Raw genomic sequence first — 72,089 nt, 5'->3', positions numbered from 1 at the left:
CCAATCACTAACTGAGCAACTCATTCACTGCTCCACTCACTCACTACCTGAGCCACATCTTCACTGATCCAATCACTAACTGAACAACTCCTTCACTGTTCCACTCACTCACTAACTGAGCCACTCCTTCACAGCTCCACTTACTCACAGAGCCACTCCTTCACAGCTCCAGTCACTAACTGAGCAACTCCTTCACTGCTCGACACACTCACTCACTGAGCCACTCCTTCTCTGCTCCACTAACTCACTGAGCCACGCCTTTACTGCTCCACTGACTCACTACCTGAGCCACATCTTCAATGCTCCAATCACTAAATGAGCAAATCCTTCACTGCTCAACTCACTCACTACCTGAGCCACATCTTCACTGATCCAATCACTAACTGAGCAACTCCTTCACTGTTCCACTCACTCACTAACTGAGCCACTCCTTCACAGCTCCACTCACTCACTGAGCCACTCCTTCACTGCTCCAATCAATCACTCACTGAGCCACTCATTCACTGCTCCATTCCGTCACTAACTGAGCCACTCCTTCACTGCGCCATTCACTGACTCAGCCACTCCCTCACTCCTCCACTCACTCAATCATGAGCCACTCCTTCACTGCTCCACTCACTAACTAAGCCACTCCTTCACTGCTCCAATCAATTACTCACTGAGCCACTCCTTCACTGCTCTATTCACTCACTCACTGAGCTACTCCTTCACTGCTTCACTCACTCACAGAGGCACTCCTTCATTGCTCCACTGACTCACTGAGCCACTCCTTCACAGCTCCACTCACTCACTCACTGAGCCATTCCTTCACTGCTCCACTCACTCACTGAGCCACTCCTTCACTTCTCCACTCACTCACTGATGCACTCCTTCACTGCTCCACTCACTCACTCAGCCACTCCTTCATGCTCCTTTCCCACACTCACTGAGCCACTCCTTCACTGCTCCACTCACTCACTCAGCCACTCCTTCATGCTCCTTTCCCACACTCACTGAGCAACTCCTTCACTGCTCCACTCACTCACTGAGCAACTCCTTCACTGCTCCACTCACTCACTCACTGAACCATTCCTTCACTGCTCCACTCACTCATCGAGCCACTCCTTCACTGCTCCACTCACTCACTGAGCCACTCCTTCACTGCAGTGCTCCACTCACTCACTAACTGAGCTCTCCTTCACTGCTCTACTCACTCACAGAGCCACTCCTTCACTGCTCCACTCAGTCACTCAATGAACACTCCTTCACTGCTATACTCACTAACTGAGCAACTCCTTCACTCCTCACTCACTCACTCACTCACTGAGCCGCTCCTTCACAGCTCCACTCACTCACTGAGGCACTCCTTCACAGCTCCACTCATACACTCACTGAGCCATTCCTTCACTGCTCCAGTCACTAACTGAGCAACTCCTTCAATTCTCACTCACTCACTGAGCAACTCCTTCACTGCTCCACTTACTCACTAACTGAGCCACTCCTTCACAGCTCCACTCACTCACTCACTGAGCCATTCCTTCACTGCTCCAGTCACTATCTGAGCAACTCCTTCACAGCTCCACTCACTCACTCACTAAGCAGCTCCTTCACTGCTCCACTCACTCACTGAGCCATTCCTTAACTTCTCCACTCACTCACTGAGCAACTCCTTCACTGCTCCACTCACTCACTAACTGAGCCAGTCCTTCACTTCTCCACTCATTCACTGATCCTCTCCTTCACTGCTCCACTCACTCACTCAGGTATTCCTTCATGCTCCATTCACACACTCACTGAGCCACACCTTCACTGCTCCACTCACTCACTGTGCCACTGCTTCACTGCTCCACTCACTCACTGAGCCACTCCTTCACTGCTCCATTCACTCACTGATGAGACACTCCTTCACTACTCTACTCACTATCTCACTGAGCCACACATTCACTGCTCCACTCACCTACTCAGCCACTCCTTCACTGCTCTATTCACTCACTCACTGAGCTACTCCTTGACAGCTCCACTCACTCACTGAGGCACTTCTTCATTGCTCCATTCACTCACTGAGCCACTCCTTCACAGCTCCACTCACTCACTCACTGAGCCATTCCTTCACTCCTCCAGTCACTATCTGAGCAACTACTTCACAGCTCCACTCACTCACTCACAAAGCAGCTCCTTCACTGCTCCACTCACTCACTCACTGAGCCATTCCTTCACTGCTCCACTCACTCACTGAGCAACTCCTTCACTGCTCCACTCACTCACTAACTGAGCCAGTCCTTCACTTCTCCACTCATTCACTGATCCTCTCCTTCACTGCTCCACTCACTCACTCAGCTATTCCTTCATGCTCCATTCACACACTCACTGAGCCACTCCTTCACTGCTCCACTCACTCACTGTGCCACTCCTTCACTGCTCCACTCACTCACTGAGCCACTCCTTCACTGCAGTGCTCCACTCACTCACTAACTGAGCTATCCTTCACTGCTCTACTCACTTACAGAGCCACTCTTTCACTGCTCCATTCACACACTCATTGAGCCACACATTCACTATTCCTCTCACTCACTCAGCCACTCCTTCACTGCTCTATTCACTCACTCACTGATCTACTCCTTCACTGCTCCACTCACTCACTGAGGCACTCCTTCATTGCTCCACTCACTCACTGAGCCACTCTTTCACAGCTGCACACATTAACTCACTGAGCCATTCCTTCACTGATCCAGTCACTAACTGAGCAACTCCTTCACTGCTCCACTCACTCACTCACTGAGCCAGTCCTTCACTTCTCCACTCATTCACTGATCCTCTCCTTCACTGCTCCACTCACTCAGTCAGCCACTCCTTCATGCTCCATTCACACACTCACTGAGCCGCTCCTTCACTGCTCCACTCACTCACTGTGCAACTCCTTAACTGCTCCACTCACTCACTGAGCCACTCCTTCACTGCTGTGCTCCACTCACTCACTAACTGAGCCTCTCCTTTACTGCTCCATTCACTCACTGATGAGCCACTCCTTCACTACTCTACTCACTGTCTCACTGAGCCACACATTCACTGCTCCACTCACCTACTCAGCCACTCCTTCACTGCTCTATTCACTCACTCACTGAGCTACTCCTTGACTGCTCCACTCACTCACTGAGGCACTTCTTCATTGCTCCACTCACTCACTGAACCACTCCTTCAATTCCCCACTCACTTAATGATCCACTCCTTCACTGCTCCACTCACTCACTAACTGAGCCATTCCTTCACTGCTCCACTCACTCACTAACTGAGCCAGTCCTTCACTTCTCCACTCACTCACTGATCCACTCCTTCACTGCTCCACTCACTCACTCAGCCACTCCTTCATGCTCTATTCACACACTGAGCCACTCCTTCACTGATCCACTCACTCACAAACTGGGCCATTCCTTCACTGCTCCACTCATTCAATCTCTCATCGAGCCACTCCTTCACTGCTCCACTCAGACACTGAGCCACTCCTTCACTGCAGTGCTCCACACACTCACTAACTGAGCTATCCTTCACTGCTCTACTCACTTACAGAGCCACTCTTTCACTGCTCCATTCACACATTCATTGAGCCACACCTTCACTACTCCACTCACTCACTCAGCCACTCCTTCACTGCTCTATTCACTCACTCACTGAGCTAGTCCTTCACTGCTCCACTCACTCACTGAGGCACTCCTTCATTGCTCCACTCACTCACTGAGCCATTCCTTCACTGATCCAGTCACTAACTGAGCAATTCCTTCACTGCTCCACTAACTCACTAACTGAGCCATTCCTTCACTGCTCCACTCACTCACTAACTGAGCCAGTCCTTCACTTCTCCACTCACTCACTGATCCACTCCTTCACTGCTCCACTCACTCACACAGCCACTCCTTCATGCTCCATTCACACACTCACTGAGCCACTCCTTCACTGCTCCACTCAATCACTAACTGAACTCTCCTTCACTGCTCCACTCACTCACTGAGCCACTCCTTCACTGCTCTACTCACTCACTGATGAGCCACTCCTTCTCTACTCTACTCACTGTCTCAATGAGCCACACCTTCACTGCTCCACTCACCTACTCAGCCACTCCTTCACTGCTTCACTCACTCACTGAGGCACTCCTTCATTGCTCCACTCACTCACTGAGCAACTCCTTCACAGCTCCACACACTCACTCACTGAGCCATTCCTTCACTGCGTCAGTCACTAACTAAGAAACTCCTTCACTGCTCCACTCACTCACTCACTGAGCAATTCCTTCACTGCTCCACTCACTCACTCAGCCACTCCTTCATGCTCTATTCACAAACTCACTGAGCCACTCCTTCACTGCTCCACTCACTCACTCAGCCACTCCTTCACAGCTCCACTCACTCACTCACTGAGCCATTCCTTCACTGCTCCAGTCACTAACTAAGCAACTCCTTCACTGCTCCACTCACTCACTCACTGAGAAACTCCTTCACTGCTCCACTCACTCACTCACTGAGCCATTCCTTCACTGCTTCACTCACTCACTGAGCCACTCCTTCACTTCTCCACTCACTCACTCATCCACTCCTTCATGTTCTATTCACACACTCACTGAGCCACTCCTTCACTGCTCCACTCACTCACTGATCCACTCCTTCACTGCTCCACTCACTCACTCAGCCACTCCTTCATGTTCTTTTCACACACTCACTGAGCCATTCCTTCACTGCTCCAGTCACTAACTAAGCAACTCCTTCACTGCTCCACTCACTCACTCACTGAGCCATTCCTTCACTGATCCAGTCACTAACTGAGCAACTCCTTCACTGCTCCACTCACTCACTCAGCTATTCCTTCATGCTCCATTCACACACTCACTGAGCCACTCCTTCACTGCTCCACTCACTCACTGTGCCACTGCTTCACTGCTCCACTCACTCACTGAGCCACTCCTTCACTGCTCCATTCACTCACTGATGAGACACTCCTTCACTTCTCTACTCACTATCTCACTGAGCCACACATTCACTGCTCCACTCACCTACTCAGCCACTCCTTCACTGCTCTATTCACTCACTCACTGAGCTACTCCTTGACAGCTCCACTCACTCACTGAGGCACTTCTTCATTGCTCCATTCACTCACTGAGCCACTCCTTCACAGCTCCACTCACTCACTCACTGAGCCATTCCTTCACTGCTCCAGTCACTATCTGAGCAACTACTTCACAGCTCCACTCACTCACTCACTAAGCAGCTCCTTCACTGCTCCACTCACTCACTCACTGAGCCATTCCTTCACTGCTCCACTCACTCACTGAGCAACTCCTTCACTGCTCCACTCACTCACTAACTGAGCCAGTCCTTCACTTCTCCACTCATTCACTGATCCTCTCCTTCACTGCTCCACTCACTCACTCAGCTATTCCTTCATGCTCCATTCACACACTCACTGAGCCACTCCTTCACTGCTCCACTCACTCACTGTGCCACTCCTTCACTGCTCCACTCACTCACTGAGCCACTCCTTCACTGCTGTGCTCCACTCACTCACTAACTGAGCCTCTCCTTCACTGCTCCATTCACTCACTGATGAGCCACTCCTTCACTACTCTACTCACTATCTCACTGAGCCACACATTCACTGCTCCACACACCTACTCAGCCACTCCTTCACTGCTCTATTCACTCACTCACTGAGCTACTCCTTGACAGCTCCACTCACTCACTGACGCACTTCTTCATTGCTCCATTCACTCACTGAGCCACTCCTTCACAGCTCCACTCACTCACTCACTGAGCCATTCCTTCACTGCTCCAGTCACTAACTGAGCAACTCCTTCACTACTCCACTCACTCACTGAGCCACTCCTTCACTTCCCCACTCACTTAATGATCCACTCCTTCACTGCTCCACTCACTCACTAACTGAGCCATTCCTTCACTGCTCCACTCACTCACTCACTGAGCCACTCCTTCACAGCTCCACTCACTCACTCACTGAGCCATTCCTTCACTGCTCAAGTCAATAACTGAGCAACTCCTTCACTTCTCCACTCACTCACTGAGCCACTCCTTCACTTCCCCACTCACTTAATGATCCACTCCTTCACTTCTCCACTCACTCACTGATCCACTCCTTCACTGCTCCACTCACTCACTCAGCCACTCCTTCATGCTCTATTCACACACTCACTGAGCCACTCCTTCACTGCTCCACTCACTCACTGAGCCACTCCTTCACTGCTCCACTCACTCACTAACTGAGCCATTCCTTCAATGCTCCACTCATTCAATCACTCATCGAGCCACTCCTTCACTGCTCCACTCACTCACTGAGCCACTCCTTCACTGCAGTGCTCCACTCACTCACTAACTGAGCTATCCTTCACTGCTCTACTCACTTACAGAGCCACTCTTTCACTGCTCCATTCACACACTCATTGAGCCACACATTCACTATTCCTCTCACTCACTCAGCCACTTCTTAACTGCTCTATTCACTCACTCACTGAGCTACTCCTTCACTGCTCCACTCACTCACTGAGGCACTCCTTCATTGCTCCACTCACTCACTGAGCCACTCCTTCACTGCTCCACTCAATCACTCACTGAGCCACTCCTTCTCTGCTCCAATCACTAACTGAGCAACTCCTTCACTGCTCCACTCACTCACTACCTGAGCCACATCTTCACTGATCCAATCACTAACTGAACAACTCCTTCACTGTTCCACTCACTCACTAACTGAGCCACTCCTTCACAGCTCCACTCACTCACAGAGCCACTCCTTCACAGCTCCAGTCACTAACTGAGCAACTCCTTCACTGCTCGACACACTCACTCACTGAGCCACTCCTTCTCTGCTCCACTAACTCACTGAGCCACGCCTTTACTGCTCCACTGACTCACTACCTGAGCCACATCTTCAATGCTCCAATCACTAAATGAGCAAATCCTTCACTGCTCAACTCACTCACTACCTGAGCCACATCTTCACTGATCCAATCACTAACTGAGCAACTCCTTCACTGTTCCACTCACTCACTAACTGAGCCACTCCTTCACAGCTCCACTCACTCACTGAGCCACTCCTTCACTGCTCCAATCAATCACTCACTGAGCCACTCATTCACTGCTCCATTCCGTCACTAACTGAGCCACTCCTTCACTGCGCCACTCACTGACTGAGCCACTCCCTCACTCCTCCACTCACTCAATCATGAGCCACTCCTTCACTGCTCCACTCACTAACTAAGCCACTCCTTCACTGCTCCAATCAATTACTCACTGAGCCACTCCTTCACTGCTCTATTCACTCACTCACTGAGCTACTCCTTCACTGCTTCACTCACTCACAGAGGCACTCCTTCATTGCTCCACTGACTCACTGAGCCACTCCTTCACAGCTCCACTCACTCACTCACTGAGCCATTCCTTCACTGCTCCACTCACTCACTGAGCCACTCCTTCACTTCTCCACTCACTCACTGATCCACTCCTTCACTGCTCCACTCACTCACTAACTGAGCCAGTCCTTCACTTCTCCACTCACTCACTGATGCACTCCTTCACTGCTCCACTCACTCACTGAGCCACTCCTTCACTGCTGTGCTCCACTCACTCACTAACTGAGCCTCTCCTTCACTGCTCCATTCACTCACTGATGAGCCACTCCTTCACTACTCTACTCACTGTCTCACTGAGCCACACATTCACTGCTCCACTCACCTACTCAGCCACTCCTTCACTGCTCTATTCACTCACTCACTGAGCTACTCCTTGACTGCTCCACTCACTCACTGAGGCACTTCTTCATTGCTCCACTCACTCACTGAACCACTCCTTCAATTCCCCACTCACTTAATGATCCACTCCTTCACTGCTCCACTCACTCACTAACTGAGCCATTCCTTCACTGCTCCACTCACTCACTAACTGAGCCAGTCCTTCACTTCTCCACTCACTCACTGATCCACTCCTTCACTGCTCCACTCACTCACTCAGCCACTCCTTCATGCTCTATTCACACACTGAGCCACTCCTTCACTGATCCACTCACTCACAAACTGGGCCATTCCTTCACTGCTCCACTCATTCAATCTCTCATCGAGCCACTCCTTCACTGCTCCACTCAGACACTGAGCCACTCCTTCACTGCAGTGCTCCACACACTCACTAACTGAGCTATCCTTCACTGCTCTACTCACTTACAGAGCCACTCTTTCACTGCTCCATTCACACATTCATTGAGCCACGCCCTCACTACTCCACACACTCACTAACTGTGTCACTCCTTCACTGCTCCACTCAATCACTGAGCTACTCCTTCACTGCTCTACTCACTCTCTCACAGAGCCACTCCTTCATTGCTCCACTCACTCACTGAGCAACACCTTCACTGCTCCACTCAATCACTCACTGAGCCACTCCTTCTCAGCTCCACTCACTCACTAACTGTGTCACTCCTTCACTGCTCCACTCAATCACTGAGCTACTCCTTCAATGCTCTACTCACTCTCTCACTGAGCCACTCCTTCATTGCTCCACTCACTCACTGAGCCACTCCTTCACTGCTCCACTCAATCACTCACTGAGCCACTCCTTCTCTTCTCCAATCACTAACTGAGCAACTCCTTCACTGCTCCACTCACTCACTACCTGAGCCACATCTTCACTGATCCAATCACTAACTGAACAACTCCTTCACTGTTCCACTCACTCACTAACTGAGCCACTACTTCACAGCTCCACTCACTCACAGAGCCACTCCTTCACAGCTCCAGTCACTAACTGAGCAACTCCTTCACTGCTCGACACACTCACTCACTGAGCCACTCCTTCTCTGCTCCACTAACTCACTGAGCCACGCCTTCACTGCTCCTATCACTAACTGAGCAACTGCTTCACTGCTGCACTCACTCACTCACTGAGCCACTCCTTCACATCTCCACTCACTCACTGAGACACTCCTTCACTGCTCCATTCCGTCACTAACTGTGCCACTCCTTCACTGCGCCACTCACTGACTGAGCCACTCCCTCACTCCTCCACTCACTCAGTCATGAGCCACTCCTTCACTGCTAGACTCACTAACTGAGGCACTCCTTCACTGCTCCACTCACTCACTGAGCCACTCCTTCACAGCTCCACTCACTCACTCACTGAGCCATTCCTTCACTGCTCCAGTCACTAACTGAGCAACTCCTTCACTGCTCCACTCACTCACTCACTGAGAAACTCCTTCACTGCTGCACTCACTCACTCAATGAGCCACTCCTTCACTTCACCACTCACTAACTGATTCACTCCTTCACTGCTCCACTCACTCACTAACTGAACCATTCCTTCACTGATCCACTCACTCACTAACTGAGCCACTCCTTCACTGCTCCACTCACTCACTGAGCCACTCCTTCACTTCTCCACTCACTCACTGATCCACTCCTTCACTGCTCCACTCACTCACTGAGCCACTCCTTCACAGCTCCACTCACTCACTGAACCACTCCTTCACTGCTCCACTCACTCACTCACTGAGCCACTCCTTCACTGCTCCACTCTTTCAGTCATGAGCCACTCCTTCACTGCTAGACTCACTCACTAACTGAGCCACTCTTTCACTGCTCCACTCACTCACTGAGCCACGCCTTCACTACTCCACACACTCACTAACTGTGTCACTCCTTCACTGCTCCACTCAATCACTGAGCTACTCCTTCACTGCTCTACTCACTCTCTCACAGAGCCACTCCTTCATTGCTCCACTCACTCACTGAGCAACTCCTTCACTGCTCCACTCAATCACTCACTGAGCCACTCCTTCTCAGCTCCACTCACTCACTAACTGTGTCACTCCTTCACTGCTCCACTCAATCACTGAGCTACTCCTTCACTGCTCTACTCACTCTCTCACTGAGCCACTCCTTCATTGCTCCACTCACTCACTGAGCCACTCCTTCACTGCTCCACTCAATCACTCACTGAGCCACTCCTTCTCTGTTCCAATCACTAACTGAGCAACTCCTTCACTGCTCCACTCACTCACTACCTGAGCCACATCTTCACTGATCCAATCACTAACTGAACAACTCCTTCACTGTTCCACTCACTCACTAACTGAGCCACTCCTTCACAGCTCCACTCACTCACAGAGCCACTCCTTCACAGCTCCAGTCACTAACTGAGCAACTCCTTCACTGCTCGACACACTCACTCACTGAGCCACTCCTTCTCTGCTCCACTAACTCACTGAGCCACGCCTTTACTGCTCCACTGACTCATTACCTGAGCCACATCTTCAATGCTCCAATCTCTAAATGAGCAAATCCTTCACTGCTCAACTCACTCACTACCTGAGCCACATCTTCACTGATCCAATCACTAACTGAGCAACTCCTTCACTGTTCCACTCACTCACTAACTGAGCCACTCCTTCACAGCTCCACTCACTCACTGAGCCACTCCTTCACTGCTCCAATCAATCACTCACTGAGCCACTCATTCACTGCTCCATTCCGTCACTAACTGAGCCACTCCTTCACTGCGCCACTCACTGACTGAGCCACTCCCTCACTCCTCCACTCACTCAATCATGAGCCACTCCTTCACTGCTCCACTCACTAACTAAGCCACTCCTTCACTGCTCAACTCACTCACTAACTGAGCCACTCCTACACTGCTCTACTCACTCACTCACTGAGCCACTCCTTCACTGCTCCACTCACTCACTCACTGAGCGACTCCTTCACTGCTCCACTCACTCACTAAGCCACTCCTTCACTACTCCACTCACTCACTGAGCCACTCCTTCACTGCTCCACTCACTCACTAACTGAGCCATTCCTTCACTGCTCCACTCACTCAATCACTCATCGAGCCACTCCTTCACTGCTCCACTCACTCACTTAGCCACTCCTTCACTGCAGTGCTCCACTCACTCACCAAATGAGCTCTCCTTCACTGCTCTACTCACTTACAGAGCCACTCCTTCACTGCTCCACTCAGTCACTCAATAAACACTCCTTCTCTGCTCTACTCACTCACTGAGCCACTCCTTCACTGCTCCACTCACTCACTGAACCACTCCTTCACAGCTCCACTCACTCACTGAACCACTCCTTCACTGCTCCACTCACTCACTCACTGAGCCACTCCTTCAATGCTCCACTCTATCAGTCATGAGCCACTCCTTCACTGCTAGACTCACTCACTAACTGAGCCACACTTTCTTTGCTCCACTCACTCACTGAGCCACTCCTTCACAGCTCCACTCACTCACTCACTGAGCCATTCCTTCACTGCTCCACTCTTTCAGTCATGAGCCACTCCTTCACTGCTAGACTCACTCACTAACTGAGCCACACTTTCTTTGCTCCACTCACTCACTGAGCCATTCCTTAACTTCTCCACTCACTCACTGAGCAACTCCTTCACTGCTCCACTCACTCACTAACTGAGCCAGTCCTTCACTTCTCCACTCATTCACTGATCCTCTCCTTCACTGCTCCACTCAATCACTCAGCTATTCCTTCATGCTCCATTCACACACTCACTGAGCCACTCCTTCACTGCTCCACTCACTCACTGTGCCACTCCTTCACTGCTCCACTCACTCACTGAGCCACTCCTTCACTGCTGTGCTCCACTCACTCACTAACTGAGCCTCTCCTTCACTGCTCCATTCACTCACTGATGAGCCACTCCTTCACTACTCTACTCACTATCTCACTGAGCCACACATTCACTGCTCCACTCACCTACTCAGCCACTCCTTCACTGCTCTATTCACTCACTCACTGAGCTACTCCTTGACAGCTCCACTCACTCACTGAGGCACTTCTTCATTGCTCCATTCACTCACTGAGCCACTCCTTCACAGCTCCACTCACTCACTCACTGAGCCATTCCTTCACTGCTCCAGTCACTAACTGAGCAACTCCTTCACTACTCCACTCACTCACTGAGCCACTCCTTCACTTCCCCACTCACTTAATGATCCATTCCTTCACTGCTCCACTCACTCACTAACTGAGCCATTCCTTCACTGCTCCACTCACTCACTCACTGAGCCACTCCTTCACAGCTCCACTCACTCACTGACTGAGCCATTCCTTCACTGCTCAAGTCAATAACTGAGCAACTCCTTCACTTCTCCACTCACTCACTGAGCCACTCCTTCACTGCAGTGCTCCAATCACTCACTAACTGAGCTATCCTTCACTGCTCTACTCACTTACAGAGCCACTCTTTCACTGCTCCATTCACACACTCAATCAGCCACACATTCACTACTCCTCTCACTCACTCAGCCACTCCTTCACTGCTCTATTCACTCACTCACTGAGCTACTCCTTCACTGCTCCACTCACTCACTGAGGCACTCCTTCATTGCTCCACTTACTCACTGAGCCACTCCTTCACAGCTGCACACATTAACTCACTGAGCCATTCCTTCACTGATCCAGTCACTAACTGAGCAACTCCTTCACTGCTCCACTCACTCACTCACTGAGCCAGTCCTTTACTTCTCCACTCATTCACTGATCCTCTCCTTCACTGCTCCACTCACTCACTCAGCCACTCCTTCATGCTCCATTCACACACTCACTGAGCCGCTCCTTCACTGCTCCACTCACTCACTGTGCAACTCCTTAAATGCTCCACTCAATCACTGTGCCACTCCTTCACTGCTGTGCTCCACTCACTCACTAACTGAGCCTCTCCTTCACTGCTCCATTCACTCACTGATGAGCCACTCCTTCACTACTCTACTCACTGTCTCACTGAGCCACACATTCACTGCTCCACTCACCTACTCAGCCACTCCTTCACTGCTCCATTCACTCACTCACTGAGCTACTCCTTGACTGCTCCACTCACTCACTGAGGCACTTCTTCATTGCTCCACTCACTCACTGAGCCACTCCTTCACAGGTCCACTCACTCACTCACTGAGCCATTCCTTTACTGCTCCACTCACTCACTGAGCCACTCCTTCACTTCCCCACTCACTTAATGATCCACTCCTTCACTGCTCCACTCACTCACTAACTGAGCCATTCCTTCACTGCTCCACTCACTCACTAACTGAGCCAGTCCTTCACTTCTCCACTCACTCACTGATCCACTCCTTCACTGCTCCACTCACTCACTCAGCCACTCCTTCATGCTCTATTCACACACTGAGCCACTCCTTCACTGCTCCACTCACTCACAAACTGGGCCATTCCTTCACTGCTCCACTCATTCAATCTCTCATCGAGCCACTCCTTCACTGCTCCACTCAGTCACTGAGCCACTCCTTCACTGCAGTGCTCCACACACTCACTAACTGAGCTATCCTTCACTGCTCTACTCACTTACAGAGCCACTCTTTCACTGCTCCATTCACACATTCATTGAGCCACACCTTCACTACTCCACTCACTCACTCAGCCACTCCTTCACTGCTCTATTCACTCACTCACTGAGCTAGTCCTTCACTGCTCCACTCACTCACTGAGGCACTCCTTCATTGCTCCACTCACTCACTGAGCCATTCCTTCACTGATCCAGTCACTAACTGAGCAACTCCTTCACTGCTCCACTCACTCACTAACTGAGCCATTCCTTCACTGCTCCACTCACTCACTAACTGAGCCAGTCCTTCACTTCTCCACTCACTCACTGATCCACTCCTTCACTGCTCCACTCACTCACACAGCCACTCCTTCATGCTCCATTCACACACTCACTGAGCCACTCCTTCACTGCTCCACTCACTCACTAACTGAACTCTCCTTCACTGCTCCACTCACTCACTGAGACACTCCTTCACTGCTCTACTCACTCACTGAGACACTCCTTCACTGCTCCGCTCAGTCACTCACTGAGCCACTGCTTCACTGCTCCACTCACTCACTGATGAGCCACTCCTTCTCTACTCTACTCACTGTCTCACTGAGCCACACCTTCACTGCTCCACTCACCTACTCAGCCACTCCTTCACTGCTCCACTCACTCACTGAGGCACTCCTTCATTGCTCCACTCACTCACTGAGCAACTCCTTCACAGCTCCACACACTCACTCACTGAGCCATTCCTTCACTGCGTCAGTCACTAACTAAGAAATTCCTTCACTGCTCCACTCACTCACTCACTGAGCAATTCCTTCACTGCTCCACTCACTCACTCAGCCACTCCTTCATGCTCTATTCACAAACTCACTGAGCCACTCCTTCACTGCTCCACTCACTCACTCAGCCACTCCTTCACAGCTCCACTCACTCACTGAGCCAATCGAAGACTGCAACACTTATTCACTTACTGAGCCATTACTTCACTGCTCCACTCACTCACTAACTGAGCCACTCCTTCACAGCTCCACTCACTCACTCACTGAGCCATTCCTTCACTGCTCCAGTCACTAACTAAGCAACTCCTTCACTGCTCCACTCACTCACTCACTGAGAAACTCCTTCACTGCTCCACTCACTCACTCACTGAGCCATTCCTTCACTGCTTCACTCACTCACTGAGCCACTCCTTCACTTCTCCACTCACTCACGGATCCACTCCTTCACTGCTCCACTCACTCACTCAGCCACTCCTTCATGTTCTATTCACACACTCACTGAGCCACTCCTTCACTGCTCCACTCACTCACTGATCCACTCCTTCGCTGCTCCACTCACTCACTCAGCCACTCCTTCATGTTCTATTAACACTCACTGAGCCATTCCTTCACTGCTCCAGTCACTAACTAAGCAACTCCTTCACTGCTCCACTCACTCACTCACTGAGCAACTCCTTCACTGCTCCACTCACTCACTCACTGAGCCATTCCTTCACTGCTCCATTCACTCACTGAGCCACTCCTTCACTTCTCCACTCACTAACTGATCCACTCCTTCACTGCTCCACTCACTCACTAACTGAACCATTCCTTCACTGCTCCACTCACTCACTAACTGAGCCACTCCTTCACTGCTCCACTCACTCACTGAGCCACTCCTTCACTTCTCCACTCACTCACTGATCCACTCCTTCACTGCTCCACTCACTCACTGAGACACTCCTTCACAGCTCCACTCACTCACTGAACCACTCCTTCACTGCTCCACTCACTCACTCACTGAGCCACTCCTTCACTGCTCCACTCTTGCAGTCATGAGCCACTCCTTCACTGCTAGACTCACTCACTAACTGAGCCACCCTTTCACTGCTCCACTCACTCACTGAGCCACGCCCTCACTACTCCACACACTCACTAACTGTGTCACTCCTTCACTGCTCCACTCAATCACTGAGCTACTCCTTCACTGCTCTACTCACTCTCTCACAGAGCCACTCCTTCATTGCTCCACTCACTCACTGAGCAACTCCTTCACTGCTCCACTCAATCACTCACTGAGCCACTCCTTCTCAGCTCCACTCACTCACTAACTGTGTCACTCCTTCACTGCTCCACTCAATCACTGAGCTACTCCTTCACTGCTCTACTCACTCTCTCACTGAGCCACTCCTTCATTGCTCCACTCACTCACTGAGCCACTCCTTCACTGCTCCACTCAATCACTCACTGAGCCACTCCTTCTCTTCTCCAATCACTAACTGAGCAACTCCTTCACTGCTCCACTCACTCACTACCTGAGCCACATCTTCACTGATCCAATCACTAACTGAACAACTCCTTCACTGTTCCACTCACTCACTAACTGAGCCACTCCTTCACAGCTCCACTCACTCACAGAGCCACTCCTTCACAGCTCCAGTCACTAACTGAGCAACTCCTTCACTGCTCGACACACTCACTCACTGAGCCACTCCTTCTCTGCTCCACTAACTCACTGAGCCACGCCTTTACTGCTCCACTGACTCACTACCTGAGCCACATCTTCAATGCTCCAATCACTAACTGAGCAACTCCTTCACTGCTCGACTCACTCACTCACTGAGCCACTCCTTCACTGCTCCACTCACTCACTAAGCCACTCCTTCACTGCTCCTATCACTAACTGAGCAACTGCTTCACTGCTGCACTCACTCACTCACTGAGACACTCCTTCACTGCTCCATTCCGTCACTAACTGAGCCACTCCTTCACTGCGCCACTCACTGACTGAGCCACTCCCTCACTCCTCCACTCACTCAGTCATGAGCCACTCCTTCACTGCTAGACTCACTAACTGAGGCACTCCTTCACTGCTCCACTCACTCACTGAGCCACTCCTTCACAGCTCCACTCACTCACTCACTGAGCCATTCCTTCACTGCTCCAGTCACTAACTGAGCAACTCCTTCACTGCTCCACTCACTCACTCACTGAGAAACTCCTTCACTGCTGCACTCACGCACTCACAGAGCCATTCCTTCACTGCTCCACTCACTCAATGAGCCACTCCTTCACTTCACCACTCACTAACTGATCCACTCCTTCACTGCTCCACTCACTCACTAACTGAACCATTCCTTCTCTGATCCACTCACTCACTAACTGAGCCACTCCTTCACTGCTCCACTCACTCACTGAGCCACTCCTTCACTTCTCCACTCACTCATTGATCCACTCCTTCACTGCTCCACTCACTCACTGAGCCACTCCTTCACAGCTCCACTCACTCACTGAACCACTCCTTCACTGCTCCACTCACTCACTCACTGAGCCACTCCTTCACTGCTCCACTCTTTCAGTCATGAGCAACTCCTTCACTGCTAGACTCACTCACTAACTGAGCCACTCTTTCACTGCTCCACTCACTCACTGAGCCACGCCCTCACTACTCCACACACTCACTAACTGTGTCACTCCTTCACTGCTCCACTCAATCACTGAGCTACTCCTTCACTGCTCTACTCACTCTCTCACAGAGCCACTCCTTCATTGCTCCACTCACTCACTGAGCAACTCCTTCACTGCTCCACTCAATCACTCACTGAGCCACTCCTTCTCAGCTCCACTCACTCACTAACTGTGTCACTCCTTCACTGCTCCACTCAATCACTGAGCTACTCCTTCACTGCTCTACTCACTCTCTCACTGAGCCACTCCTTCATTGCTCCACTCACTCACTGAGCCACTCCTTCACTGCTCCACTCAATCACTCACTGAGCCACTCCTTCTCTGCTCCAATCACTAACTGATCAACTCCTTCACTGCTCCACTCACTCACTACCTGAGCCACATCTTCACTGATCCAATCACTAACTGAACAACTCCTTCACTGTTCCACTCACTCACTAACTGAGCCACTCCTTCACAGCTCCACTCACTCACAGAGCCACTCCTTCACAGCTCCAGTCACTAACTGAGCAACTCCTTCACTGCTCGACACACTCACTCACTGAGCCACTCCTTCTCTGCTCCACTAACTCACTGAGCCACGCCTTTACTGCTCCACTGACTCACTACCTGAGCCACATCTTCAATGCTCCAATCACTAAATGAGCAAATCCTTCACTGCTCAACTCACTCACTACCTGAGCCACATCTTCACTGATCCAATCACTAACTGAGCAACTCCTTCACTGTTCCACTCACTCACAAACTGAGCCACTCCTTCACAGCTCCACTCACTCACTGAGCCACTCCTTCACTGCTCCAATCAATCACTCACTGAGCCACTCATTCACTGCTCCATTCCGTCACTAACTGAACCACTCCTTCACTGCGCCACTCACTGACTGAGCCAGTCCCTCACTCCTCCACTCACTCAATCATGAGCCACTCCTTCACTGCTCCACTCACTAACTAAGCCACTCCTTCACTGCTCAACTCACTCACTAACTGAGCCACTCCTACACTGCTCTACTCACTCACTCACTGAGCCACTCCTTCACTGCTCCACTCACTCACTCACTGAGCGACTCCTTCACTGCTCCACTCACTCACTAAGCCACTCCTTCACTACTCCACTCACTCACTGAGCCACTCCTTCACTGCTCCACTCACTCACTAACTGAGCCATTCCTTCACTGCTCCACTCACTCAATCACTCATCGAGCCACTCCTTCACTGCTCCACTCACTCACTGAGCCACTCCTTCACTGCAGTGCTCCACTCACTCACCAAATGAGCTCTCCTTCACTGCTCTACTCACTTACAGAGCCACTCCTTCACTGCTCCACTCAGTCACTCAATAAACACTCCTTCTCTGCTCTACTCACTCACTGAGCCACTCCTTCACTGCTCCACTCACTCACTGAACCACTCCTTCACAGCTCCACTCACTCACTGAACCACTCCTTCACTGCTCCACTCACTCACTCACTGAGCCACTCCTTCAATGCTCCACTCTATCAGTCATGAGCCACTCCTTCACTGCTAGACTCACTCACTAACTGAGCCACACTTTCTTTGCTCCACTCACTCACTGAGCCACTCCTTCACAGCTCCACTCACTCACTCACTGAGCCATTCCTTCACTGCTCCACTCTTTCAGTCATGAGCCACTCCTTCACTGCTAGACTCACTCACTAACTGAGCCACACTTTCTTTGCTCCACTCACTCACTGAGCCATTCCTTAACTTCTCCACTCACTCACTGAGCAACTCCTTCACTGCTCCACTCACTCACTAACTGAGCCAGTCCTTCACTTCTCCACTCATTCACTGATCCTCTCCTTCACTGCTCCACTCACTCACTCAGCTATTCCTTCATGCTCCATTCACACACTCACTGAGCCACTCCTTCACTGCTCCACTCACTCACTGTGCCACTCCTTCACTGCTCCACTCACTCACTGAGCCACTCCTTCACTGCTGTGCTCCACTCACTCACTAACTGAGCCTCTCCTTCACTGCTCCATTCACTCACTGATGAGCCACTCCTTCACTACTCTACTCACTATCTCACTGAGCCACACATTCACTGCTCCACTCACCTACTCAGCCACTCCTTCACTGCTCCACTCACTCACTCACTGAGCCACTCCTTCACAGCTCCACTCACTCACTCACTGAGCCATTCCTTCACTGCTCAAGTCAATAACTGAGCAACTCCTTCACTTCTCCACTCACTCACTGAGCCACTCCTTCACTTCCCCACTCACTTAATGATCCACTCCTTCACTTCTCCACTCACTCACTGATCCACTCCTTCACTGCTCCACTCACTCACTCAGCCACTCCTTCATGCTCTATTCACACACTCACTGAGCCACTCCTTCACTGCTCCACTCACTCACTGAGCCACTCCTTCACTGCTCCACTCACTCACTAACTGAGCAATTCCTTCAATGCTCCACTCATTCAATCACTCATCGAGCCACTCCTTCACTGCTCCACTCACTCACTGAGCCACTCCTTCACTGCAGTGCTCCACTCACTCACTAACTGAGCTATCCTTCACTGCTCTACTCACTTACAGAGCCACTCTTTCACTGCTCCATTCACACACTCATTGAGCCACACATTCACTATTCCTCTCACTCACTCAGCCACTCCTTCACTGCTCTATTCACTCACTCACTGAGCTACTCCTTCACTGCTCCACTCACTCACTGAGGCACTCCTTCATTGCTCCACTCACTCACTGAGCCACTCCTTCACAGCTGCACACATTAACTCACTGAGCCATTCCTTCACTGATCCAGTCACTAACTGAGCAACTCCTTCACTGCTCCACTCACTCACTCACTGAGCCAGTCCTTCACTTCTCCACTCATTCACTGATCCTCTCCTTCACTGCTCCACTCACTCAGTCAGCCACTCCTTCATGCTCCATTCACACACTCACTGAGCCGCTCCTTCACTGCTCCACTCACTCACTGTGCAACTCCTTAACTGCTCCACTCACTCACTGAGCCACTCCTTCACTGCTGTGCTCCACTCACTCACTAACTGAGCCTCTCCTTCACTGCTCCATTCACTCACTGATGAGCCACTCCTTCACTACTCTACTCACTGTCTCACTGAGCCACACATTCACTGCTCCACTCACCTACTCAGCCACTCCTTCACTGCTCTATTCACTCACTCACTGAGCTACTCCTTGACTGCTCCACTCACTCACTGAGGCACTTCTTCATTGCTCCACTCACTCACTGAACCACTCCTTCAATTCCCCACTCACTTAATGATCCACTCCTTCACTGCTCCACTCACTCACTAACTGAGCCATTCCTTCACTGCTCCACTCACTCACTAACTGAGCCAGTCCTTCACTTCTCCACTCACTCACTGATCCACTCCTTCACTGCTCCACTCACTCACTCAGCCACTCCTTCATGCTCTATTCACACACTGAGCCACTCCTTCACTGATCCACTCACTCACAAACTGGGCCAGTCCTTCACTGCTCCACTCATTCAATCTCTCATCGAGCCACTCCTTCACTGCTCCACTCAGACACTGAGCCACTCCTTCACTGCAGTGCTCCACACACTCACTAACTGAGCTATCCTTCACTGCTCTACTCATTTACAGAGCCACTCTTTCACTGCTCCATTCACACATTCATTGAGCCACACCTTCACTACTCCACTCACTCACTCAGCCACTCCTTCACTGCTCTATTCACTCACTCACTGAGCTAGTCCTTCACTGCTCCACTCACTCACTGAGGCACTCCTTCATTGCTCCACTCACTCACTGAGCCATTCCTTCACTGATCCAGTCACTAACTGAGCAACTCCTTCACTGCTCCACTCACTCACTAACTGAGCCATTCCTTCACTGCTCCACTCACTCACTAACTGAGCCAGTCCTTCACTTCTCCACTCACTCACTGATCCACTCCTTCACTGCTCCACTCACTCACACAGCCACTCCTTCATGCTCCATTCACACACTCACTGAGCCACTCCTTCACTGCTCCACTCAATCACTAACTGAACTCTCCTTCACTGCTCCACTCACTCACTGAGCCACTCCTTCACTTCTCCACTCACTCATTGATCCACTCCTTCACTGCTCCACTCACTCACTGAGCCACTCCTTCACAGCTCCACTCACTCACTGAACCACTCCTTCACTGCTCCACTCACTCACTCACTGAGCCACTCCTTCACTGCTCCACTCTTTCAGTCATGAGCAACTCCTTCACTGCTAGACTCACTCACTAACTGAGCCACTCTTTCACTGCTCCACTCACTCACTGAGCCACGCCCTCACTACTCCACACACTCACTAACTGTGTCACTCCTTCACTGCTCCACTCAATCACTGAGCTACTCCTTCACTGCTCTACTCACTCTCTCACAGAGCCACTCCTTCATTGCTCCACTCACTCACTGAGCAACTCCTTCACTGCTCCACTCAATCACTCACTGAGCCACTCCTTCTCAGCTCCACTCACTCACTAACTGTGTCACTCCTTCACTGCTCCACTCAATCACTGAGCTACTCCTTCACTGCTCTACTCACTCTCTCACTGAGCCACTCCTTCATTGCTCCACTCACTCACTGAGCCACTCCTTCACTGCTCCACTCAATCACTCACTGAGCCACTCCTTCTCTGCTCCAATCACTAACTGATCAACTCCTTCACTGCTCCACTCACTCACTACCTGAGCCACATCTTCACTGATCCAATCACTAACTGAACAACTCCTTCACTGTTCCACTCACTCACTAACTGAGCCACTCCTTCACAGCTCCACTCACTCACAGAGCCACTCCTTCACAGCTCCAGTCACTAACTGAGCAACTCCTTCACTGCTCGACACACTCACTCACTGAGCCACTCCTTCTCTGCTCCACTAACTCACTGAGCCACGCCTTTACTGCTCCACTGACTCACTACCTGAGCCACATCTTCAATGCTCCAATCACTAAATGAGCAAATCCTTCACTGCTCAACTCACTCACTACCTGAGCCACATCTTCACTGATCCAATCACTAACTGAGCAACTCCTTCACTGTTCCACTCACTCACTAACTGAGCCACTCCTTCACAGCTCCACTCACTCACTGAGCCACTCCTTCACTGCTCCAATCAATCACTCACTGAGCCACTCATTCACTGCTCCATTCCGTCACTAACTGAACCACTCCTTCACTGCGCCACTCACTGACTGAGCCAGTCCCTCACTCCTCCACTCACTCAATCATGAGCCACTCCTTCACTGCTCCACTCACTAACTAAGCCACTCCTTCACTGCTCAACTCACTCACTAACTGAGCCACTCCTACACTGCTCTACTCACTCACTCACTGAGCCACTCCTTCACTGCTCCACTCACTCACTCACTGAGCGACTCCTTCACTGCTCCACTCACTCACTAAGCCACTCCTTCACTACTCCACTCACTCACTGAGCCACTCCTTCACTGCTCCACTCACTCACTAACTGAGCCATTCCTTCACTGCTCCACTCACTCAATCACTCATCGAGCCACTCCTTCACTGCTCCACTCACTCACTGAGCCACTCCTTCACTGCAGTGCTCCACTCACTCACCAAATGAGCTCTCCTTCACTGCTCTACTCACTTACAGAGCCACTCCTTCACTGCTCCACTCAGTCACTCAATAAACACTCCTTCTCTGCTCTACTCACTCACTGAGCCACTCCTTCACTGCTCCACTCACTCACTGAACCACTCCTTCACAGCTCCACTCACTCACTGAACCACTCCTTCACTGCTCCACTCACTCACTCACTGAGCCACTCCTTCAATGCTCCACTCTATCAGTCATGAGCCACTCCTTCACTGCTAGACTCACTCACTAACTGAGCCACACTTTCTTTGCTCCACTCACTCACTGAGCCACTCCTTCACAGCTCCACTCACTCACTCACTGAGCCATTCCTTCACTGCTCCACTCTTTCAGTCATGAGCCACTCCTTCACTGCTAGACTCACTCACTAACTGAGCCACACTTTCTTTGCTCCACTCACCTACTCAGCCACTCCTTCACTGCTCTATTCACTCACTCACTGAGCTACTCCTTGACTGCTCCACTCACTCACTGAGGCACTTCTTCATTGCTCCACTCACTCACTGAACCACTCCTTCAATTCCCCACTCACTTAATGATCCACTCCTTCACTGCTCCACTCACTCACTAACTGAGCCATTCCTTCACTGCTCCACTCACTCACTAACTGAGCCAGTCCTTCACTTCTCCACTCACTCACTGATCCACTCCTTCACTGCTCCACTCACTCACTCAGCCACTCCTTCATGCTCTATTCACACACTGAGCCACTCCTTCACTGATCCACTCACTCACAAACTGGGCCATTCCTTCACTGCTCCACTCATTCAATCTCTCATCGAGCCACTCCTTCACTGCTCCACTCAGACACTGAGCCACTCCTTCACTGCAGTGCTCCACACACTCACTAACTGAGCTATCCTTCACTGCTCTACTCACTTACAGAGCCACTCTTTCACTGCTCCATTCACACATTCATTGAGCCACACCTTCACTACTCCACTCACTCACTCAGCCACTCCTTCACTGCTCTATTCACTCACTCACTGAGCTAGTCCTTCACTGCTCCACTCACTCACTGAGGCACTCCTTCATTGCTCCACTCACTCACTGAGCCATTCCTTCACTGATCCAGTCACTAACTGAGCAACTCCTTCACTGCTCCACTCACTCACTAACTGAGCCATTCCTTCACTGCTCCACTCACTCACTAACTGAGCCAGTCCTTCACTTCTCCACTCACTCACTGATCCACTCCTTCACTGCTCCACTCACTCACACAGCCACTCCTTCATGCTCCATTCACACACTCACTGAGCCACTCCTTCACTGCTCCACTCAATCACTAACTGAACTCTCCTTCACTGCTCCACTCACTCACTGAGCCACTCCTTCACTGCTCTACTCACTCACTGATGAGCCACTCCTTCTCTACTCTACTCACTGTCTCAATGAGCCACACCTTCACTGCTCCACTCACTCACTGAGCCACTCCTTCACTGCTCTACTCACTCACTGATGAGCCACTCCTTCTCTACTCTACTCACTGTCTCAATGAGCCACTCCTTCACAGCTCCACACACTCACTCACTGAGCCATTCCTTCACTGCGTCAGTCACTAACTAAGAAACTCCTTCACTGCTCCACTCACTCACTCACTGAGCAATTCCTTCACTGCTCCACTCACTCACTCAGCCACTCCTTCATGCTCTATTCACAAACTCACTTAGCCACTCCTTCACTGCTCCACTCACTCACTCAGCCACTCCTTCACAGCTCCACTCACTCACTGAGCCACTCGAAGACTGCAACACTTATTCACTTACTGAGCCATTACTTCACTGCTCCAGTCACTAACTGAGCAACTCCTTCACTGCTCCACTCACTCACTAACTGAGCCACTCCTTCACAGCTCCACTTACTCACTCACTGAGCCATTCCTTCACTGCTCCAGTCACTAACTAAGCAACTCCTTCACTGCTCCACTCACTCACTCACTGAGAAACTCCTTCACTGCTCCACTCACTCACTCACTGAGCCATTCCTTCACTGCTTCACTCACTCACTGAGCCACTCCTTCACTTCTCCACTCACTCACTGATCCACTCCTTCACTGCTCCACTCACTCACTCAGCCACTCCTTCATGTTCTATTCACACACTCACTGAGCCACTCCTTCACTGCTCCACTCACTCACTGATCCACTCCTTCACTGCTCCACTCACTCACTCAGCCACTCCTTCATGTTCTATTCACACACTCACTGAGCCATTCCTTCACTGCTCCAGTCACTAACTAAGCAACTCCTTCACTGCTCCACTCACTCACTCACTGAGCAACTCCTTCACTACTCTACTCACTGTCTCACTGAGCCACACCTTCACTGCTCCACTCACTCACTAACTGAGCCAGTCCTTCACTTCTCCACTCACTCACTGATCCACTCCTTCACTGCTCCACTCACTCACACAGCCACTCCTTCATGCTCCATTCACACACTCACTGAGCCACTCCTTCACTGCTCCACTCAATCACTAACTGAACTCTCCTTCACTGCTCCACTCACTCACTGAGCCACTCCTTCACTGCTCTACTCACTCACTGATGAGCCACTCCTTCTCTACTCTACTCACTGTCTCAATGAGCCACACCTTCACTGCTCCACTCACCTACTCAGCCACTCCTTCACTGCTTCACTCACTCACTGAGGCACTCCTTCATTGCTCCACTCACTCACTGAGCAACTCCTTCACAGCTCCACACACTCACTCACTGAGCCATTCCTTCACTGCGTCAGTCACTAACTAAGAAACTCCTTCACTGCTCCACTCACTCACTCACTGAGCAATTCCTTCACTGCTCCACTCACTCACTCAGCCACTCCTTCATGCTCTATTCACAAACTCACTGAGCCACTCCTTCACTGCTCCACTCACTCACTCAGCCACTCCTTCACAGCTCCACTCACTCACTGAGCCACTCGAAGACTGCAACACTTATTCACTTACTGAGCCATTACTTCACTGCTCCAGTCACTAACTGAGCAACTCCTTCACTGCTCCACTCACTCACTAACTGAGCCACTCCTTCACAGCTCCACTCACTCACTCACTGAGCCATTCCTTCACTGCTCCAGTCACTAACTAAGCAACTCCTTCACTGCTCCACTCACTCACTCACTGAGAAACTCCTTCACTGCTCCACTCACTCACTCACTGAGCCATTCCTTCACTGCTTCACTCACTCACTGAGCCACTCCTTCACTTCTCCACTCACTCACTGATCCACTCCTTCACTGCTCCACTCACTCACTCAGCCACTCCTTCACAGCTCCACTCACTCACTGAGCCACTCGAAGACTGCAACACTTATTCACTTACTGAGCCATTACTTCACTGCTCCAGTCACTAACTGAGCAACTCCTTCACTGCTCCACTCACTCACTAACTGAGCCACTCCTTCACAGCTCCACTCACTCACTCACTGAGCCATTCCTTCACTGCTCCAGTCACTAACTAAGCAACTCCTTCACTGCTCCACTCACTCACTCACTGAGAAACTCCTTCACTGCTCCACTCACTCACTCACTGAGCCATTCCTTCACTGCTTCACTCACTCACTGAGCCACTCCTTCACTTCTCCACTCACTCACTGATCCACTCCTTCACTGCTCCACTCACTCACTCAGCCACTCCTTCATGTTCTATTCACACACTCACTGAGCCACTCCTTCACTGCTCCACTCACTCACTGATCCACTCCTTCACTGCTCCACTCACTCACTCAGCCACTCCTTCATGTTCTATTCACACACTCACTGAGCCATTCCTTCACTGCTCCAGTCACTAACTAAGCAACTCCTTCACTGCTCCACTCACTCACTCACTGAGCAACTCCTTCACTACTCTACTCACTGTCTCACTGAGCCACACCTTCACTGCTCCACTCACTCACTAACTGAGCCAGTCCTTCACTTCTCCACTCACTCACTGATCCACTCCTTCACTGCTCCACTCACTCACACAGCCACTCCTTCATGCTCCATTCACACACTCACTGAGCCACTCCTTCACTGCTCCACTCAATCACTAACTGAACTCTCCTTCACTGCTCCACTCACTCACTGAGCCACTCCTTCACTGCTCTACTCACTCACTGATGAGCCACTCCTTCTCTACTCTACTCACTGTCTCAATGAGCCACACCTTCACTGCTCCACTCACCTACTCAGCCACTCCTTCACTGCTTCACTCACTCACTGAGGCACTCCTTCATTGCTCCACTCACTCACTGAGCAACTCCTTCACAGCTCCACACACTCACTCACTGAGCCATTCCTTCACTGCGTCAGTCACTAACTAAGAAACTCCTTCACTGCTCCACTCACTCACTCACTGAGCAATTCCTTCACTGCTCCACTCACTCACTCAGCCACTCCTTCATGCTCTATTCACAAACTCACTGAGCCACTCCTTCACTGCTCCACTCACTCACTCAGCCACTCCTTCACAGCTCCACTCACTCACTGAGCCACTCGAAGACTGCAACACTTATTCACTTACTGAGCCATTACTTCACTGCTCCAGTCAATAACTGAGCAACTCCTTCACTGCTAGACTCACTCACTAACTGAGCCACACTTTCTTTGCTCCACTCACTCACTGAGCCATTCCTTAACTTCTCCACTCACTCACTGAGCAACTCCTTCACTGCTCCACTCACTCACTAACTGAGCCAGTCCTTCACTTCTCCACTCATTCACTGATCCTCTCCTTCACTGCTCCACTCAATCACTCAGCTATTCCTTCATGCTCCATTCACACACTCACTGAGCCACTCCTTCACTGCTCCACTCACTCACTGTGCCACTCCTTCACTGCTCCACTCACTCACTGAGCCACTCCTTCACTGCTGTGCTCCACTCACTCACTAACTGAGCCTCTCCTTCACTGCTCCATTCACTCACTGATGAGCCACTCCTTCACTACTCTACTCACTATCTCACTGAGCCACACATTCACTGCTCCACTCACCTACTCAGCCACTCCTTCACTGCTCTATTCACTCACTCACTGAGCTACTCCTTGACAGCTCCACTCACTCACTGAGGCACTTCTTCATTGCTCCATTCACTCACTGAGCCACTCCTTCACAGCTCCACTCACTCACTCACTGATCCATTCCTTCACTGCTCCAGTCACTAACTGAGCAACTCCTTCACTACTCCACTCACTCACTGAGCCACTCCTTCACTTCCCCACTCACTTAATGATCCATTCCTTCACTGCTCCACTCACTCACTAACTGAGCCATTCCTTCACTGCTCCACTCACTCACTCACTGAGCCACTCCTTCACAGCTCCACTCACTCACTGACTGAGCCATTCCTTCACTGCTCAAGTCAATAACTGAGCAACTCCTTCACTTCTCCACTCACTCACTGAGCCACTCCTTCACTGCAGTGCTCCAATCACTCACTAACTGAGCTATCCTTCACTGCTCTACTCACTTACAGAGCCACTCTTTCACTGCTCCATTCACACACTCAATCAGCCACACATTCACTACTCCTCTCACTCACTCAGCCACTCCTTCACTGCTCTATTCACTCACTCACTGAGCTACTCCTTCACTGCTCCACTCACTCACTGAGGCACTCCTTCATTGCTCCACTTACTCACTGAGCCACTCCTTCACAGCTGCACACATTAACTCACTGAGCCATTCCTTCACTGATCCAGTCACTAACTGAGCAACTCCTTCACTGCTCCACTCACTCACTCACTGAGCCAGTCCTTTACTTCTCCACTCATTCACTGATCCTCTCCTTCACTGCTCCACTCACTCACTCAGCCACTCCTTCATGCTCCATTCACACACTCACTGAGCCGCTCCTTCACTGCTCCACTCACTCACTGTGCAACTCCTTAAATGCTCCACTCAATCACTGTGCCACTCCTTCACTGCTGTGCTCCACTCACTCACTAACTGAGCCTCTCCTTCACTGCTCCATTCACTCACTGATGAGCCACTCCTTCACTACTCTACTCACTGTCTCACTGAGCCACACATTCACTGCTCCACTCACCTACTCAGCCACTCCTTCACTGCTCCATTCACTCACTCACTGAGCTACTCCTTGACTGCTCCACTCACTCACTGAGGCACTTCTTCATTGCTCCACTCACTCACTGAGCCACTCCTTCACAGGTCCACTCACTCACTCACTGAGCCATTCCTTTACTGCTCCACTCACTCACTGAGCCACTCCTTCACTTCCCCACTCACTTAATGATCCACTCCTTCACTGCTCCACTCACTCACTAACTGAGCCATTCCTTCACTGCTCCACTCACTCACTAACTGAGCCAGTCCTTCACTTCTCCACTCACTCACTGATCCACTCCTTCACTGCTCCACTCACTCACTCAGCCACTCCTTCATGCTCTATTCACACACTGAGCCACTCCTTCACTGCTCCACTCACTCACAAACTGGGCCATTCCTTCACTGCTCCACTCATTCAATCTCTCATCGAGCCACTCCTTCACTGCTCCACTCAGTCACTGAGCCACTCCTTCACTGCAGTGCTCCACACACTCACTAACTGAGCTATCCTTCACTGCTCTACTCACTTACAGAGCCACTCTTTCACTGCTCCATTCACACATTCATTGAGCCACACCTTCACTACTCCACTCACTCACTCAGCCACTCCTTCACTGCTCTATTCACTCACTCACTGAGCTAGTCCTTCACTGCTCCACTCACTCACTGAGGCACTCCTTCATTGCTCCACTCACTCACTGAGCCATTCCTTCACTGATCCAGTCACTAACTGAGCAACTCCTTCACTGCTCCACTCACTCACTAACTGAGCCATTCCTTCACTGCTCCACTCACTCACTAACTGAGCCAGTCCTTCACTTCTCCACTCACTCACTGATCCACTCCTTCACTGCTCCACTCACTCACACAGCCACTCCTTCATGCTCCATTCACACACTCACTGAGCCACTCCTTCACTGCTCCACTCACTCACTAACTGAACTCTCCTTCACTGCTCCACTCACTCACTGAGACACTCCTTCACTGCTCTACTCACTCACTGAGACACTCCTTCACTGCTCCGCTCAGTCACTCACTGAGCCACTGCTTCACTGCTCCACTCACTCACTGATGAGCCACTCCTTCTCTACTCTACTCACTGTCTCACTGAGCCACACCTTCACTGCTCCACTCACCTACTCAGCCACTCCTTCACTGCTCCACTCACTCACTGAGGCACTCCTTCATTGCTCCACTCACTCACTGAGCAACTCCTTCACAGCTCCACACACTCACTCACTGAGCCATTCCTTCACTGCGTCAGTCACTAACTAAGAAATTCCTTCACTGCTCCACTCACTCACTCACTGAGCAATTCCTTCACTGCTCCACTCACTCACTCAGCCACTCCTTCATGCTCTATTCACAAACTCACTGAGCCACTCCTTCACTGCTCCACTCACTCACTCAGCCACTCCTTCACAGCTCCACTCACTCACTGAGCCAATCGAAGACTGCAACACTTATTCACTTACTGAGCCATTACTTCACTGCTCCACTCACTCACTAACTGAGCCACTCCTTCACAGCTCCACTCACTCACTCACTGAGCCATTCCTTCACTGCTCCAGTCACTAACTAAGCAACTCCTTCACTGCTCCACTCACTCACTCACTGAGAAACTCCTTCACTGCTCCACTCACTCACTCACTGAGCCATTCCTTCACTGCTTCACTCACTCACTGAGCCACTCCTTCACTTCTCCACTCACTCACGGATCCACTCCTTCACTGCTCCACTCACTCACTCAGCCACTCCTTCATGTTCTATTCACACACTCACTGAGCCACTCCTTCACTGCTCCACTCACTCACTGATCCACTCCTTCGCTGCTCCACTCACTCACTCAGCCACTCCTTCATGTTCTATTAACACTCACTGAGCCATTCCTTCACTGCTCCAGTCACTAACTAAGCAACTCCTTCACTGCTCCACTCACTCACTCACTGAGCAACTCCTTCACTGCTCCACTCACTCACTCACTGAGCCATTCCTTCACTGCTCCATTCACTCACTGAGCCACTCCTTCACTTCTCCACTCACTAACTGATCCACTCCTTCACTGCTCCACTCACTCACTAACTGAACCATTCCTTCACTGCTCCACTCACTCACTAACTGAGCCACTCCTTCACTGCTCCACTCACTCACTGAGCCACTCCTTCACTTCTCCACTCACTCACTGATCCACTCCTTCACTGCTCCACTCACTCACTGAGACACTCCTTCACAGCTCCACTCACTCACTGAACCACTCCTTCACTGCTCCACTCACTCACTCACTGAGCCACTCCTTCACTGCTCCACTCTTGCAGTCATGAGCCACTCCTTCACTGCTAGACTCACTCACTAACTGAGCCACCCTTTCACTGCTCCACTCACTCACTGAGCCACGCCCTCACTACTCCACACACTCACTAACTGTGTCACTCCTTCACTGCTCCACTCAATCACTGAGCTACTCCTTCACTGCTCTACTCACTCTCTCACAGAGCCACTCCTTCATTGCTCCACTCACTCACTGAGCAACTCCTTCACTGCTCCACTCAATCACTCACTGAGCCACTCCTTCTCAGCTCCACTCACTCACTAACTGTGTCACTCCTTCACTGCTCCACTCAATCACTGAGCTACTCCTTCACTGCTCTACTCACTCTCTCACTGAGCCACTCCTTCATTGCTCCACTCACTCACTGAGCCACTCCTTCACTGCTCCACTCAATCACTCACTGAGCCACTCCTTCTCTTCTCCAATCACTAACTGAGCAACTCCTTCACTGCTCCACTCACTCACTACCTGAGCCACATCTTCACTGATCCAATCACTAACTGAACAACTCCTTCACTGTTCCACTCACTCACTAACTGAGCCACTCCTTCACAGCTCCACTCACTCACAGAGCCACTCCTTCACAGCTCCAGTCACTAACTGAGCAACTCCTTCACTGCTCGACACACTCACTCACTGAGCCACTCCTTCTCTGCTCCACTAACTCACTGAGCCACGCCTTTACTGCTCCACTGACTCACTACCTGAGCCACATCTTCAATGCTCCAATCACTAACTGAGCAACTCCTTCACTGCTCGACTCACTCACTCACTGAGCCACTCCTTCACTGCTCCACTCACTCACTAAGCCACTCCTTCACTGCTCCTATCACTAACTGAGCAACTGCTTCACTGCTGCACTCACTCACTCACTGAGACACTCCTTCACTGCTCCATTCCGTCACTAACTGAGCCACTCCTTCACTGCGCCACTCACTGACTGAGCCACTCCCTCACTCCTCCACTCACTCAGTCATGAGCCACTCCTTCACTGCTAGACTCACTAACTGAGGCACTCCTTCACTGCTCCACTCACTCACTGAGCCACTCCTTCACAGCTCCACTCACTCACTCACTGAGCCATTCCTTCACTGCTCCAGTCACTAACTGAGCAACTCCTTCACTGCTCCACTCACTCACTCACTGAGAAACTCCTTCACTGCTGCACTCACGCACTCACAGAGCCATTCCTTCACTGCTCCACTCACTCAATGAGCCACTCCTTCACTTCACCACTCACTAACTGATCCACTCCTTCACTGCTCCACTCACTCACTAACTGAACCATTCCTTCTCTGATCCACTCACTCACTAACTGAGCCACTCCTTCACTGCTCCACTCACTCACTGAGCCACTCCTTCACTTCTCCACTCACTCATTGATCCACTCCTTCACTGCTCCACTCACTCACTGAGCCACTCCTTCACAGCTCCACTCACTCACTGAACCACTCCTTCACTGCTCCACTCACTCACTCACTGAGCCACTCCTTCACTGCTCCACTCTTTCAGTCATGAGCAACTCCTTCACTGCTAGACTCACTCACTAACTGAGCCACTCTTTCACTGCTCCACTCACTCACTGAGCCACGCCCTCACTACTCCACACACTCACTAACTGTGTCACTCCTTCACTGCTCCACTCAATCACTGAGCTACTCCTTCACTGCTCTACTCACTCTCTCACAGAGCCACTCCTTCATTGCTCCACTCACTCACTGAGCAACTCCTTCACTGCTCCACTCAATCACTCACTGAGCCACTCCTTCTCAGCTCCACTCACTCACTAACTGTGTCACTCCTTCACTGCTCCACTCAATCACTGAGCTACTCCTTCACTGCTCTACTCACTCTCTCACTGAGCCACTCCTTCATTGCTCCACTCACTCACTGAGCCACTCCTTCACTGCTCCACTCAATCACTCACTGAGCCACTCCTTCTCTGCTCCAATCACTAACTGATCAACTCCTTCACTGCTCCACTCACTCACTACCTGAGCCACATCTTCACTGATCCAATCACTAACTGAACAACTCCTTCACTGTTCCACTCACTCACTAACTGAGCCACTCCTTCACAGCTCCACTCACTCACAGAGCCACTCCTTCACAGCTCCAGTCACTAACTGAGCAACTCCTTCACTGCTCGACACACTCACTCACTGAGCCACTCCTTCTCTGCTCCACTAACTCACTGAGCCACGCCTTTACTGCTCCACTGACTCACTACCTGAGCCACATCTTCAATGCTCCAATCACTAAATGAGCAAATCCTTCACTGCTCAACTCACTCACTACCTGAGCCACATCTTCACTGATCCAATCACTAACTGAGCAACTCCTTCACTGTTCCACTCACTCACAAACTGAGCCACTCCTTCACAGCTCCACTCACTCACTGAGCCACTCCTTCACTGCTCCAATCAATCACTCACTGAGCCACTCATTCACTGCTCCATTCCGTCACTAACTGAACCACTCCTTCACTGCGCCACTCACTGACTGAGCCAGTCCCTCACTCCTCCACTCACTCAATCATGAGCCACTCCTTCACTGCTCCACTCACTAACTAAGCCACTCCTTCACTGCTCAACTCACTCACTAACTGAGCCACTCCTACACTGCTCTACTCACTCACTCACTGAGCCACTCCTTCACTGCTCCACTCACTCACTCACTGAGCGACTCCTTCACTGCTCCACTCACTCACTAAGCCACTCCTTCACTACTCCACTCACTCACTGAGCCACTCCTTCACTGCTCCACTCACTCACTAACTGAGCCATTCCTTCACTGCTCCACTCACTCAATCACTCATCGAGCCACTCCTTCTCTGCTCTACTCACTCACTGAGCCACTCCTTCACTGCTCCACTCACTCACTGAACCACTCCTTCACAGCTCCACTCACTCACTGAACCACTCCTTCACTGCTCCACTCACTCACTCACTGAGCCACTCCTTCAATGCTCCACTCTATCAGTCATGAGCCACTCCTTCACTGCTAGACTCACTCACTAACTGAGCCACACTTTCTTTGCTCCACTCACTCACTGAGCCACTCCTTCACAGCTCCACTCACTCACTCACTGAGCCATTCCTTCACTGCTCCACTCTTTCAGTCATGAGCCACTCCTTCACTGCTAGACTCACTCACTAACTGAGCCACACTTTCTTTGCTCCACTCACTCACTGAGCCATTCCTTAACTTCTCCACTCACTCACTGAGCAACTCCTTCACTGCTCCACTCACTCACTAACTGAGCCAGTCCTTCACTTCTCCACTCATTCACTGATCCTCTCCTTCACTGCTCCACTCACTCACTCAGCTATTCCTTCATGCTCCATTCACACACTCACTGAGCCACTCCTTCACTGCTCCACTCACTCACTGTGCCACTCCTTCACTGCTCCACTCACTCACTGAGCCACTCCTTCACTGCTGTGCTCCACTCACTCACTAACTGAGCCTCTCCTTCACTGCTCCATTCACTCACTGATGAGCCACTCCTTCACTACTCTACTCACTATCTCACTGAGCCACACATTCACTGCTCCACTCACCTACTCAGCCACTCCTTCACTGCTCCACTCACTCACTCACTGAGCCACTCCTTCACAGCTCCACTCACTCACTCACTGAGCCATTCCTTCACTGCTCAAGTCAATAACTGAGCAACTCCTTCACTTCTCCACTCACTCACTGAGCCACTCCTTCACTTCCCCACTCACTTAATGATCCACTCCTTCACTTCTCCACTCACTCACTGATCCACTCCTTCACTGCTCCACTCACTCACTCAGCCACTCCTTCATGCTCTATTCACACACTCACTGAGCCACTCCTTCACTGCTCCACTCACTCACTGAGCCACTCCTTCACTGCTCCACTCACTCACTAACTGAGCAATTCCTTCAATGCTCCACTCATTCAATCACTCATCGAGCCACTCCTTCACTGCTCCACTCACTCACTGAGCCACTCCTTCACTGCAGTGCTCCACTCACTCACTAACTGAGCTATCCTTCACTGCTCTACTCACTTACAGAGCCACTCTTTCACTGCTCCATTCACACACTCATTGAGCCACACATTCACTATTCCTCTCACTCACTCAGCCACTCCTTCACTGCTCTATTCACTCACTCACTGAGCTACTCCTTCACTGCTCCACTCACTCACTGAGGCACTCCTTCATTGCTCCACTCACTCACTGAGCCACTCCTTCACAGCTGCACACATTAACTCACTGAGCCATTCCTTCACTGATCCAGTCACTAACTGAGCAACTCCTTCACTGCTCCACTCACTCACTCACTGAGCCAGTCCTTCACTTCTCCACTCATTCACTGATCCTCTCCTTCACTGCTCCACTCACTCAGTCAGCCACTCCTTCATGCTCCATTCACACACTCACTGAGCCGCTCCTTCACTGCTCCACTCACTCACTGTGCAACTCCTTAACTGCTCCACTCACTCACTGAGCCACTCCTTCACTGCTGTGCTCCACTCACTCACTAACTGAGCCTCTCCTTCACTGCTCCATTCACTCACTGATGAGCCACTCCTTCACTACTCTACTCACTGTCTCACTGAGCCACACATTCACTGCTCCACTCACCTACTCAGCCACTCCTTCACTGCTCTATTCACTCACTCACTGAGCTACTCCTTGACTGCTCCACTCACTCACTGAGGCACTTCTTCATTGCTCCACTCACTCACTGAACCACTCCTTCAATTCCCCACTCACTTAATGATCCACTCCTTCACTGCTCCACTCACTCACTAACTGAGCCATTCCTTCACTGCTCCACTCACTCACTAACTGAGCCAGTCCTTCACTTCTCCACTCACTCACTGATCCACTCCTTCACTGCTCCACTCACTCACTCAGCCACTCCTTCATGCTCTATTCACACACTGAGCCACTCCTTCACTGATCCACTCACTCACAAACTGGGCCAGTCCTTCACTGCTCCACTCATTCAATCTCTCATCGAGCCACTCCTTCACTGCTCCACTCAGACACTGAGCCACTCCTTCACTGCAGTGCTCCACACACTCACTAACTGAGCTATCCTTCACTGCTCTACTCATTTACAGAGCCACTCTTTCACTGCTCCATTCACACATTCATTGAGCCACACCTTCACTACTCCACTCACTCACTCAGCCACTCCTTCACTGCTCTATTCACTCACTCACTGAGCTAGTCCTTCACTGCTCCACTCACTCACTGAGGCACTCCTTCATTGCTCCACTCACTCACTGAGCCATTCCTTCACTGATCCAGTCACTAACTGAGCAACTCCTTCACTGCTCCACTCACTCACTAACTGAGCCATTCCTTCACTGCTCCACTCACTCACTAACTGAGCCAGTCCTTCACTTCTCCACTCACTCACTGATCCACTCCTTCACTGCTCCACTCACTCACACAGCCACTCCTTCATGCTCCATTCACACACTCACTGAGCCACTCCTTCACTGCTCCACTCAATCACTAACTGAACTCTCCTTCACTGCTCCACTCACTCACTGAGCCACTCCTTCACTTCTCCACTCACTCATTGATCCACTCCTTCACTGCTCCACTCACTCACTGAGCCACTCCTTCACAGCTCCACTCACTCACTGAACCACTCCTTCACTGCTCCACTCACTCACTCACTGAGCCACTCCTTCACTGCTCCACTCTTTCAGTCATGAGCAACTCCTTCACTGCTAGACTCACTCACTAACTGAGCCACTCTTTCACTGCTCCACTCACTCACTGAGCCACGCCCTCACTACTCCACACACTCACTAACTGTGTCACTCCTTCACTGCTCCACTCAATCACTGAGCTACTCCTTCACTGCTCTACTCACTCTCTCACAGAGCCACTCCTTCATTGCTCCACTCACTCACTGAGCAACTCCTTCACTGCTCCACTCAATCACTCACTGAGCCACTCCTTCTCAGCTCCACTCACTCACTAACTGTGTCACTCCTTCACTGCTCCACTCAATCACTGAGCTACTCCTTCACTGCTCTACTCACTCTCTCACTGAGCCACTCCTTCATTGCTCCACTCACTCACTGAGCCACTCCTTCACTGCTCCACTCAATCACTCACTGAGCCACTCCTTCTCTGCTCCAATCACTAACTGATCAACTCCTTCACTGCTCCACTCACTCACTACCTGAGCCACATCTTCACTGATCCAATCACTAACTGAACAACTCCTTCACTGTTCCACTCACTCACTAACTGAGCCACTCCTTCACAGCTCCACTCACTCACAGAGCCACTCCTTCACAGCTCCAGTCACTAACTGAGCAACTCCTTCACTGCTCGACACACTCACTCACTGAGCCACTCCTTCTCTGCTCCACTAACTCACTGAGCCACGCCTTTACTGCTCCACTGACTCACTACCTGAGCCACATCTTCAATGCTCCAATCACTAAATGAGCAAATCCTTCACTGCTCAACTCACTCACTACCTGAGCCACATCTTCACTGATCCAATCACTAACTGAGCAACTCCTTCACTGTTCCACTCACTCACTAACTGAGCCACTCCTTCACAGCTCCACTCACTCACTGAGCCACTCCTTCACTGCTCCAATCAATCACTCACTGAGCCACTCATTCACTGCTCCATTCCGTCACTAACTGAACCACTCCTTCACTGCGCCACTCACTGACTGAGCCAGTCCCTCACTCCTCCACTCACTCAATCATGAGCCACTCCTTCACTGCTCCACTCACTAACTAAGCCACTCCTTCACTGCTCAACTCACTCACTAACTGAGCCACTCCTACACTGCTCTACTCACTCACTCACTGAGCCACTCCTTCACTGCTCCACTCACTCACTCACTGAGCGACTCCTTCACTGCTCCACTCACTCACTAAGCCACTCCTTCACTACTCCACTCACTCACTGAGCCACTCCTTCACTGCTCCACTCACTCACTAACTGAGCCATTCCTTCACTGCTCCACTCACTCAATCACTCATCGAGCCACTCCTTCACTGCTCCACTCACTCACTGAGCCACTCCTTCACTGCAGTGCTCCACTCACTCACCAAATGAGCTCTCCTTCACTGCTCTACTCACTTACAGAGCCACTCCTTCACTGCTCCACTCAGTCACTCAATAAACACTCCTTCTCTGCTCTACTCACTCACTGAGCCACTCCTTCACTGCTCCACTCACTCACTGAACCACTCCTTCACAGCTCCACTCACTCACTGAACCACTCCTTCACTGCTCCACTCACTCACTCACTGAGCCACTCCTTCAATGCTCCACTCTATCAGTCATGAGCCACTCCTTCACTGCTAGACTCACTCACTAACTGAGCCACACTTTCTTTGCTCCACTCACTCACTGAGCCACTCCTTCACAGCTCCACTCACTCACTCACTGAGCCATTCCTTCACTGCTCCACTCTTTCAGTCATGAGCCACTCCTTCACTGCTAGACTCACTCACTAACTGAGCCACACTTTCTTTGCTCCACTCACCTACTCAGCCACTCCTTCACTGCTCTATTCACTCACTCACTGAGCTACTCCTTGACTGCTCCACTCACTCACTGAGGCACTTCTTCATTGCTCCACTCACTCACTGAACCACTCCTTCAATTCCCCACTCACTTAATGATCCACTCCTTCACTGCTCCACTCACTCACTAACTGAGCCATTCCTTCACTGCTCCACTCACTCACTAACTGAGCCAGTCCTTCACTTCTCCACTCACTCACTGATCCACTCCTTCACTGCTCCACTCACTCACTCAGCCACTCCTTCATGCTCTATTCACACACTGAGCCACTCCTTCACTGATCCACTCACTCACAAACTGGGCCATTCCTTCACTGCTCCACTCATTCAATCTCTCATCGAGCCACTCCTTCACTGCTCCACTCAGACACTGAGCCACTCCTTCACTGCAGTGCTCCACACACTCACTAACTGAGCTATCCTTCACTGCTCTACTCACTTACAGAGCCACTCTTTCACTGCTCCATTCACACATTCATTGAGCCACACCTTCACTACTCCACTCACTCACTCAGCCACTCCTTCACTGCTCTATTCACTCACTCACTGAGCTAGTCCTTCACTGCTCCACTCACTCACTGAGGCACTCCTTCATTGCTCCACTCACTCACTGAGCCATTCCTTCACTGATCCAGTCACTAACTGAGCAACTCCTTCACTACTCCACTCACTCACTAACTGAGCCATTCCTTCACTGCTCCACTCACTCACTAACTGAGCCAGTCCTTCACTTCTCCACTCACTCACTGATCCACTCCTTCACTGCTCCACTCACTCACACAGCCACTCCTTCATGCTCCATTCACACACTCACTGAGCCACTCCTTCACTGCTCCACTCAATCACTAACTGAACTCTCCTTCACTGCTCCACTCACTCACTGAGCCACTCCTTCACTGCTCTACTCACTCACTGATGAGCCACTCCTTCTCTACTCTACTCACTGTCTCAATGAGCCACACCTTCACTGCTCCACTCACTCACTGAGCCACTCCTTCACTGCTCTACTCACTCACTGATGAGCCACTCCTTCTCTACTCTACTCACTGTCTCAATGAGCCACTCCTTCACAGCTCCACACACTCACTCACTGAGCCATTCCTTCACTGCGTCAGTCACTAACTAAGAAACTCCTTCACTGCTCCACTCACTCACTCACTGAGCAATTCCTTCACTGCTCCACTCACTCACTCAGCCACTCCTTCATGCTCTATTCACAAACTCACTGAGCCACTCCTTCACTGCTCCACTCACTCACTCAGCCACTCCTTCACAGCTCCACTCACTCACTGAGCCACTCGAAGACTGCAACACTTATTCACTTACTGAGCCATTACTTCACTGCTCCAGTCACTAACTGAGCAACTCCTTCACTGCTCCACTCACTCACTAACTGAGCCACTCCTTCACAGCTCCACTTACTCACTCACTGAGCCATTCCTTCACTGCTCCAGTCACTAACTAAGCAACTCCTTCACTGCTCCACTCACTCACTCACTGAGAAACTCCTTCACTGCTCCACTCACTCACTCACTGAGCCATTCCTTCACTGCTTCACTCACTCACTGAGCCACTCCTTCACTTCTCCACTCACTCACTGATCCACTCCTTCACTGCTCCACTCACTCACTCAGCCACTCCTTCATGTTCTATTCACACACTCACTGAGCCACTCCTTCACTGCTCCACTCACTCACTGATCCACTCCTTCACTGCTCCACTCACTCACTCAGCCACTCCTTCATGTTCTATTCACACACTCACTGAGCCATTCCTTCACTGCTCCAGTCACTAACTAAGCAACTCCTTCACTGCTCCACTCACTCACTCACTGAGCAACTCCTTCACTACTCTACTCACTGTCTCACTGAGCCACACCTTCACTGCTCCACTCACTCACTAACTGAGCCAGTCCTTCACTTCTCCACTCACTCACTGATCCACTCCTTCACTGCTCCACTCACTCACACAGCCACTCCTTCATGCTCCATTCACACACTCACTGAGCCACTCCTTCACTGCTCCACTCAATCACTAACTGAACTCTCCTTCACTGCTCCACTCACTCACTGAGCCACTCCTTCACTGCTCTACTCACTCACTGATGAGCCACTCCTTCTCTACTCTACTCACTGTCTCAATGAGCCACACCTTCACTGCTCCACTCACCACTCAGCCACTCCTTCACTGCTTCACTCACTCACTGAGGCACTCCTTCATTGCTCCACTCACTCACTGAGCAACTCCTTCACAGCTCCACACACTCACTCACTGAGCCATTCCTTCACTGCGTCAGTCACTAACTAAGAAACTCCTTCACTGCTCCACTCACTCACTCACTGAGCAATTCCTTCACTGCTCCACTCACTCACTCAGCCACTCCTTCATGCTCTATTCACAAACTCACTGAGCCACTCCTTCACTGCTCCACTCACTCACTCAGCCACTCCTTCACAGCTCCACTCACTCACTGAGCCACTCGAAGACTGCAACACTTATTCACTTACTGAGCCATTACTTCACTGCTCCAGTCACTAACTGAGCAACTCCTTCACTGCTCCACTCACTCACTAACTGAGCCACTCCTTCACAGCTCCACTCACTCACTCACTGAGCCATTCCTTCACTGCTCCAGTCACTAACTAAGCAACTCCTTCACTGCTCCACTCACTCACTCACTGAGAAACTCCTTCACTGCTCCACTCACTCACTCACTGAGCCATTCCTTCACTGCTTCACTCACTCACTGAGCCACTCCTTCACTTCTCCACTCACTCACTGATCCACTCCTTCACTGCTCCACTCACTCACTCAGCCACTCCTTCACAGCTCCACTCACTCACTGAGCCACTCGAAGACTGCAACACTTATTCACTTACTGAGCCATTACTTCACTGCTCCAGTCACTAACTGAGCAACTCCTTCACTGCTCCACTCACTCACTAACTGAGCCACTCCTTCACAGCTCCACTCACTCACTCACTGAGCCATTCCTTCACTGCTCCAGTCACTAACTAAGCAACTCCTTCACTGCTCCACTCACTCACTCACTGAGAAACTCCTTCACTGCTCCACTCACTCACTCACTGAGCCATTCCTTCACTGCTTCACTCACTCACTGAGCCACTCCTTCACTTCTCCACTCACTCACTGATCCACTCCTTCACTGCTCCACTCACTCACTCAGCCACTCCTTCATGTTCTATTCACACACTCACTGAGCCACTCCTTCACTGCTCCACTCACTCACTGATCCACTCCTTCACTGCTCCACTCACTCACTCAGCCACTCCTTCATGTTCTATTCACACACTCACTGAGCCATTCCTTCACTGCTCCAGTCACTAACTAAGCAACTCCTTCACTGCTCCACTCACTCACTCACTGAGCAACTCCTTCACTACTCTACTCACTGTCTCACTGAGCCACACCTTCACTGCTCCACTCACTCACTAACTGAGCCAGTCCTTCACTTCTCCACTCACTCACTGATCCACTCCTTCACTGCTCCACTCACTCACACAGCCACTCCTTCATGCTCCATTCACACACTCACTGAGCCACTCCTTCACTGCTCCACTCAATCACTAACTGAACTCTCCTTCACTGCTCCACTCACTCACTGAGCCACTCCTTCACTGCTCTACTCACTCACTGATGAGCCACTCCTTCTCTACTCTACTCACTGTCTCAATGAGCCACACCTTCACTGCTCCACTCACCTACTCAGCCACTCCTTCACTGCTTCACTCACTCACTGAGGCACTCCTTCATTGCTCCACTCACTCACTGAGCAACTCCTTCACAGCTCCACACACTCACTCACTGAGCCATTCCTTCACTGCGTCAGTCACTAACTAAGAAACTCCTTCACTGCTCCACTCACTCACTCACTGAGCAATTCCTTCACTGCTCCACTCACTCACTCAGCCACTCCTTCATGCTCTATTCACAAACTCACTGAGCCACTCCTTCACTGCTCCACTCACTCACTCAGCCACTCCTTCACAGCTCCACTCACTCACTGAGCCACTCGAAGACTGCAACACTTATTCACTTACTGAGCCATTACTTTACTGCTCCAGTCACTAACTGAGCAACTCCTTCACTGCTCCACTCACTCACTAACTGAGCCACTCCTTCACAGCTCCACTCACTCACTCACTGAGCCATTCCTTCACTGCTCCAGTCACTAACTAAGCAACTCCTTCACTGCTCCACTCACTCACTCACTGAGAAACTCCTTCACTGCTCCACTCACTCACTCACTGAGCCATTCCTTCACTGCTTCACTCACTCACTGAGCCACTCCTTCACTTCTCCACTCACTCACTGATCCACTCCTTCACTGCTCCACTCACTCACTCAGCCACTCCTTCATGTTCTATTCACACACTCACTGAGCCACTCCTTCACTGCTCCACTCACTCACTGATCCACTCCTTCACTGCTCCACTCACTCACTCAGCCACTCCTTCATGTTCTATTCACACACTCACTGAGCCATTCCTTCACTGCTCCAGTCACTAACTAAGCAACTCCTTCACTGCTCCACTCACTCACTCACTGAGCCACTCCTTCACTACTCTACTCACTGTCTCACTGAGCCACACCTTCACTGCTCCACTCACCTACTCGGCCACTCCTTCACTGCTCTATTCACTCACTCACTGAGCTACTCCTTCACTGCTCCACTCACTCACTGAGGCACTCCTTCATTGCTCCACTCGCACACTGAGCCACTCCTTCAAAGCTCCACTCACTCACTCACTGAGCCTTTCCTTCACTGCTCCAGTCACTAATTGAGCAACTCCTTCATTGCTCCACTCACTCACTGAGCCACTCCTTCACTTCACCACTCACTAACTGATCCACTCCTTCACTGCTCCAATCAATCACTCACTGCGCCACTCCTTCACTGCTCCACTCACTAACTGAGCCACTCCTTCACTTCTCCACTCACTCACTGATCCACTCCTTCAGTGCTCCACACACTCACCGAGCCACTCCTTCACAGCTCCACTCACTCACTGAGCCACTCCTTCACTGCTCCACTCACTCACTCACTGAGCCACTCCTTCACTGCTCCACTCATTGAGTCATGAGCCACTCCTTCACTGCTAGACTCACTAACTGAGGCACTCGTTCACTGCTCCACTAACTCACTGAGCCACTCCTTCACAGCTCCACTCACTCACTCACTGAGCCATTCCTTCACTGATCCAGTCACTAACTGAGCAACTCCTTCACTGCTCCACTCACTCACTCAGCTATTCCTTCATGCTCCATTCACACACTCACTGAGCCACTCCTTCACTGCTCCACTCACTCACTGTGCCACTGCTTCACTGCTCCACTCACTCACTGAGCCACTCCTTCACTGCTCCATTCACTCACTGATGAGACACTCCTTCACTACTCTACTCACTATCTCACTGAGCCACACATTCACTGCTCCACTCACCTACTCAGCCACTCCTTCACTGCTCTATTCACTCACTCACTGAGCTACTCCTTGACAGCTCCACTCACTCACTGAGGCACTTCTTCATTGCTCCATTCACTCACTGAGCCACTCCTTCACAGCTCCACTCACTCACTCACTGAGCCATTCCTTCACTGCTCCAGTCACTATCTGAGCAACTACTTCACAGCTCCACTCACTCACTCACTAAGCAGCTCCTTCACTGCTCCACTCACTCACTCACTGAGCCATTCCTTCACTGCTCCACTCACTCACTGAGCAACTCCTTCACTGCTCCACTCACTCACTAACTGAGCCAGTCCTTCACTTCTCCACTCATTCACTGATCCTCTCCTTCACTGCTCCACTCACTCACTCAGCTATTCCTTCATGCTCCATTCACACACTCACTGAGCCACTCCTTCACTGCTCCACTCACTCACTGTGCCACTCCTTCACTGCTCCACTCACTCACTGAGCCACTCCTTCACTGCTGTGCTCCACTCACTCACTAACTGAGCCTCTCCTTCACTGCTCCATTCACTCACTGATGAGCCACTCCTTCACTACTCTACTCACTATCTCACTGAGCCACACATTCACTGCTCCACACACCTACTCAGCCACTCCTTCACTGCTCTATTCACTCACTCACTGAGCTACTCCTTGACAGCTCCACTCACTCACTGACACACTTCTTCATTGCTCCATTCACTCACTGAGCCACTCCTTCACAGCTCCACTCACTCACTCACTGAGCCATTCCTTCACTGCTCCAGTCACTAACTGAGCAACTCCTTCACTACTCCACTCACTCACTGAGCCACTCCTTCACTTCCCCACTCACTTAATGATCCACTCCTTCACTGCTCCACTCACTCACTAACTGAGCCATTCCTTCACTGCTCCACTCACTCACTCACTGAGCCACTCCTTCACAGCTCCACTCACTCACTCACTGAGCCATTCCTTCACTGCTCAAGTCAATAACTGAGCAACTCCTTCACTTCTCCACTCACTCACTGAGCCACTCCTTCACTTCCCCACTCACTTAATGATCCACTCCTTCACTTCTCCACTCACTCACTGATCCACTCCTTCACTGCTCCACTCACTCACTCAGCCACTCCTTCATGCTCTATTCACACACTCACTGAGCCACTCCTTCACTGCTCCACTCACTCACTAACTGAGCCATTCCTTCAATGCTCCACTCATTCAATCACTCATCGAGCCACTCCTTCACTGCTCCACTCACTCACTGAGCCACTCCTTCACTGCAGTGCTCCACTCACTCACTAACTGAGCTATCCTTCACTGCTCTACTCACTTACAGAGCCACTCTTTCACTGCTCCATTCACACACTCATTGAGCCACACATTCACTATTCCTCTCACTCACTCAGCCACTTCTTCACTGCTCTATTCACTCACTCACTGAGCTACTCCTTCACTGCTCCACTCACTCACTGAGGCACTCCTTCATTGCTCCACTCACTCACTGAGCCACTCCTTCACTGCTCCACTCAATCACTCACTGAGCCACTCCTTCTCTGCTCCAATCACTAACTGAGCAACTCATTCACTGCTCCACTCACTCACTACCTGAGCCACATCTTCACTGATCCAATCACTAACTGAACAACTCCTTCACTGTTCCACTCACTCACTAACTGAGCCACTCCTTCACAGCTCCACTTACTCACAGAGCCACTCCTTCACAGCTCCAGTCACTAACTGAGCAACTCCTTCACTGCTCGACACACTCACTCACTGAGCCACTCCTTCTCTGCTCCACTAACTCACTGAGCCACGCCTTTACTGCTCCACTGACTCACTACCTGAGCCACATCTTCAATGCTCCAATCACTAAATGAGCAAATCCTTCACTGCTCAACTCACTCACTACCTGAGCCACATCTTCACTGATCCAATCACTAACTGAGCAACTCCTTCACTGTTCCACTCACTCACTAACTGAGCCACTCCTTCACAGCTCCACTCACTCACTGAGCCACTCCTTCACTGCTCCAATCAATCACTCACTGAGCCACTCATTCACTGCTCCATTCCGTCACTAACTGAGCCACTCCTTCACTGCGCCATTCACTGACTGAGCCACTCCCTCACTCCTCCACTCACTCAATCATGAGCCACTCCTTCACTGCTCCACTCACTAACTAAGCCACTCCTTCACTGCTCCAATCAATTACTCACTGAGCCACTCCTTCACTGCTCTATTCACTCACTCACTGAGCTACTCCTTCACTGCTTCACTCACTCACAGAGGCACTCCTTCATTGCTCCACTGACTCACTGAGCCACTCCTTCACAGCTCCACTCACTCACTCACTGAGCCATTCCTTCACTGCTCCACTCACTCACTGAGCCACTCCTTCACTTCTCCACTCACTCACTGATGCACTCCTTCACTGCTCCACTCACTCACTCAGCCACTCCTTCATGCTCCTTTCCCACACTCACTGAGCCACTCCTTCACTGCTCCACTCACTCACTCAGCCACTCCTTCATGCTCCTTTCCCACACTCACTGAGCAACTCCTTCACTGCTCCACTCACTCACTGAGCAACTCCTTCACTGCTCCACTCACTCACTCACTGAACCATTCCTTCACTGCTCCACTCACTCATCGAGCCACTCCTTCACTGCTCCACTCACTCACTGAGCCACTCCTTCACTGCAGTGCTCCACTCACTCACTAACTGAGCTCTCCTTCACTGCTCTACTCACTCACAGAGCCACTCCTTCACTGCTCCACTCAGTCACTCAATGAACACTCCTTCACTGCTATACTCACTAACTGAGCAACTCCTTCACTCCTCACTCACTCACTCACTCACTGAGCCGCTCCTTCACAGCTCCACTCACTCACTGAGGCACTCCTTCACAGCTCCACTCATACACTCACTGAGCCATTCCTTCACTGCTCCAGTCACTAACTGAGCAACTCCTTCAATTCTCACTCACTCACTGAGCAACTCCTTCACTGCTCCACTTACTCACTAACTGAGCCACTCCTTCACAGCTCCACTCACTCACTCACTGAGCCATTCCTTCACTGCTCCAGTCACTATCTGAGCAACTCCTTCACAGCTCCACTCACTCACTCACTAAGCAGCTCCTTCACTGCTCCACTCACTCACTGAGCCATTCCTTAACTTCTCCACTCACTCACTGAGCAACTCCTTCACTGCTCCACTCACTCACTAACTGAGCCAGTCCTTCACTTCTCCACTCATTCACTGATCCTCTCCTTCACTGCTCCACTCACTCACTCAGGTATTCCTTCATGCTCCATTCACACACTCACTGAGCCACACCTTCACTGCTCCACTCACTCACTGTGCCACTGCTTCACTGCTCCACTCACTCACTGAGCCACTCCTTCACTGCTCCATTCACTCACTGATGAGACACTCCTTCACTACTCTACTCACTATCTCACTGAGCCACACATTCACTGCTCCACTCACCTACTCAGCCACTCCTTCACTGCTCTATTCACTCACTCACTGAGCTACTCCTTGACAGCTCCACTCACTCACTGAGGCACTTCTTCATTGCTCCATTCACTCACTGAGCCACTCCTTCACAGCTCCACTCACTCACTCACTGAGCCATTCCTTCACTCCTCCAGTCACTATCTGAGCAACTACTTCACAGCTCCACTCACTCACTCACTAAGCAGCTCCTTCACTGCTCCACTCACTCACTCACTGAGCCATTCCTTCACTGCTCCACTCACTCACTGAGCAACTCCTTCACTGCTCCACTCACTCACTAACTGAGCCAGTCCTTCACTTCTCCACTCATTCACTGATCCTCTCCTTCACTGCTCCACTCACTCACTCAGCTATTCCTTCATGCTCCATTCACACACTCACTGAGCCACTCCTTCACTGCTCCACTCACTCACTGTGCCACTCCTTCACTGCTCCACTCACTCACTGAGCCACTCCTTCACTGCAGTGCTCCACTCACTCACTAACTGAGCTATCCTTCACTGCTCTACTCACTTACAGAGCCACTCTTTCACTGCTCCATTCACACACTCATTGAGCCACACATTCACTATTCCTCTCACTCACTCAGCCACTCCTTCACTGCTCTATTCACTCACTCACTGATCTACTCCTTCACTGCTCCACTCACTCACTGAGGCACTCCTTCATTGCTCCACTCACTCACTGAGCCACTCCTTCACAGCTGCACACATTAACTCACTGAGCCATTCCTTCACTGATCCAGTCACTAACTGAGCAACTCCTTCACTGCTCCACTCACTCACTCACTGAGCCAGTCCTTCACTTCTCCACTCATTCACTGATCCTCTCCTTCACTGCTCCACTCACTCAGTCAGCCACTCCTTCATGCTCCATTCACACACTCACTGAGCCGCTCCTTCACTGCTCCACTCACTCACTGTGCAACTCCTTAACTGCTCCACTCACTCACTGAGCCACTCCTTCACTGCTGTGCTCCACTCACTCACTAACTGAGCCTCTCCTTTACTGCTCCATTCACTCACTGATGAGCCACTCCTTCACTACTCTACTCACTGTCTCACTGAGCCACACATTCACTGCTCCACTCACCTACTCAGCCACTCCTTCACTGCTCTATTCACTCACTCACTGAGCTACTCCTTGACTGCTCCACTCACTCACTGAGGCACTTCTTCATTGCTCCACTCACTCACTGAACCACTCCTTCAATTCCCCACTCACTTAATGATCCACTCCTTCACTGCTCCACTCACTCACTAACTGAGCCATTCCTTCACTGCTCCACTCACTCACTAACTGAGCCAGTCCTTCACTTCTCCACTCACTCACTGATCCACTCCTTCACTGCTCCACTCACTCACTCAGCCACTCCTTCATGCTCTATTCACACACTGAGCCACTCCTTCACTGATCCACTCACTCACAAACTGGGCCATTCCTTCACTGCTCCACTCATTCAATCTCTCATCGAGCCACTCCTTCACTGCTCCACTCAGACACTGAGCCACTCCTTCACTGCAGTGCTCCACACACTCACTAACTGAGCTATCCTTCACTGCTCTACTCACTTACAGAGCCACTCTTTCACTGCTCCATTCACACATTCATTGAGCCACACCTTCACTACTCCACTCACTCACTCAGCCACTCCTTCACTGCTCTATTCACTCACTCACTGAGCTAGTCCTTCACTGCTCCACTCACTCACTGAGGCACTCCTTCATTGCTCCACTCACTCACTGAGCCATTCCTTCACTGATCCAGTCACTAACTGAGCAATTCCTTCACTGCTCCACTAACTCACTAACTGAGCCATTCCTTCACTGCTCCACTCACTCACTAACTGAGCCAGTCCTTCACTTCTCCACTCACTCACTGATCCACTCCTTCACTGCTCCACTCACTCACACAGCCACTCCTTCATGCTCCATTCACACACTCACTGAGCCACTCCTTCACTGCTCCACTCAATCACTAACTGAACTCTCCTTCACTGCTCCACTCACTCACTGAGCCACTCCTTCACTGCTCTACTCACTCACTGATGAGCCACTCCTTCTCTACTCTACTCACTGTCTCAATGAGCCACACCTTCACTGCTCCACTCACCTACTCAGCCACTCCTTCACTGCTTCACTCACTCACTGAGGCACTCCTTCATTGCTCCACTCACTCACTGAGCAACTCCTTCACAGCTCCACACACTCACTCACTGAGCCATTCCTTCACTGCGTCAGTCACTAACTAAGAAACTCCTTCACTGCTCCACTCACTCACTCACTGAGCAATTCCTTCACTGCTCCACTCACTCACTCAGCCACTCCTTCATGCTCTATTCACAAACTCACTGAGCCACTCCTTCACTGCTCCACTCACTCACTCAGCCACTCCTTCACAGCTCCACTCACTCACTCACTGAGCCATTCCTTCACTGCTCCAGTCACTAACTAAGCAACTCCTTCACTGCTCCACTCACTCACTCACTGAGAAACTCCTTCACTGCTCCACTCACTCACTCACTGAGCCATTCCTTCACTGCTTCACTCACTCACTGAGCCACTCCTTCACTTCTCCACTCACTCACTCATCCACTCCTTCATGTTCTATTCACACACTCACTGAGCCACTCCTTCACTGCTCCACTCACTCACTGATCCACTCCTTCACTGCTCCACTCACTCACTCAGCCACTCCTTCATGTTCTTTTCACACACTCACTGAGCCATTCCTTCACTGCTCCAGTCACTAACTAAGCAACTCCTTCACTGCTCCACTCACTCACTCACTGAGCCATTCCTTCACTGATCCAGTCACTAACTGAGCAACTCCTTCACTGCTCCACTCACTCACTCAGCTATTCCTTCATGCTCCATTCACACACTCACTGAGCCACTCCTTCACTGCTCCACTCACTCACTGTGCCACTGCTTCACTGCTCCACTCACTCACTGAGCCACTCCTTCACTGCTCCATTCACTCACTGATGAGACACTCCTTCACTTCTCTACTCACTATCTCACTGAGCCACACATTCACTGCTCCACTCACCTACTCAGCCACTCCTTCACTGCTCTATTCACTCACTCACTGAGCTACTCCTTGACAGCTCCACTCACTCACTGAGGCACTTCTTCATTGCTCCATTCACTCACTGAGCCACTCCTTCACAGCTCCACTCACTCACTCACTGAGCCATTCCTTCACTGCTCCAGTCACTATCTGAGCAACTACTTCACAGCTCCACTCACTCACTCACTAAGCAGCTCCTTCACTGCTCCACTCACTCACTCACTGAGCCATTCCTTCACTGCTCCACTCACTCACTGAGCAACTCCTTCACTGCTCCACTCACTCACTAACTGAGCCAGTCCTTCACTTCTCCACTCATTCACTGATCCTCTCCTTCACTGCTCCACTCACTCACTCAGCTATTCCTTCATGCTCCATTCACACACTCACTGAGCCACTCCTTCACTGCTCCACTCACTCACTGTGCCACTCCTTCACTGCTCCACTCACTCACTGAGCCACTCCTTCACTGCTGTGCTCCACTCACTCACTAACTGAGCCTCTCCTTCACTGCTCCATTCACTCACTGATGAGCCACTCCTTCACTACTCTACTCACTATCTCACTGAGCCACACATTCACTGCTCCACACACCTACTCAGCCACTCCTTCACTGCTCTATTCACTCACTCACTGAGCTACTCCTTGACAGCTCCACTCACTCACTGACGCACTTCTTCATTGCTCCATTCACTCACTGAGCCACTCCTTCACAGCTCCACTCACTCACTCACTGAGCCATTCCTTCACTGCTCCAGTCACTAACTGAGCAACTCCTTCACTACTCCACTCACTCACTGAGCCACTCCTTCACTTCCCCACTCACTTAATGATCCACTCCTTCACTGCTCCACTCACTCACTAACTGAGCCATTCCTTCACTGCTCCACTCACTCACTCACTGAGCCACTCCTTCACAGCTCCACTCACTCACTCACTGAGCCATTCCTTCACTGCTCAAGTCAATAACTGAGCAACTCCTTCACTTCTCCACTCACTCACTGAGCCACTCCTTCACTTCCCCACTCACTTAATGATCCACTCCTTCACTTCTCCACTCACTCACTGATCCACTCCTTCACTGCTCCACTCACTCACTCAGCCACTCCTTCATGCTCTATTCACACACTCACTGAGCCACTCCTTCACTGCTCCACTCACTCACTGAGCCACTCCTTCACTGCTCCACTCACTCACTAACTGAGCCATTCCTTCAATGCTCCACTCATTCAATCACTCATCGAGCCACTCCTTCACTGCTCCACTCACTCACTGAGCCACTCCTTCACTGCAGTGCTCCACTCACTCACTAACTGAGCTATCCTTCACTGCTCTACTCACTTACAGAGCCACTCTTTCACTGCTCCATTCACACACTCATTGAGCCACACATTCACTATTCCTCTCACTCACTCAGCCACTTCTTCACTGCTCTATTCACTCACTCACTGAGCTACTCCTTCACTGCTCCACTCACTCACTGAGGCACTCCTTCATTGCTCCACTCACTCACTGAGCCACTCCTTCACTGCTCCACTCAATCACTCACTGAGCCACTCCTTCTCTGCTCCAATCACTAACTGAGCAACTCCTTCACTGCTCCACTCACTCACTACCTGAGCCACATCTTCACTGATCCAATCACTAACTGAACAACTCCTTCACTGTTCCACTCACTCACTAACTGAGCCACTCCTTCACAGCTCCACTCACTCACAGAGCCACTCCTTCACAGCTCCAGTCACTAACTGAGCAACTCCTTCACTGCTCGACACACTCACTCACTGAGCCACTCCTTCTCTGCTCCACTAACTCACTGAGCCACGCCTTTACTGCTCCACTGACTCACTACCTGAGCCACATCTTCAATGCTCCAATCACTAAATGAGCAAATCCTTCACTGCTCAACTCACTCACTACCTGAGCCACATCTTCACTGATCCAATCACTAACTGAGCAACTCCTTCACTGTTCCACTCACTCACTAACTGAGCCACTCCTTCACAGCTCCACTCACTCACTGAGCCACTCCTTCACTGCTCCAATCAATCACTCACTGAGCCACTCATTCACTGCTCCATTCCGTCACTAACTGAGCCACTCCTTCACTGCGCCACTCACTGACTGAGCCACTCCCTCACTCCTCCACTCACTCAATCATGAGCCACTCCTTCACTGCTCCACTCACTAACTAAGCCACTCCTTCACTGCTCCAATCAATTACTCACTGAGCCACTCCTTCACTGCTCTATTCACTCACTCACTGAGCTACTCCTTCACTGCTTCACTCACTCACAGAGGCACTCCTTCATTGCTCCACTGACTCACTGAGCCACTCCTTCACAGCTCCACTCACTCACTCACTGAGCCATTCCTTCACTGCTCCACTCACTCACTGAGCCACTCCTTCACTTCTCCACTCACTCACTGATCCACTCCTTCACTGCTCCACTCACTCACTAACTGAGCCAGTCCTTCACTTCTCCACTCACTCACTGATGCACTCCTTCACTGCTCCACTCACTCACTGAGCCACTCCTTCACTGCTGTGCTCCACTCACTCACTAACTGAGCCTCTCCTTCACTGCTCCATTCACTCACTGATGAGCCACTCCTTCACTACTCTACTCACTGTCTCACTGAGCCACACATTCACTGCTCCACTCACCTACTCAGCCACTCCTTCACTGCTCTATTCACTCACTCACTGAGCTACTCCTTGACTGCTCCACTCACTCACTGAGGCACTTCTTCATTGCTCCACTCACTCACTGAACCACTCCTTCAATTCCCCACTCACTTAATGATCCACTCCTTCACTGCTCCACTCACTCACTAACTGAGCCATTCCTTCACTGCTCCACTCACTCACTAACTGAGCCAGTCCTTCACTTCTCCACTCACTCACTGATCCACTCCTTCACTGCTCCACTCACTCACTCAGCCACTCCTTCATGCTCTATTCACACACTGAGCCACTCCTTCACTGATCCACTCACTCACAAACTGGGCCATTCCTTCACTGCTCCACTCATTCAATCTCTCATCGAGCCACTCCTTCACTGCTCCACTCAGACACTGAGCCACTCCTTCACTGCAGTGCTCCACACACTCACTAACTGAGCTATCCTTCACTGCTCTACTCACTTACAGAGCCACTCTTTCACTGCTCCATTCACACATTCATTGAGCCACACCTTCACTACTCCACTCACTCACTCAGCCACTCCTTCACTGCTCTATTCACTCACTCACTGAGCTAGTCCTTCACTGCTCCACTCACTCACTGAGGCACTCCTTCATTGCTCCACTCACTCACTGAGCCATTCCTTCACTGATCCAGTCACTAACTGAGCAACTCCTTCACTGCTCCACTCACTCACTAACTGAGCCATTCCTTCACTGCTCCACTCACTCACTAACTGAGCCAGTCCTTCACTTCTCCACTCACTCACTGATCCACTCCTTCACTGCTCCACTCACTCACACAGCCACTCCTTCATGCTCCATTCACACACTCACTGAGCCACTCCTTCACTGCTCCACTCAATCACTAACTGAACTCTCCTTCACTGCTCCACTCACTCACTGAGCCACTCCTTCACTGCTCTACTCACTCACTGATGAGCCACTCCTTCTCTACTCTACTCACTGTCTCAATGAGCCACACCTTCACTGCTCCACTCACCTACTCAGCCACTCCTTCACTGCTTCACTCACTCACTGAGGCACTCCTTCATTGCTCCACTCACTCACTGAGCAACTCCTTCACAGCTCCACACACTCACTCACTGAGCCATTCCTTCACTGCGTCAGTCACTAACTAAGAAACTCCTTCACTGCTCCACTCACTCACTCACTGAGCAATTCCTTCACTGCTCCACTCACTCACTCAGCCACTCCTTCATGCTCTATTCACAAACTCACTGAGCCACTCCTTCACTGCTCCACTCACTCACTCAGCCACTCCTTCACAGCTCCACCCACTCACTGAGCCACTCGAAGACTGCAACACTTATTCACTTACTGAGCCATTACTTCACTGCTCCAGTCACTAACTGAGCAACTCCTTCACTGCTCCACTCACTCACTAACTGAGCCACTCCTTCACAGCTCCACTTACTCACTCACTGAGCCATTCCTTCACTGCTCCAGTCACTAACTAAGCAACTCCTTCACTGCTCCACTCACTCACTCACTGAGAAACTCCTTCACTGCTCCACTCACTCACTCACTGAGCCATTCCTTCACTGCTTCACTCACTCACTGAGCCACTCCTTCACTTCTCCACTCACTCACTGATCCACTCCTTCACTGCTCCACTCACTCACTCAGCCACTCCTTCATGTTCTATTCACACACTCACTGAGCCATTCCTTCACTGCTCCAGTCACTAACTAAGCAACTCCTTCACTGCTCCACTCACTCACTCACTGAGCAACTCCTTCACTACTCTACTCACTGTCTCACTGAGCCACACCTTCACTGCTCCACTCACTCACTAACTGAGCCAGTCCTTCACTTCTCCACTCACTCACTGATCCACTCCTTCACTGCTCCACTCACTCACACAGCCACTCCTTCATGCTCCATTCACACACTCACTGAGCCACTCCTTCACTGCTCCACTCAATCACTAACTGAACTCTCCTTCACTGCTCCACTCACTCACTGAGCCACTCCTTCACTGCTCTACTCACTCACTGATGAGCCACTCCTTCTCTACTCTACTCACTGTCTCAATGAGCCACACCTTCACTGCTCCACTCACCTACTCAGCCACTCCTTCACTGCTTCACTCACTCACTGAGGCACTCCTTCATTGCTCCACTCACTCACTGAGCAACTCCTTCACAGCTCCACACACTCACTCACTGAGCCATTCCTTCACTGCGTCAGTCACTAACTAAGAAACTCCTTCACTGCTCCACTCACTCACTCACTGAGCAATTCCTTCACTGCTCCACTCACTCACTCAGCCACTCCTTCATGCTCTATTCACAAACTCACTGAGCCACTCCTTCACTGCTCCACTCACTCACTCAGCCACTCCTTCACAGCTCCACTCACTCACTGAGCCACTCGAAGACTGCAACACTTATTCACTTACTGAGCCATTACTTCACTGCTCCAGTCACTAACTGAGCAACTCCTTCACTGCTCCACTCACTCACTAACTGAGCCACTCCTTCACAGCTCCACTCACTCACTCACTGAGCCATTCCTTCACTGCTCCAGTCACTAACTAAGCAACTCCTTCACTGCTCCACTCACTCACTCACTGAGAAACTCCTTCACTGCTCCACTCACTCACTCACTGAGCCATTCCTTCACTGCTTCACTCACTCACTGAGCCACTCCTTCACTTCTCCACTCACTCACTGATCCACTCCTTCACTGCTCCACTCACTCACTCAGCCACTCCTTCACAGCTCCACTCACTCACTGAGCCACTCGAAGACTGCAACACTTATTCACTTACTGAGCCATTACTTCACTGCTCCAGTCACTAACTGAGCAACTCCTTCACTGCTCCACTCACTCACTAACTGAGCCACTCCTTCACTGCTCCACTCACTCACTGAACCACTCCTTCACAGCTCCACTCACTCACTGAACCACTCCTTCACTGCTCCACTCACTCACTCACTGAGCCACTCCTTCAATGCTCCACTCTATCAGTCATGAGCCACTCCTTCACTGCTAGACTCACTCACTAACTGAGCCACACTTTCTTTGCTCCACTCACTCACTGAGCCACTCCTTCACAGCTCCACTCACTCACTCACTGAGCCATTCCTTCACTGCTCCACTCTTTCAGTCATGAGCCACTCCTTCACTGCTAGACTCACTCACTAACTGAGCCACACTTTCTTTGCTCCACTCACTCACTGAGCCATTCCTTAACTTCTCCACTCACTCACTGAGCAACTCCTTCACTGCTCCACTCACTCACTAACTGAGCCAGTCCTTCACTTCTCCACTCATTCACTGATCCTCTCCTTCACTGCTCCACTCACTCACTCAGCTATTCCTTCATGCTCCATTCACACACTCACTGAGCCACTCCTTCACTGCTCCACTCACTCACTGTGCCACTCCTTCACTGCTCCACTCACTCACTGAGCCACTCCTTCACTGCTGTGCTCCACTCACTCACTAACTGAGCCTCTCCTTCACTGCTCCATTCACTCACTGATGAGCCACTCCTTCACTACTCTACTCACTATCTCACTGAGCCACACATTCACTGCTCCACTCACCTACTCAGCCACTCCTTCACTGCTCCACTCACTCACTCACTGAGCCACTCCTTCACAGCTCCACTCACTCACTCACTGAGCCATTCCTTCACTGCTCAAGTCAATAACTGAGCAACTCCTTCACTTCTCCACTCACTCACTGAGCCACTCCTTCACTTCCCCACTCACTTAATGATCCACTCCTTCACTTCTCCACTCACTCACTGATCCACTCCTTCACTGCTCCACTCACTCACTCAGCCACTCCTTCATGCTCTATTCACACACTCACTGAGCCACTCCTTCACTGCTCCACTCACTCACTGAGCCACTCCTTCACTGCTCCACTCACTCACTAACTGAGCAATTCCTTCAATGCTCCACTCATTCAATCACTCATCGAGCCACTCCTTCACTGCTCCACTCACTCACTGAGCCACTCCTTCACTGCAGTGCTCCACTCACTCACTAACTGAGCTATCCTTCACTGCTCTACTCACTTACAGAGCCACTCTTTCACTGCTCCATTCACACACTCATTGAGCCACACATTCACTATTCCTCTCACTCACTCAGCCACTCCTTCACTGCTCTATTCACTCACTCACTGAGCTACTCCTTCACTGCTCCACTCACTCACTGAGGCACTCCTTCATTGCTCCACTCACTCACTGAGCCACTCCTTCACAGCTGCACACATTAACTCACTTAGCCATTCCTTCACTGATCCAGTCACTAACTGAGCAACTCCTTCACTGCTCCACTCACTCACTCACTGAGCCAGTCCTTCACTTCTCCACTCATTCACTGATCCTCTCCTTCACTGCTCCACTCACTCAGTCAGCCACTCCTTCATGCTCCATTCACACACTCACTGAGCCGCTCCTTCACTGCTCCACTCACTCACTGTGCAACTCCTTAACTGCTCCACTCACTCACTGAGCCACTCCTTCACTGCTGTGCTCCACTCACTCACTAACTGAGCCTCTCCTTCACTGCTCCATTCACTCACTGATGAGCCACTCCTTCACTACTCTACTCACTGTCTCACTGAGCCACACATTCACTGCTCCACTCACCTACTCAGCCACTCCTTCACTGCTCTATTCACTCACTCACTGAGCTACTCCTTGACTGCTCCACTCACTCACTGAGGCACTTCTTCATTGCTCCACTCACTCACTGAACCACTCCTTCAATTCCCCACTCACTTAATGATCCACTCCTTCACTGCTCCACTCACTCACTAACTGAGCCATTCCTTCACTGCTCCACTCACTCACTAACTGAGCCAGTCCTTCACTTCTCCACTCACTCACTGATCCACTCCTTCACTGCTCCACTCACTCACTCAGCCACTCCTTCATGCTCTATTCACACACTGAGCCACTCCTTCACTGATCCACTCACTCACAAACTGGGCCAGTCCTTCACTGCTCCACTCATTCAATCTCTCATCGAGCCACTCCTTCACTGCTCCACTCAGACACTGAGCCACTCCTTCACTGCAGTGCTCCACACACTCACTAACTGAGCTATCCTTCACTGCTCTACTCATTTACAGAGCCACTCTTTCACTGCTCCATTCACACATTCATTGAGCCACACCTTCACTACTCCACTCACTCACTCAGCCACTCCTTCACTGCTCTATTCACTCACTCACTGAGCTAGTCCTTCACTGCTCCACTCACTCACTGAGGCACTCCTTCATTGCTCCACTCACTCACTGAGCCATTCCTTCACTGATCCAGTCACTAACTGAGCAACTCCTTCACTGCTCCACTCACTCACTAACTGAGCCATTCCTTCACTGCTCCACTCACTCACTAACTGAGCCAGTCCTTCACTTCTCCACTCACTCACTGATCCACTCCTTCACTGCTCCACTCACTCACACAGCCACTCCTTCATGCTCCATTCACACACTCACTGAGCCACTCCTTCACTGCTCCACTCAATCACTAACTGAACTCTCCTTCACTGCTCCACTCACTCACTGAGCCACTCCTTCACTTCTCCACTCACTCATTGATCCACTCCTTCACTGCTCCACTCACTCACTGAGCCACTCCTTCACAGCTCCACTCACTCACTGAACCACTCCTTCACTGCTCCACTCACTCACTCACTGAGCCACTCCTTCACTGCTCCACTCTTTCAGTCATGAGCAACTCCTTCACTGCTAGACTCACTCACTAACTGAGCCACTCTTTCACTGCTCCACTCACTCACTGAGCCACGCCCTCACTACTCCACACACTCACTAACTGTGTCACTCCTTCACTGCTCCACTCAATCACTGAGCTACTCCTTCACTGCTCTACTCACTCTCTCACAGAGCCACTCCTTCATTGCTCCACTCACTCACTGAGCAACTCCTTCACTGCTCCACTCAATCACTCACTGAGCCACTCCTTCTCAGCTCCACTCACTCACTAACTGTGTCACTCCTTCACTGCTCCACTCAATCACTGAGCTACTCCTTCACTGCTCTACTCACTCTCTCACTGAGCCACTCCTTCATTGCTCCACTCACTCACTGAGCCACTCCTTCACTGCTCCACTCAATCACTCACTGAGCCACTCCTTCTCTGCTCCAATCACTAACTGATCAACTCCTTCACTGCTCCACTCACTCACTACCTGAGCCACATCTTCACTGATCCAATCACTAACTGAACAACTCCTTCACTGTTCCACTCACTCACTAACTGAGCCACTCCTTCACAGCTCCACTCACTCACAGAGCCACTCCTTCACAGCTCCAGTCACTAACTGAGCAACTCCTTCACTGCTCGACACACTCACTCACTGAGCCACTCCTTCTCTGCTCCACTAACTCACTGAGCCACGCCTTTACTGCTCCACTGACTCACTACCTGAGCCACATCTTCAATGCTCCAATCACTAAATGAGCAAATCCTTCACTGCTCAACTCACTCACTACCTGAGCCACATCTTCACTGATCCAATCACTAACTGAGCAACTCCTTCACTGTTCCACTCACTCACTAACTGAGCCACTCCTTCACAGCTCCACTCACTCACTGAGCCACTCCTTCACTGCTCCAATCAATCACTCACTGAGCCACTCATTCACTGCTCCATTCCGTCACTAACTGAACCACTCCTTCACTGCGCCACTCACTGACTGAGCCAGTCCCTCACTCCTCCACTCACTCAATCATGAGCCACTCCTTCACTGCTCCACTCACTAACTAAGCCACTCCTTCACTGCTCAACTCACTCACTAACTGAGCCACTCCTACACTGCTCTACTCACTCACTCACTGAGCCACTCCTTCACTGCTCCACTCACTCACTCACTGAGCGACTCCTTCACTGCTCCACTCACTCACTAAGCCACTCCTTCACTACTCCACTCACTCACTGAGCCACTCCTTCACTGCTCCACTCACTCACTAACTGAGCCATTCCTTCACTGCTCCACTCACTCAATCACTCATCGAGCCACTCCTTCACTGCTCCACTCACTCACTGAGCCACTCCTTCACTGCAGTGCTCCACTCACTCACCAAATGAGCTCTCCTTCACTGCTCTACTCACTTACAGAGCCACTCCTTCACTGCTCCACTCAGTCACTCAATAAACACTCCTTCTCTGCTCTACTCACTCACTGAGCCACTCCTTCACTGCTCCACTCACTCACTGAACCACTCCTTCACAGCTCCACTCACTCACTGAACCACTCCTTCACTGCTCCACTCACTCACTCACTGAGCCACTCCTTCAATGCTCCACTCTATCAGTCATGAGCCACTCCTTCACTGCTAGACTCACTCACTAACTGAGCCACACTTTCTTTGCTCCACTCACTCACTGAGCCACTCCTTCACAGCTCCACTCACTCACTCACTGAGCCATTCCTTCACTGCTCCACTCTTTCAGTCATGAGCCACTCCTTCACTGCTAGACTCACTCACTAACTGAGCCACACTTTCTTTGCTCCACTCACCTACTCAGCCACTCCTTCACTGCTCTATTCACTCACTCACTGAGCTACTCCTTGACTGCTCCACTCACTCACTGAGGCACTTCTTCATTGCTCCACTCACTCACTGAACCACTCCTTCAATTCCCCACTCACTTAATGATCCACTCCTTCACTGCTCCACTCACTCACTAACTGAGCCATTCCTTCACTGCTCCACTCACTCACTAACTGAGCCAGTCCTTCACTTCTCCACTCACTCACTGATCCACTCCTTCACTGCTCCACTCACTCACTCAGCCACTCCTTCATGCTCTATTCACACACTGAGCCACTCCTTCACTGATCCACTCACTCACAAACTGGGCCATTCCTTCACTGCTCCACTCATTCAATCTCTCATCGAGCCACTCCTTCACTGCTCCACTCAGACACTGAGCCACTCCTTCACTGCAGTGCTCCACACACTCACTAACTGAGCTATCCTTCACTGCTCTACTCACTTACAGAGCCACTCTTTCACTGCTCCATTCACACATTCATTGAGCCACACCTTCACTACTCCACTCACTCACTCAGCCACTCCTTCACTGCTCTATTCACTCACTCACTGAGCTAGTCCTTCACTGCTCCACTCACTCACTGAGGCACTCCTTCATTGCTCCACTCACTCACTGAGCCATTCCTTCACTGATCCAGTCACTAACTGAGCAACTCCTTCACTGCTCCACTCACTCACTAACTGAGCCATTCCTTCACTGCTCCACTCACTCACTAACTGAGCCAGTCCTTCACTTCTCCACTCACTCACTGATCCACTCCTTCACTGCTCCACTCACTCACACAGCCACTCCTTCATGCTCCATTCACACACTCACTGAGCCACTCCTTCACTGCTCCACTCAATCACTAACTGAACTCTCCTTCACTGCTCCACTCACTCACTGAGCCACTCCTTCACTGCTCTACTCACTCACTGATGAGCCACTCCTTCTCTACTCTACTCACTGTCTCAATGAGCCACACCTTCACTGCTCCACTCACTCACTGAGCCACTCCTTCACTGCTCTACTCACTCACTGATGAGCCACTCCTTCTCTACTCTACTCACTGTCTCAATGAGCCACTCCTTCACAGCTCCACACACTCACTCACTGAGCCATTCCTTCACTGCGTCAGTCACTAACTAAGAAACTCCTTCACTGCTCCACTCACTCACTCACTGAGCAATTCCTTCACTGCTCCACTCACTCACTCAGCCACTCCTTCATGCTCTATTCACAAACTCACTGAGCCACTCCTTCACTGCTCCACTCACTCACTCAGCCACTCCTTCACAGCTCCACTCACTCACTGAGCCACTCGAAGACTGCAACACTTATTCACTTACTGAGCCATTACTTCACTGCTCCAGTCACTAACTGAGCAACTCCTTCACTGCTCCACTCACTCACTAACTGAGCCACTCCTTCACAGCTCCACTTACTCACTCACTGAGCCATTCCTTCACTGCTCCAGTCACTAACTAAGCAACTCCTTCACTGCTCCACTCACTCACTCACTGAGAAACTCCTTCACTGCTCCACTCACTCACTCACTGAGCCATTCCTTCACTGCTTCACTCACTCACTGAGCCACTCCTTCACTTCTCCACTCACTCACTGATCCACTCCTTCACTGCTCCACTCACTCACTCAGCCACTCCTTCATGTTCTATTCACACACTCACTGAGCCACTCCTTCACTGCTCCACTCACTCACTGATCCACTCCTTCACTGCTCCACTCACTCACTCAGCCACTCCTTCATGTTCTATTCACACACTCACTGAGCCATTCCTTCACTGCTCCAGTCACTAACTAAGCAACTCCTTCACTGCTCCACTCACTCACTCACTGAGCAACTCCTTCACTACTCTACTCACTGTCTCACTGAGCCACACCTTCACTGCTCCACTCACTCACTAACTGAGCCAGTCCTTCACTTCTCCACTCACTCACTGATCCACTCCTTCACTGCTCCACTCACTCACACAGCCACTCCTTCATGCTCCATTCACACACTCACTGAGCCACTCCTTCACTGCTCCACTCAATCACTAACTGAACTCTCCTTCACTGCTCCACTCACTCACTGAGCCACTCCTTCACTGCTCTACTCACTCACTGATGAGCCACTCCTTCTCTACTCTACTCACTGTCTCAATGAGCCACACCTTCACTGCTCCACTCACCTACTCAGCCACTCCTTCACTGCTTCACTCACTCACTGAGGCACTCCTTCATTGCTCCACTCACTCACTGAGCAACTCCTTCACAGCTCCACACACTCACTCACTGAGCCATTCCTTCACTGCGTCAGTCACTAACTAAGAAACTCCTTCACTGCTCCACTCACTCACTCACTGAGCAATTCCTTCACTGCTCCACTCACTCACTCAGCCACTCCTTCATGCTCTATTCACAAACTCACTGAGCCACTCCTTCACTGCTCCACTCACTCACTCAGCCACTCCTTCACAGCTCCACTCACTCACTGAGCCACTCGAAGACTGCAACACTTATTCACTTACTGAGCCATTACTTCACTGCTCCAGTCACTAACTGAGCAACTCCTTCACTGCTCCACTCACTCACTAACTGAGCCACTCCTTCACAGCTCCACTCACTCACTCACTGAGCCATTCCTTCACTGCTCCAGTCACTAACTAAGCAACTCCTTCACTGCTCCACTCACTCACTCACTGAGAAACTCCTTCACTGCTCCACTCACTCACTCACTGAGCCATTCCTTCACTGCTTCACTCACTCAATGAGCCACTCCTTCACTTCTCCACTCACTCACTGATCCACTCCTTCACTGCTCCACTCACTCACTCAGCCACTCCTTCACAGCTCCACTCACTCACTGAGCCACTCGAAGACTGCAACACTTATTCACTTACTGAGCCATTACTTCACTGCTCCAGTCACTAACTGAGCAACTCCTTCACTGCTCCACTCACTCACTAACTGAGCCACTCCTTCACAGCTCCACTCACTCACTCACTGAGCCATTCCTTCACTGCTCCAGTCACTAACTAAGCAACTCCTTCACTGCTCCACTCACTCACTCACTGAGAAACTCCTTCACTGCTCCACTCACTCACTCACTGAGCCATTCCTTCACTGCTTCACTCACTCACTGAGCCACTCCTTCACTTCTCCACTCACTCACTGATCCACTCCTTCACTGCTCCACTCACTCACTCAGCCACTCCTTCATGTTCTATTCACACACTCACTGAGCCACTCCTTCACTGCTCCACTCACTCACTGATCCACTCCTTCACTGCTCCACTCACTCACTCAGCCACTCCTTCATGTTCTATTCACACACTCACTGAGCCACTCCTTCACTGCTCCACTCACTCACTGATCCACTCCTTCACTGCTCCACTCACTCACTCAGCCACTCCTTCATGTTCTATTCACACACTCACTGAGCCATTCCTTCACTGCTCCAGTCACTAACTAAGCAACTCCTTCACTGCTCCACTCACTCACTCACTGAGCAACTCCTTCACTACTCTACTCACTGTCTCACTGAGCCACACCTTCACTGCTCCACTCACTCACTAACTGAGCCAGTCCTTCACTTCTCCACTCACTCACTGATCCACTCCTTCACTGCTCCACTCACTCACACAGCCACTCCTTCATGCTCCATTCACACACTCACTGAGCCACTCCTTCACTGCTCCACTCAATCACTAACTGAACTCTCCTTCACTGCTCCACTCACTCACTGAGCCACTCCTTCACTGCTCTACTCACTCACTGATGAGCCACTCCTTCTCTACTCTACTCACTGTCTCAATGAGCCACACCTTCACTGCTCCACTCACCTACTCAGCCACTCCTTCACTGCTTCACTCACTCACTGAGGCACTCCTTCATTGCTCCACTCACTCACTGAGCAACTCCTTCACAGCTCCACACACTCACTCACTGAGCCATTCCTTCACTGCGTCAGTCACTAACTAAGAAACTCCTTCACTGCTCCACTCACTCACTCACTGAGCAATTCCTTCACTGCTCCACTCACTCACTCAGCCACTCCTTCATGCTCTATTCACAAACTCACTGAGCCACTCCTTCACTGCTCCACTCACTCACTCAGCCACTCCTTCACAGCTCCACTCACTCACTGAGCCACTCGAAGACTGCAACACTTATTCACTTACTGAGCCATTACTTCACTGCTCCAGTCACTAACTGAGCAACTCCTTCACTGCTCCACTCACTCACTAACTGAGCCACTCCTTCACAGCTCCACTCACTCACTCACTGAGCCATTCCTTCACTGCTCCAGTCACTAACTAAGCAACTCCTTCACTGCTCCACTCACTCACTCACTGAGAAACTCCTTCACTGCTCCACTCACTCACTCACTGAGCCATTCCTTCACTGCTTCACTCACTCACTGAGCCACTCCTTCACTTCTCCACTCACTCACTGATCCACTCCTTCACTGCTCCACTCACTCACTCAGCCACTCCTTCATGTTCTATTCACACACTCACTGAGCCACTCCTTCACTGCTCCACTCACTCACTGATCCACTCCTTCACTGCTCCACTCACTCACTCAGCCACTCCTTCATGTTCTATTCACACACTCACTGAGCCATTCCTTCACTGCTCCAGTCACTAACTAAGCAACTCCTTCACTGCTCCACTCACTCACTCACTGAGCCACTCCTTCACTACTCTACTCACTGTCTCACTGAGCCACACCTTCACTGCTCCACTCACCTACTCGGCCACTCCTTCACTGCTCTATTCACTCACTCACTGAGCTACTCCTTCACTGCTCCACTCACTCACTGAGGCACTCCTTCATTGCTCCACTCGCACACTGAGCCACTCCTTCAAAGCTCCACTCACTCACTCACTGAGCCTTTCCTTCACTGCTCCAGTCACTAATTGAGCAACTCCTTCATTGCTCCACTCACTCACTGAGCCACTCCTTCACTTCACCACTCACTAACTGATCCACTCCTTCACTGCTCCAATCAATCACTCACTGCGCCACTCCTTCACTGCTCCACTCACTAACTGAGCCACTCCTTCACTTCTCCACTCACTCACTGATCCACTCCTTCAGTGCTCCACACACTCACCGAGCCACTCCTTCACAGCTCCACTCACTCACTGAGCCACTCCTTCACTGCTCCACTCACTCACTCACTGAGCCACTCCTTCACTGCTCCACTCATTGAGTCATGAGCCACTCCTTCACTGCTAGACTCACTAACTGAGGCACTCGTTCACTGCTCCACTAACTCACTGAGCCACTCCTTCACAGCTCCACTCACTCACTCACTGAGCCATTCCTTCACTGATCCAGTCACTAACTGAGCAACTCCTTCACTGCTCCACTCACTCACTCAGCTATTCCTTCATGCTCCATTCACACACTCACTGAGCCACTCCTTCACTGCTCCACTCACTCACTGTGCCACTGCTTCACTGCTCCACTCACTCACTGAGCCACTCCTTCACTGCTCCATTCACTCACTGATGAGACACTCCTTCACTACTCTACTCACTATCTCACTGAGCCACACATTCACTGCTCCACTCACCTACTCAGCCACTCCTTCACTGCTCTATTCACTCACTCACTGAGCTACTCCTTGACAGCTCCACTCACTCACTGAGGCACTTCTTCATTGCTCCATTCACTCACTGAGCCACTCCTTCACAGCTCCACTCACTCACTCACTGAGCCATTCCTTCACTGCTCCAGTCACTATCTGAGCAACTACTTCACAGCTCCACTCACTCACTCACTAAGCAGCTCCTTCACTGCTCCACTCACTCACTCACTGAGCCATTCCTTCACTGCTCCACTCACTCACTGAGCAACTCCTTCACTGCTCCACTCACTCACTAACTGAGCCAGTCCTTCACTTCTCCACTCATTCACTGATCCTCTCCTTCACTGCTCCACTCACTCACTCAGCTATTCCTTCATGCTCCATTCACACACTCACTGAGCCACTCCTTCACTGCTCCACTCACTCACTGTGCCACTCCTTCACTGCTCCACTCACTCACTGAGCCACTCCTTCACTGCTGTGCTCCACTCACTCACTAACTGAGCCTCTCCTTCACTGCTCCATTCACTCACTGATGAGCCACTCCTTCACTACTCTACTCACTATCTCACTGAGCCACACATTCACTGCTCCACACACCTACTCAGCCACTCCTTCACTGCTCTATTCACTCACTCACTGAGCTACTCCTTGACAGCTCCACTCACTCACTGACACACTTCTTCATTGCTCCATTCACTCACTGAGCCACTCCTTCACAGCTCCACTCACTCACTCACTGAGCCATTCCTTCACTGCTCCAGTCACTAACTGAGCAACTCCTTCACTACTCCACTCACTCACTGAGCCACTCCTTCACTTCCCCACTCACTTAATGATCCACTCCTTCACTGCTCCACTCACTCACTAACTGAGCCATTCCTTCACTGCTCCACTCACTCACTCACTGAGCCACTCCTTCACAGCTCCACTCACTCACTCACTGAGCCATTCCTTCACTGCTCAAGTCAATAACTGAGCAACTCCTTCACTTCTCCACTCACTCACTGAGCCACTCCTTCACTTCCCCACTCACTTAATGATCCACTCCTTCACTTCTCCACTCACTCACTGATCCACTCCTTCACTGCTCCACTCACTCACTCAGCCACTCCTTCATGCTCTATTCACACACTCACTGAGCCACTCCTTCACTGCTCCACTCACTCACTGAGCCACTCCTTCACTGCTCCACTCACTCACTAACTGAGCCATTCCTTCAATGCTCCACTCATTCAATCACTCATCGAGCCACTCCTTCACTGCTCCACTCACTCACTGAGCCACTCCTTCACTGCAGTGCTCCACTCACTCACTAACTGAGCTATCCTTCACTGCTCTACTCACTTACAGAGCCACTCTTTCACTGCTCCATTCACACACTCATTGAGCCACACATTCACTATTCCTCTCACTCACTCAGCCACTTCTTCACTGCTCTATTCACTCACTCACTGAGCTACTCCTTCACTGCTCCACTCACTCACTGAGGCACTCCTTCATTGCTCCACTCACTCACTGAGCCACTCCTTCACTGCTCCACTCAATCACTCACTGAGCCACTCCTTCTCTGCTCCAATCACTAACTGAGCAACTCATTCACTGCTCCACTCACTCACTACCTGAGCCACATCTTCACTGATCCAATCACTAACTGAACAACTCCTTCACTGTTCCACTCACTCACTAACTGAGCCACTCCTTCACAGCTCCACTTACTCACAGAGCCACTCCTTCACAGCTCCAGTCACTAACTGAGCAACTCCTTCACTGCTCGACACACTCACTCACTGAGCCACTCCTTCTCTGCTCCACTAACTCACTGAGCCACGCCTTTACTGCTCCACTGACTCACTACCTGAGCCACATCTTCAATGCTCCAATCACTAAATGAGCAAATCCTTCACTGCTCAACTCACTCACTACCTGAGCCACATCTTCACTGATCCAATCACTAACTGAGCAACTCCTTCACTGTTCCACTCACTCACTAACTGAGCCACTCCTTCACAGCTCCACTCACTCACTGAGCCACTCCTTCACTGCTCCAATCAATCACTCACTGAGCCACTCATTCACTGCTCCATTCCGTCACTAACTGAGCCACTCCTTCACTGCGCCATTCACTGACTGAGCCACTCCCTCACTCCTCCACTCACTCAATCATGAGCCACTCCTTCACTGCTCCACTCACTAACTAAGCCACTCCTTCACTGCTCCAATCAATTACTCACTGAGCCACTCCTTCACTGCTCTATTCACTCACTCACTGAGCTACTCCTTCACTGCTTCACTCACTCACAGAGGCACTCCTTCATTGCTCCACTGACTCACTGAGCCACTCCTTCACAGCTCCACTCACTCACTCACTGAGCCATTCCTTCACTGCTCCACTCACTCACTGAGCCACTCCTTCACTTCTCCACTCACTCACTGATGCACTCCTTCACTGCTCCACTCACTCACTCAGCCACTCCTTCATGCTCCTTTCCCACACTCACTGAGCCACTCCTTCACTGCTCCACTCACTCACTCAGCCACTCCTTCATGCTCCTTTCCCACACTCACTGAGCAACTCCTTCACTGCTCCACTCACTCACTGAGCAACTCCTTCACTGCTCCACTCACTCACTCACTGAACCATTCCTTCACTGCTCCACTCACTCATCGAGCCACTCCTTCACTGCTCCACTCACTCACTGAGCCACTCCTTCACTGCAGTGCTCCACTCACTCACTAACTGAGCTCTCCTTCACTGCTCTACTCACTCACAGAGCCACTCCTTCACTGCTCCACTCAGTCACTCAATGAACACTCCTTCACTGCTATACTCACTAACTGAGCAACTCCTTCACTCCTCACTCACTCACTCACTCACTGAGCCGCTCCTTCACAGCTCCACTCACTCACTGAGGCACTCCTTCACAGCTCCACTCATACACTCACTGAGCCATTCCTTCACTGCTCCAGTCACTAACTGAGCAACTCCTTCAATTCTCACTCACTCACTGAGCAACTCCTTCACTGCTCCACTTACTCACTAACTGAGCCACTCCTTCACAGCTCCACTCACTCACTCACTGAGCCATTCCTTCACTGCTCCAGTCACTATCTGAGCAACTCCTTCACAGCTCCACTCACTCACTCACTAAGCAGCTCCTTCACTGCTCCACTCACTCACTGAGCCATTCCTTAACTTCTCCACTCACTCACTGAGCAACTCCTTCACTGCTCCACTCACTCACTAACTGAGCCAGTCCTTCACTTCTCCACTCATTCACTGATCCTCTCCTTCACTGCTCCACTCACTCACTCAGGTATTCCTTCATGCTCCATTCACACACTCACTGAGCCACACCTTCACTGCTCCACTCACTCACTGTGCCACTGCTTCACTGCTCCACTCACTCACTGAGCCACTCCTTCACTGCTCCATTCACTCACTGATGAGACACTCCTTCACTACTCTACTCACTATCTCACTGAGCCACACATTCACTGCTCCACTCACCTACTCAGCCACTCCTTCACTGCTCTATTCACTCACTCACTGAGCTACTCCTTGACAGCTCCACTCACTCACTGAGGCACTTCTTCATTGCTCCATTCACTCACTGAGCCACTCCTTCACAGCTCCACTCACTCACTCACTGAGCCATTCCTTCACTCCTCCAGTCACTATCTGAGCAACTACTTCACAGCTCCACTCACTCACTCACTAAGCAGCTCCTTCACTGCTCCACTCACTCACTCACTGAGCCATTCCTTCACTGCTCCACTCACTCACTGAGCAACTCCTTCACTGCTCCACTCACTCACTAACTGAGCCAGTCCTTCACTTCTCCACTCATTCACTGATCCTCTCCTTCACTGCTCCACTCACTCACTCAGCTATTCCTTCATGCTCCATTCACACACTCACTGAGCCACTCCTTCACTGCTCCACTCACTCACTGTGCCACTCCTTCACTGCTCCACTCACTCACTGAGCTACTCCTTCACTGCTCCACTCACTCACTGAGGCACTCCTTCATTGCTCCACTCACTCACTGAGCCACTCCTTCACTGCTCCACTCAATCACTCACTGAGCCACTCCTTCTCTGCTCCAATCACTAACTGAGCAACTCATTCACTGCTCCACTCACTCACTACCTGAGCCACATCTTCACTGATCCAATCACTAACTGAACAACTCCTTCACTGTTCCACTCACTCACTAACTGAGCCACTCCTTCACAGCTCCACTTACTCACAGAGCCACTCCTTCACAGCTCCAGTCACTAACTGAGCAACTCCTTCACTGCTCGACACACTCACTCACTGAGCCACTCCTTCTCTGCTCCACTAACTCACTGAGCCACGCCTTTACTGCTCCACTGACTCACTACCTGAGCCACATCTTCAATGCTCCAATCACTAAATGAGCAAATCCTTCACTGCTCAACTCACTCACTACCTGAGCCACATCTTCACTGATCCAATCACTAACTGAGCAACTCCTTCACTGTTCCACTCACTCACTAACTGAGCCACTCCTTCACAGCTCCACTCACTCACTGAGCCACTCCTTCACTGCTCCAATCAATCACTCACTGAGCCACTCATTCACTGCTCCATTCCGTCACTAACTGAGCCACTCCTTCACTGCGCCATTCACTGACTGAGCCACTCCCTCACTCCTCCACTCACTCAATCATGAGCCACTCCTTCACTGCTCCACTCACTAACTAAGCCACTCCTTCACTGCTCCAATCAATTACTCACTGAGCCACTCCTTCACTGCTCTATTCACTCACTCACTGAGCTACTCCTTCACTGCTTCACTCACTCACAGAGGCACTCCTTCATTGCTCCACTGACTCACTGAGCCACTCCTTCACAGCTCCACTCACTCACTCACTGAGCCATTCCTTCACTGCTCCACTCACTCACTGAGCCACTCCTTCACTTCTCCACTCACTCACTGATGCACTCCTTCACTGCTCCACTCACTCACTCAGCCACTCCTTCATGCTCCTTTCCCACACTCACTGAGCCACTCCTTCACTGCTCCACTCACTCACTCAGCCACTCCTTCATGCTCCTTTCCCACACTCACTGAGCAACTCCTTCACTGCTCCACTCACTCACTGAGCAACTCCTTCACTGCTCCACTCACTCACTCACTGAACCATTCCTTCACTGCTCCACTCACTCATCGAGCCACTCCTTCACTGCTCCACTCACTCACTGAGCCACTCCTTCACTGCAGTGCTCCACTCACTCACTAACTGAGCTCTCCTTCACTGCTCTACTCACTCACAGAGCCACTCCTTCACTGCTCCACTCAGTCACTCAATGAACACTCCTTCACTGCTATACTCACTAACTGAGCAACTCCTTCACTCCTCACTCACTCACTCACTCACTGAGCCGCTCCTTCACAGCTCCACTCACTCACTGAGGCACTCCTTCACAGCTCCACTCATACACTCACTGAGCCATTCCTTCACTGCTCCAGTCACTAACTGAGCAACTCCTTCAATTCTCACTCACTCACTGAGCAACTCCTTCACTGCTCCACTTACTCACTAACTGAGCCACTCCTTCACAGCTCCACTCACTCACTCACTGAGCCATTCCTTCACTGCTCCAGTCACTATCTGAGTAACTCCTTCACAGCTCCACTCACTCACTCACTAAGCAGCTCCTTCACTGCTCCACTCACTCACTGAGCCATTCCTTAACTTCTCCACTCACTCACTGAGCAACTCCTTCACTGCTCCACTCACTCACTAACTGAGCCAGTCCTTCACTTCTCCACTCATTCACTGATCCTCTCCTTCACTGCTCCACTCACTCACTCAGGTATT

Source organism: Narcine bancroftii, chromosome 13, assembly GCF_036971445.1.
Source record: "Narcine bancroftii isolate sNarBan1 chromosome 13, sNarBan1.hap1, whole genome shotgun sequence".
Classification (NCBI taxonomy): Eukaryota; Metazoa; Chordata; class Chondrichthyes; order Torpediniformes; family Narcinidae; genus Narcine; species Narcine bancroftii.
Note: the sequence above shows the minus strand (reverse complement) of the source record.